At 34.3% G+C, this 72089-nt stretch overlaps 3 protein-coding genes and 1 pseudogene across 6 annotated transcripts; all 4 read right to left on the reverse strand.

Annotated features, from left to right (window-relative positions):
• Nucleotides 1–17053: 17053 nt before the first annotated feature.
• On the reverse strand, nucleotides 17054–22292 carry LOC107421688 (G-type lectin S-receptor-like serine/threonine-protein kinase At1g61500). 4 transcript variants are annotated; one of them, XM_025067246.3, is made up of 7 exons: nucleotides 20574–22283; nucleotides 20353–20463; nucleotides 19649–19845; nucleotides 19279–19489; nucleotides 18415–18652; nucleotides 17587–17737; nucleotides 17054–17504 (listed from the first exon to the last, which is right to left on the reverse strand). In XM_025067246.3, the coding sequence occupies exons 1-7, from the start codon at nucleotides 21892–21894 to the stop codon at nucleotides 17202–17204; spliced, it is 2532 nt and encodes an 843-aa protein (XP_024923014.1). In that variant the 5' UTR covers nucleotides 21895–22283; the 3' UTR covers nucleotides 17054–17201. The 4 variants fall into 4 exon arrangements, 3 of the variants coding, with proteins under 3 accessions (XP_024923014.1, XP_015886462.1, XP_015886467.1); XM_016030976.4 differs by having other exon boundaries at nucleotides 19649–19842; nucleotides 20574–22280; XR_003053434.3 differs by having other exon boundaries at nucleotides 17364–17504; nucleotides 17587–17720; nucleotides 20574–22292.
• Nucleotides 22293–30249: 7957 nt separating this feature from the next.
• On the reverse strand, nucleotides 30250–31119 carry LOC107421624 (G-type lectin S-receptor-like serine/threonine-protein kinase At1g61430). Its single transcript, XM_048462253.2, has 3 exons — nucleotides 31031–31119; nucleotides 30562–30712; nucleotides 30250–30492 (listed from the first exon to the last, which is right to left on the reverse strand). The coding sequence occupies exons 1-3, from the start codon at nucleotides 31117–31119 to the stop codon at nucleotides 30250–30252; spliced, it is 483 nt and encodes a 160-aa protein (XP_048318210.2).
• Nucleotides 31120–49612: 18493 nt separating this feature from the next.
• LOC107421643 (G-type lectin S-receptor-like serine/threonine-protein kinase At1g61370) lies at nucleotides 49613–57646 on the reverse strand (annotated as a pseudogene).
• Nucleotides 57647–60795: 3149 nt separating this feature from the next.
• On the reverse strand, nucleotides 60796–61743 carry LOC132799582 (G-type lectin S-receptor-like serine/threonine-protein kinase At1g61430). The gene is made up of 3 exons (XM_060811834.1): nucleotides 61655–61743; nucleotides 61189–61339; nucleotides 60796–61119 (listed from the first exon to the last, which is right to left on the reverse strand). The coding sequence occupies exons 1-3, from the start codon at nucleotides 61741–61743 to the stop codon at nucleotides 60796–60798; spliced, it is 564 nt and encodes a 187-aa protein (XP_060667817.1).
• Nucleotides 61744–72089: the final 10346 nt, after the last annotated feature.

Here is a 72089-nt window from a genome sequence, read left to right on the forward strand (position 1 = left end):
AAAAAAATTGAAATTTTTTTCTTCCGACATAAAGCACGAATATAGAAACACTAAAGGTGATTTCACCAAGTAAGTTTATTATTATTATTATTATTATTTTGTTAATATATCATTCATAAGCCTAAGCCGGATGTGTGTTTTGTTTTAGACTTCAAAATCTATAGAAAAGTAATGAATAAATCAATCTTGTTATTTTCACAATGACAGATATTAGAATAATTAATATTTTTAGATGTAGATATACTGTTAAAAAAAAATCAGATTTGATTCAATTATAGATTATTTTTTACATTTGAAAGAGCATGGAGTCTATTTTGATTTATGAATATATATATATATATATATTAATGATTTTGGTGAATGTAGATTTTTCAATGATTGATTTGGAATAATGTAGTTATTCATGCAGAAGTTTTTATAGATCCATATCCAGATATACACCATAATTGCCTCAGTGCTTTGTTATTTTAAAATTTTTCATTGTGCATACAATATAACCTCAACTCCCCTCTATACAAAGAAAAGAATTTTTAAAAAAAAATCTAGTGTTCAAGTCAGTTTAAAAGATTGAAAATATATAGAGACTTATAGAACATAGAACGAAACCAAAAGGTACAAGAAACAATCTGCATTCTAAAATAAATAAAGCACCGAAACATCCGGAAACATGAAGTTTTCCCCAGTCCAGTCTTCTCCTGTAAGCGTGTTTCACAGAGAAATGGACAACTAGCAGAGCAATCTGAAAGTCTTGCAACAGGCCCTAAGGACACTCACACTGAAACCCAACATAGATAATGAAGAGTCCTTTTCAGAAAGAACGTTAGTAGGAAGAATCCTCACTGTGAGAAGATTCAGAAGATTCAAACTTGCAGAAACCATTCCCAAAATCTGGAGAGTAAAAACCAAGGTTAAAGTCGCGAAGATTGACGAAAGCACCTTCACTTTCCTCTTCCGCTCCATGGAGGAAAAGGACCAAATCTTCAGGAACAGACCTTGGTCCATCGACGGAGCCCATCTCATTCTAAAAGAGTGGCCACCAAACAAATCCATCAAGGAAATCTCTTTTGACACAACAGCTTTCTCAATCCAGATACACGGGCTACCCCCCTTATACATGAATGAACACACAGCAGCACAAATCGGAAACCAATTGGGAGGTGTTCACAAGGAATCCTTGACAAAGAAATGTGTGGTGGGCCAACGATTCCTCAAAATCAGAGTTGATATTTCCACCCTCAACCCCCTTCCACCGGGCTTCTTTCAAGACAGAGAAGATGGAACCGAAAGATGGATCCAATTTAAGTTTGAGAAGTTGTCTGATTTCTGCTACAAATGCGGAAAACTGGACCATGTCACTGGAATCTGCAGATATGAAAACCCAGCAACCATTACCTCAGCAAACGGAATAACGGCCAAGCTGTATGGACCGTGGATCAGGGCGGAGCACGGAGGCAACCTTCTCTTCATTAACCTACCGGAGGAAGAAGCAATTCAAACCCATCATAGGAAGAAGCTACAGGAATTTGATAGACTGTTAGAAAAGCAACTCACCAAATGTCAGATTAGGGCCAGACAAAAGCAGGTGGTGCTGCTCGAGGAGGGCAACAAAAGCACGCCTATGGCAAACCTACAATCAGCCTTGGATACTTGTACTGAACTAGATTCTCTAAAAAAGACAATGGATTCAAATTGTGAAGGAAATTTGAAAGATTTTTACGCAGCCATGCTTCACCAAGCCAGAATTTCCAATTTTGATCCTCAAATTCTAGGTGAGTGGGCCTCTGTACTTTTAAATAATATAACTTTTTTTAATAACCAGGAAAGAAGCAAACCAATTGGGCCTATACCAGAACCGGGCCATATTTCTGGGCCAAGTGGTTCAAAAATTGCAAGAAAGGAAATCCCACCCACTCTCCTAAAAAGGGCAGCCCAAGCTCTCTCAGAACACCCTTTCAGAAAAAGCCCAAGAGTAATAGAGGAGTTGGAAGACCTTGAACCCATATCCTTCGAGAGCTTTCAAGGGAGTGCAGGAACACAAGAGGAAAGACCCCAGGAACCCAGAGAGGAATCCCCAAATACGCCAAGCACCCAGATCACAACCGCTATTTTTGAAGAAATTTCCTTCAGTCAAGGATCTTATGAAGCAAATTCAGGAAGGTCAAGAAAGTGGAAGAAGGATGCTAGAAGATCCAATATCCAGGCAAGAACACCATCTAGAAGGATCGAGAGAGGACAAACATCAACAAATCACCAGGATTTTCATTCGACCGAGGAGGCGGGCCGTTTCATGCCCCCCCCCCCCCCCCCTCGCCAATAAAGGTCATTTCTTGGAATTGTAGGGGCATAGGAGGAAAAGATACAGCCAGAGCCCTCCGTAGCCTGATCAAAAGACACGACCCTCATTGCCTTTATCTCATGGAGACTAAAGCAAACAAGGACAAAATGACAAAAGTTTGCAAAACTCTCAGCTTCAACAATTTCGAAATAGTTGAAGCGAAAGGGCGAGCTGGAGGATTAGCCTTTATGTGGAAGGATGAATGTAAGTTTGAGCTGAGTTGGAGTTCTGAACGAGTGATTTGTGGAACAGTCAAAGACCTAGAGGAAAAACAGAGATGGTGCTTTCTTGGAGTATACGGAACTCCCTATAGAAAAGAAAAAGCGGAATTTTGGGAACTTCTTGAAGAAACAATTCTCAACTGCAAGCTGCCTTGGCTCATCTTAGGAGACCTGAACGAAATCCTGGATGACACAGAAAAGGTTGGAGGCAAAGGTTTTCAAAGAAATCACTCCTATTTGAACACTTTTGTACAGAATGTGGGAGCAATCGATCTCGGATTTTCGGGGAAAAAATTCACGTGGGAAAACAAACAGGAAGGACGATCTTACATAAAAGAGAGACTTGACAGGGGCTTGGCCAATCAAGATTGGCTTTCCCTTTTTAGTGAAACCAAAATCATTCATTTGGCTTTAGAACAGTCGGATCACTCCCCTCTCCTTTTATATTCTCACGAGAATGAGAAGAGGAGAGACCGCCCCTTCAGATTTTTGAAAGCATGGACAGATGACATTTCTAATGGTGAGATAATTAAAAGGCTTGGAACGAAGAAACAAGAAATGGAATGGAGGCTCACAAGCTGCTCAGAAGGCTCCACAACGCAGAAATAGCTCTGAAACGATGGAATAAATCCCACTTTGGCTTTGTGCAAGAAAGTATAAAGAGGCTGGAAAAAGAACTGGAAAAGATTCAGTATGGAAGAGAGGAAGAAAGAGCAAAGCAAACTGTCGTGGAGAATGAATTAAGAATACAACGAACCAGGCTGGAAAGCATCTGGAAACAGAAATCTAGGGAAACATGGCTTTTTGAAGGAGATCGTAATATCAAATTTTTCCATACGTCCACCCTTGTTAAAAGAAGAAGGAACAAAATAGACTGCATAAGGAAAGGAGAGATATGGATCCATAACAGGGAACAAATCAGCAAATATTTCAAGGAAGGATATACTGAACTCTTCACTTCTTCAAACCCAGCCTTTGTGGCAGAGCTGGATGATATGGGAGTCAGCTATATCACGGAGGAGGAAAACAGTAGACTCATGGCAATCCCCTTGGAGGAAGAAATCAGGAAGACAGTTTGGGAGCTACACCTTCTAAAGACCCCCGGACCTGATGGCTTTTTGGGTATTTTTTACAAATCCTACTGGAGTATTGTAAAGACTCAACTCATAGATATGATGCAGGAAAGTTTTAGAACCAAGAATATCACAAGGGGAGTGAACAAGACAATGCTGGTCCTCATTCCCAAGACAAAGAATGCTTCTAATCTCAACCAGTTCCAGCCTATCAGCCTCTGCAACTTCTGCTACAAGATAGTAGCTAAAATCCTTACAGCTAGATTGAGACCCCTGATGTCCAAAATCATTTGCCCTCACCAAGGAGCTTTCCTTGAAGGTAGATGGATAGCGGAGAATACGGTAGTCGGTCAAGAGGTTGCCCAGAAAGTTCGGAAACACAAAGGGAAGAATGGATTGATGCTTGTTAAGATTGACATGAAGAAGGCCTATGATAGGCTGGAGTGGCAGTTCATCACCAAGGTTCTAAAGTTATGGGGTTTTTCTGAGGACTTCAGGAGAATGATTTTCAGCTGCATCAGCTCGGTGGAATTCGATCTCCTAATCAATGGAAGTAAAATGGATACGGTTAACCCGGAAAGAGGAATCCGCCAAGGAGACCCCCTATCCCCGTTTTTGTTCATCCTATGGTCAGAGATCTTCACGAGGTTAATGGAGAAAAATTCAAACATCTAAGGGATCAAGATTTGCAAGGAAGCACCTGCAATTTCTCACCTCCTCTATGCAGACGATATTCTGGTGGCTTGTCGAGCAAATGACCAAAATGTTAAGGGCGTCCAAGAAGTTTTAAGGCTTTACAGTAGGTGGTCAGGACAAGAGCCAAATTCAGAAAAATCTCAGATTCTCTTCTCAAGAAACATTCCAGCAAGAACCAAGGCTTTGATCAAAGAAAAACTAGGTTTCAAGGACCTAAAAGTTGGCTCTATGTACCTCGGAAACTCTCTCTTGCTAGGAAAAAATAGAAGTAAGGAATTTTCGAAGCTCAAGGAAAAACTGCAAAACACGTTGGAAGGATGGAAGAGTAAAGTTCTCTCAAAAGCTGGAAAGGCTACATTGATCAAGTCTGTGGCACAAGTAGGCCCTGTCTACACAATGTCAACTTTCAAAATCCCAAATTCTCTATGCAATGAGATGGACACATCTATCAGAAGATTCTGGTGAGGGGCAAAGGAGGGCAGCAAACACTACCTAGCTCTAAAAAGCTGGAACCTTCTATGCCAACCAAAAGCCCTTGGAGGCCTGGGGTTCAGGAAGTTCAAAGATTTCAACTTAGCTCTCTTGCCTAAACTTGGTTGGAAACTAGCCAAGGGTGAGGATAGCCTTTGGACACAAATCATCCGAGCTAAGTATCTAAGAAACAAACCTTTCTTCGGTTGCAAATTCAAAGCAGGAAATTCTTACGTTTGGAAGAGCCTTTTAAGTTCGAAAGAGATAGTTCGAAAGGGATCCTGTTTCAAAATAGGAAACGGATGGGGCACCAACCCTTGGAAGGACCCGTGGGTCCCAGATATCAGAGACAAAACTCCCAAGCTCATTCAGGGAGCGGATGAAAGTCAAGTGCAGAGAGTTGCGAAGTTGCTGAACCCACACACTCTCTCATGGGACGAAACGAAGCTACAAGCGATGTGTGACCAAGAATCCATTGAGGCCATCAAAAATGTAAAGTGCCATGGACCAAACGTTGAGGACAAACTGTTCTGGACTGGTACAAACAATGAAGTTTTTTCCGTGAAAAGCTGTTATCGAATTCTATCAAGCAACGGGGAAACTGGCGATAAACTTTGGAAGGAGATTTGGGCCTCCAAACTCCACGAGAGGCTCAAGATGTTTCTTTGGAGGATGGCAGCCGAGGTTCTGCCTTTCAAGGGCCTTTTATTTGAAAGAACAGGCAAAGGGGACCCGAGATGCTCCTTATGCGATTTCATTTTTGAATCCCCGACCCACCTATTTACCAAGTGTCCAGCGGCTAGAGCAGTAGCCTTCGGAAGCAAATGGGGCCTTAGGATAGACTCTGTAGCTGCCAATAGCGCTCAAGAAATAGTTTTGTGGTGTTTAAATCCATCCTCCCAATTACATTCAAAGTTTGGAGGTAAAGAGTTTACTACTCTGCTCTTGACCACCTTTCTGTATGTAGTCTGGGAGATGAGAAATGACAGAATTTTTGAAAACACTGGCACTTTGATCATGGTTACGAAAAGATGGGAATCTCTAGTTGAAGAATACAGTCAAGTGGTGCTAAATAGACACATCCCTACTCCTTCTCCCAAAGAGGTCAGCTGGATCCCCCCCCCCCCCCAAAAAAAAGGCAAAATCAGCATAAACACAGATGCCGCATGTAGTCCAGGTAAAACTGGTTTAGCTTTTATAGCAAGGGATGACAAAGGTAAAGTCCTTCTGCTAGCTGCTAAACCAGCTACACCAATGGAAAGTGAACTCGCCGAAATAAAGGCCATCGAGTGGGCAATGGCCACAGCTGAGGAATCCAACTGGAAAGACATAGAATGGCTGAGTGACGCCCGTTCAGTGGTCAACCAGCTGCTTGACAGGGATGAGCCGTGTGCGTGGAGCTCTTGGGAGATCATCACGTCCATTAAGAAGACAATGAAAAACCACAGATGGAGAATTTCTTGGACTCCAAGACAAGCAAACAAGTGTGCTGATCTAGCAGCTAAAGAAGCAATGAAAAATAAGTTAGCCATTTTTTGTTCGAGCTCTAATATGTTTAATTGTCCAGATACTATCCAAGAGCAAATCCTTTTGGAGGAGATCTCTTTTTGTACCTTGGGGTAACTAGGTTTCTTGTACCCGTGCCCCCCTCTTTTGTGCTTAATGTAATACTATTTACCAAAAAAAAAAAAAAAAACAAAAGGTACAAGAGGCATTGTACAAGACAAAAATTCCACCAACTTCCAAACCGTTCCTAAGACCCTAGAGAATAGAAGGAAGTCAGGTCGAAGCTGGGGCACCAATGTGGTGCTAGGCCAAGAATACTCTGATGTTCAAGTGAGTCCGTTAGTCTTTATCCAAAAGTCGATTTAGGGTTTCAAACAAGAGTTGTTCATGCCTTGTTTGGAGGCATTAGATTGATTAAAGATCTACTTGTCTTGCAACTTGGGACTAGAAATGTGTTAGGGTCAATATGGCAGCACTAACTCTCATGTTGCCCTAGCCACATATCGAACAAAACAAGCTGATGCCAGTTGGCCTTGTCTGGACAACACATTTAGGGGCTACGTTCTCTCTTTAGGCACGCATTTATTTTTGAGGACGTGCTTTATTCATGAGTGTACATTCTTGGCCCCTTGTTCGCCAATTCATATGGGCTTTTTTCATAAGTGAAGCCCATTAATGCCCTTTAGATTTGGGCTTCTACCATTAGGCTAGGTTCCATCAGTATCTTGGGCCTTCTGAGAATTCGGTTAAAGTCCTCTAAGGCATTGTTGCTCGTTGAAAGCTTTTGCTGAGCAAAAAAAGTCCAAGAAAATAAAGTAGCATAATGAGAAACATGTTAAAAATTTAGAAAGAGTTCTAAGATAACTTTCTGTGATCTATTTCTTCATTTGAGAAAGCTTACAATGCAAGCTGACAAATATCAGATAATTTATACATGAGCTAACATGCTTTATTTTTTTTTTTGGCTCAGAATTGTTTTATCGACCAAATACAAGGCTAACAGACAACAGCTAATCGAAAACTTAAGCTAATGTGGCATTTTTACCCAGCTGTCCATTGTCATTGCAATCTTTTATGAAACAAAACTAATTGATTTAACACATCTTATCTTCAACATTCCCTCAAACAAAAGGTCTTTCAATTTGTTTGAATCTTTTATTTGGATATAAAAAGATATGGCTTAAGTTTTTTTTTTAAAATAAATTAAAATTTGAACAACATTAAGTTTAGATCTCAACATTATCAACTGAGCAAAAAGGTTTTTAAAAAATATTAATAGTTTGTTCAAAAGTTGATATATATCTAATTTCCAAAAATTTCAAAAGAATTTTCTCTTCAACATAGTGGATGTCAATCTCAATATGTTTTGTCTGCATGAAAATTAGGATTGCAAGCTAAAGAAACTAACTTAAATTATCAGACCACATAATTGATCTGTAACCTTGATTCTTTGACAACTCTATTAACCAACTTAGTTGAATACTAATATTAGCTAATGCTTTATATTCTCCTTCAATGCTTGACACAGCCATAATTAGTTGCTTCTTTGAACTCCGTGAAACTAGATTTGGACCAAAAAAGACACAATTTCCATTAGATGATATTCAGTAATCTAAGGCAACTTTCCCAATCATTATTAGCAAATCCATGAATGACTAACTTCTTGCAATTAAGAATGTTTTAGTGCAAACCATAGAAGATTGTACCTTTTAAATATCTCAACAATTTCTTACAAGCCTCTCATTGAATAGTTTTTGTAGAATGCACAAATTGTAATTGTCAAGTATTGCAAAGCATGAGCAATACTTTGATATTCCTTAGGCTAACTCAATACATCACCATCGTGACAAGATAATATGTTTTCTAAATTCATAAGCATAGAGCAGCTCTATGCACTTTTCATCTTTATTATATGTAGCAAATCTTTTATGTATATAAATTGAGACAAGATAATTACATAGCAACTAAGGTTATTTGAACCTTTATTCTAAAGAAATATTGCAACTCATCAAGATATGTCAGAGAAAATTTTTTATTCAAATTATGAGTAAGATCTGAAAAATGCTTTGCACCTGAACCAATAATGATTATATCATCAACATAAACTAACAACATAATGTGCACTTCAAGAGTTCTCTAAGTAAACAAGGAAGAATTAGTAAGTAAATTTGTAAAACTTCATTGAAGCAAAGAATTTTTCCATTTATAAACCATGCTTAAGGGATTTGTTTCAATCTAGAAAGAGCTTTGTTTAACTTGCAAATGTGTTGTGGAAAGATTAGACGAATATAGCCTTTAGGTTGCACCATAAACACATCTTCTTGTGAACCTTCATTAAGAAATGCATTATTAAAGTTAATCTGCTTCATTAGCTAGTTATAAGCCAAGCCTAAAGCAAAAATTTCTCAAACAGTAGTAAGCTTTGCCACTAAACTAAAAGGATCAAGGAAGTCAAAACCAAGTTTTGAATGAAAGCTTTGTGGAACAAATCTAGCTTTGTATCTTTAAATTGATCCATTTGCATTATATTTAATTCTATAGACCCATTTATTACCTCCAACATTCATATTGGTTGAATAAGGCATAAGTGACCAAGTGTTGTTTTTCCTAACGCCTCACATTCAATGTACATTGTAGACTTCCATTGATAGATTTTGATTAGCACATTTTACTGCTTTAGGTTTAGTATCACTTGGTTGTGAATTTTTGTAGTGCTCAGTAAGTAAAGTTGTATACTTTGAAGGCTTAGCAACTGTATAACCTTTGTTCTTAGATGATTGCTATTGTGTAAACAATACTTTGGCTTTAGAAATGCCACTTTTATATCTTGTTTGCATAGAATTAGTTTTTGTAGAATAGAGCAAATTAATATGCAATTCAATCGCTAGTATTGAAACAATGGTAGAGTGGCTATTAGTTGTCGTTTTAACATTTGAATTATCAGTAATGTTAAACTCTTTAGCATTAACTGAAGGAAAAGTAAATATCTGAGAAAAATTCATTATGTCATTTTGATCATTAAATTGAGAAATTAAATGTGAATGTAAAACTGTTGGTATTTTGTAAATGAAAAGTTTTTAAAATAAGCTTTTAAATTTGGAGTTATAGATTTTTTAATGAATTGTCAGTTATGGGTTTTTAATTTATCAATTTTTGGTTTTTTTAATTTGGTTGTTTCAAGTTTTAAAGGCAATGATTAAATGTCTATTTTAATAAGTCTTTTGTAAACCCTATGCTTTGAGCCTATATATAGTTTTTATTGCTTTAGTGTTGGATACCTACGTAAAAAGACGATAAAACATTTTCAAGAATTCTCATTTAGTTTTATAGTCATCTATGTGATAGAGGAAAAATACATATCAAGTCCAAAGTAGGGAGTTTGAAGGTGCATAATTTCAAAAATTTAGATGATCTATTGTATCTTGGGAACCAAATGCTACAGTAATACTAGTATTGTATGGGATGAATTTATCTTAAGGACACTTTAGTACACAGGCCACAGATTCAAATGGTCATCTGTGTAGTATTTCTAATATTTACTATGTTCCTACATATATGATATTTGTACTTTTGTTTTATTAAATTTTATTATTGTGTTATGATTTTGATTTTTATTATAAATATTTGTAATAAAAATAATATTTTATGTGTTCATTCAATTTTTAACTTTACATATGTAATGTTATTTTTCTACAAACTTAAGGCAAAATTACCACAAAACAGATGAATAGATAAAAATATTTTATTTTAATTTTTTCCGTGTATGTATTTTTGCATTGTTCCAAATTTTTTTTTTATCATTATGGTTATGCTTTATTATTATTATTATTATTATTATTATTTTGTTCTTTTGCTTTTTTTTTTCTACTACATAAATTGGGTTTGTTTTAGATTTAGCATATTTATATGAAAACACATAAAAAATTATATTAATCTTGTAATTGATTAAATTTATCATTACATATATTTTTAATACTTTTATTGTTTTGAGTGAACGTGCTTCGCATGTTGCTTACGCATAGTCTATATACTTATATAAATAACATATGCTTCTACAATAATTTGTTAGTGGTAAGACAAATCAATTAATCATACAGATTAATAAATAACAAGTATAATAGCACCATTAAACTCATAATCTATACACAACCATGGAATTGTATCTTAGTATATAAGAAAACAGATCAATAACCTTCCAAATGCAATTATTGAGTCATCAAATTCTCAGAATCCTTTAACATGCAAAACAGAGAACATAAACAATGCCTAATGGGTATACTCATCTCTAACCTTTTCTCCTTCAGGTTTTCACTAAATATATACCATAGATGCCTTAAGCTCCAATATCTTTATTGGATGTATCATACTAATTAACCGATGACTTATTCCCTAATATATATATATACATATATATACATATATATATATAGAAGATAATTAAAAATAATAACAATAATAATACATAATATATATAATGAATATGGTAATATAACAATAAAAAAGGGGAATAAAGCAACTAGGCTTTAGAAAGAACAGGTCCTTCAGTCTAATTGTAACAGCCCAGACCACCCGCATGAGATATTGTCCGCTTTAGGCCAGCCCACACGGTTTTAAAAGGCCTCTCAAGGGAAAGGTATTCATACCCTCTTATAAGGCATGCTTCGTTCTCTTTTTCAACCAATGTGGGATCTCACAATCCACCCCCCTTGGGGCCCAGTGTCCTTGCTGGCACACCGATCCGGATACCGGCTTTGATATCAACTGTAACAGTTCAGACCACCCGCATGAGATATTTTTCGCTTTAGACCCAGCCCGCACGGTTTTAAAAGGCATCTCAAGGGAAAAGTATCCACACCCTCTTATAAGGCATGTTTCATTCCCCTTTCCAACTGATGTGGGATCTCACACCTATAAACCAACTCAAGTATTACAGATAATGTATGCCCAAGGACCTTATTGCAAAAGTTAGTAAACAAGTCAATTCCATTACTAGCATAAACAAGTATTGTAAGTGAGTTACATGATTATGGTTAGTCCATATAATATATCTAATAGGCTCCCACTTAGACTGCATAATCATTTCATACAATAATAGATTCACTTACTACAAAATCTCTCAAAATAACATACCATTTCATCTAAATATGTAGCATGCCAACAGGACACAACAATATATCATACTAGGTAGTGGAGGTTCTCCTAAAAAATCTTTCAAAACTAGATACTATTTCACTTGAACACTTTACATGCCATAAACTCAGTCTAAATAATAGAGATTTACCTTACCACATGCAATCCCCTAACACAGGATACAATTTCATTTAAGCGCATTGTGCATTGATAGGATACAACAAAATACTCATCAACATACACATACATAAATTAAATGTCTCAAAATAAGTGTGCTAGCACAAGAAGCAATAATATGTGTAATAAACATCTCAATATATATAATAGTGATCCACTCAAATATGTATTGCTCATAAGGTAATACTCAATCATATACAACATACAACATGGACATTATTGCAATTACAAAACTCCCACTGAATCATAGCAGTCTTAACTACTCCACAATTCCATATGGGATACATGCTCCTTAAACAAGTTATATGCTAGCCTTTATTAGTGCATTTACCACTGTGTTGTAACATGTATGCACAAAATAAAATGAAAGTTTCAACAAAATGATAGAACTATGAAATTATCACAAAATAACATTACAGTCCATATAACAAAAGTGCACCCAAAAACATATATCATTGTCTAAAAAAAAAATGCCACATGTTCTTCCTCCACAATCAATGAAGGTGTAATTGGTTGTCCAAGACTAATTCATAAAAACAGCTCCTATTGTCATGATAAATAACATTCCCAGTATTGAACTTTTAATCATCTATACAGCCATCATAATCAATTCACAAATTCCCATTACATCTAAGTGGTGCACTTATCTCAAAATATATAAGGTTATTCCATAATACACATAACCGGGTTTATTCGAACATTTAGTATAGCACACTCACAACATAAACAATTGCCCTAATGGTTCTAAAGGAATCTTTTCTGGAAATTGGAAAAAAAAGTTTATCTATAACCAATTCTCTCTTTCTAACTAAACTCTGGAAACTAATCTAGCCTTATGCATCTCCATTTGATCATTGGAGTGTCCCTTCATCTTATACATTTATTTGCATCAAAATATCATTGCTACCTTTATGTAGTTCATCCAAATCTTACATAGCATTTGATGCATGGATGTCATATCATTGTCTATTGCATCTAACCAAAAAGTTAGACACTGAATTGCTTATGGCTTCCTTGTAAGTGACTAGATTTAACTCATCACTTATATCAAAATTATGTTCCTGCAAATAAATCTTATATTCATAACATATAATAGATCTTCAAACCCTCTATGACTTTCTCAAAGAGCACAAATTAGCAATAGCTGCAACAAAAAATCTTATTATATCTCAATGGGTTAAATCTTGATTGACTACTAATTTCACAACTATCGGATCAATATTATCTCTGGCAGGAACAACAATAGTGGAAATGAATACGATTTACTCTTTGAATTCAAACACTTTTGGACCATTGCTTTCACAAAAGTTGAAAAATTCTCAGAATATACAACTTTATCTAACTTAACAAATTCTAGTGGTATGAGAGGGATAATAAAATGTGGAACCTCTGGATCCTTTACAATAACCAACAAAATAACTATTAGAGGTTTTAGGATCCAAAATCTTAACTTGAGAATTATAAATCACAATCTTAGCTTCACAATCTTATATAAGATAAAAATGATAAATTAAAATTTACCAATACACACCATACTATATGCACAATGTGCAGTTCCTCCTCTCAACTGTGTCATTTGCTGAGAAGAGTGCTAGACATTATACGCTACACATCAATGCCACATTCATACAAATAAATTATGAATGGCACTTGATTCTGTCCAATCTCGTCATATCAACCATAATATTCATCACCATTTTCAAACCCTATATTCTTCAACATCTTATTCATTTAAAGTTCAATGTTTACCTTGAACGCTTTAGATGCATCCAAAGCATCAAACTTCTGACTAATAATTTAATTTCAATATATCCATAACAAAACCATAACAAGAGAAGTCATCAATATATATAATAAAACACATATAGCCTCCCAAAACAGGTGATGAAATCAAAGCCATCATCATTATCATAACATAAAGAATTATTACTAATTCTGGAACATATAGGTGAAACTACAGGAGTAACAATAGTGAGACAAGAGAATTTAACACAAGCAATAGCTAATAAGACAAGTTACCAAAAAGCTATATAAAGTCTCATAATGGCCAATCTCAATTAGTTTAATATTTCAAGTCATCTCCTGTTAAACCATCAACTTTCAATAGTTGATCAAACTATGATAAAAGTTACATCATCCAATAAAGATTTTTTTCCTTTCACCTACTAATGACAATCCATATTTGTGCAAATGAGACTGGGCATAAAATTGTTGTTCTTATTTAGCTTCAGATCTTATCTTTTCTTTGTAGCAATCCTCTTAAATTTGTCCTTTTGACTGATCATATAGCAAAAGACTTAAATATGTTTAGTTTGATGTCATCCTTTTTCTTAAAGAAAATGGCAGTTAACTTATGCAAAACATGTCCAAACCTCGTAGTATGTTCATACTTGACACAATATTATCAAAAGAAGTGGAAGGCTCCTCATTATAGTGAAATGATACTCTTCACCAATGTCCTTATTAAGGTCCATGAGCTTGTTATAAAAAGGATGAAAGTTTCAAGATAAGCTTCTTCGCATCACTAACTCCATCATACACAATAAAGTTCAATAAATTGAAACAGTGTTGTTCTCATTTTATCAAACTTGATAAATTTCTTATTAAACTCATTCATGAGCTTGTTCACAGTATCCATTTTTAGAATATTTGAAAATTTTAGAATCATCCATTTGATTCTCCATGACCATCATATAGCACTTATACAGGTACTTCAAGTCCTTATACAACATTTAACCTCAACAATACTATTAATTATTTGGTATCTTCAGTGGATCAATTTCTAAAGCTAAATCTAGCTTTATGAGAGTCAAAATCATTATCAGAATCTTATGCATCTAATAATTAATTCAATCTAACTAAGTCATGCATTTATAGGAGAGAAATAGATGTACTCCTAGCTGTAGAAATAGCAAAAAAATTGGAATGCATTCCATCACAAGGACTATGCAAGTGTTATCTTTGCAGCCCCTTTAATCATATCAAATTACTTAATATCGCTAGGGTCCTTGTAGCACAAAGGATACCCATACATGGGCCAGGGATAGTCAACTAAGTCACTATAATCAAATGCATTGAATTAAGTCACCGGTAGTTTAACTCAAAACTGCAATTCATGGTATTCAATCAACTTCCACTGCTATTCTAAGCATCCTACCAAGTAATTAAACCATTGATAAAGTAGCTTAGTCACCAATATGAACCCTGGTTTGTAAGTGAATAGAATAATTACATTAGTAATTTCATGAAATAGGTAAGCTAAGTCTTGCAATGGACAAGCACTTGGACATCCTACCCATTATGTCAACTCTATGTTTACACCCATAAATTGGACAAATTAAGTTTCACAATAGGCAAGTGCTTAACATTGCATTTAATATATCAATTTTTATGTCGTTGGCAATTTCATGATATTGACAAAATAAGCTTCATTATAGGTGAGCACTCATAATTCCACAACATTATACCAACTAGGTACTAAGCCTCATGACAATTGATGATTTGGACAAACTAAATCTTGTGACAGGTAAGTACTTAATCTCTCTATACCACTATTTTAAGCATGGCACAAAGCCTTTCAATCGGCAATTTAACCCAAAAACATTTAATTTATGACCATGGGCATTTTTATTTAAATAAATTTGGAATATGATTTTGTGAATATTTTGCCGACGGAAACCATTATATTTTTACCATTTTAATGCTCCCAATGACAACCATCATTTTGCATCAATGTTCTATAGTATAAAACCACAATTACAATATCTTTATCTTCCATTTTACTACAAAATTAAATCAATAATATTAAACTAAATTAATAAATATATAAAAATACGAAATAATACTAAACAAACATATTAACTGTCTAAAAAAAACCGATTATTTATTTTTGGGCCAAATAACATTTTCCTACTGGCGGAAAACTGACAGATTGACGGAACATTGCGGAAGTTCATCTTTTTCGCCAATTTTTCTATGCTTTTACTGGTTTTTGTGATTTTTCAGTTCTATACAATTTTTTCCCTATTGTGACACCATATGTTACCTAACTTTAAACTCAAATACAATACAAGAATAACAAAGTAGTTGGACAATTTCATATCATTTCGCACCAATGTTTCATCTAATAAGAAAAAAGAAGAAATTTTTTATCTGAGTTTAGCTTTAAAAGTGAGAAAATACAAGAAAAAGAGAATGGGAGCAGATAAGATATCAAGGAGAACAAGCTCACTAGTGAGAATGATTTTTTTTTTTTTTTTTTTTTTTAAGGTGAACGGGTGTTTATCTAGCGAGTAGGAAAAAGGAAAGGGTAAGAGAAAAATATTTTGTAAGTTTCAATTTAGTTAAGAATATTTTTGTCCATAATTGGCTAGTTTTTTAAAAAAATAAAAATTTTTCTTTTTTCAAATTTTGATTTATAGGATGTCTATTTTTCAAAAAAACCCAAATTTATATCCACTGTTTTGCACTTTCTTAAACCCAAGCTAAATTAGATAAAATTTTTATTTTTTATTTTTGGTAAAATATGGACTAATTTTTTGAAACACGTACTAGATTTTTCTAAAAAAATAATCATTAAAATTTCAACTTGAAATGTAATAATAATAATAATACTGTCAAACACTTAAAAATAAAAGATAAAAAAATTCTTCCAAAAATAAATATTTTTAAAATATGTTAGAAAATTTAGATTTTTTTTTTTTTTTTTTTGGTTTGTGTTCTGAATGTGCTTGAAAGCTAAGTGAGAACTAATGCTATAGATAGATTAAAAAAAAAAAGTTAATATTTTTCTACATTAAAAATAAGATAAACTATTTAAAATGAAAATAAAATGGTTGTTTTGAGAAAATATAATAACAATGAAGCTTTTTTTTTTTTTTCTTTTTGTCAGATTTATCATTGCTGTTATACATATACTATTTTTTATTTTATTAAAGTTTATTTATTGAAAATGATAAATTACTAATAGATTTACAATTTCAAACGGTTACACTTAATTAATATTTTTTATTTTTTTTAAAGAAAAATATAAGTTTTTTTTTTTTTTTTTTTTTTTTTTTTTTTTTTTTTTTTTTTTTTTTTCGAAATTTCTATTGGTATCGACATATTATGCTTCTATAAAATTGGATCTTGATATTTTTGGTATACCGACATTCTAGAAAATTGGATCCTGATATTTTTTGTATAACGACATTCTTTTCCATGGGGCATGTGATTGGGACACCTAGGAGAGAGTTTTGCTATCACCATGGTCTCTAAAACAGTTCGTGTTGAAGGTGGTGAAGAACTTTATTTAACGAATACCTACTTGTGGCTTCAATGAAATCAAGAATTGTGACCTAATGAATAACTACAATTGTCCATGCCACTTTGACCGATCTACAAAGCGTACCTAAAAACCATCAGGAGAGGCACCAAATCTGCTGCTAAATGGCTAAAATTAATGGACTTATATATATATAATAATAACAAAAGCGATTAAAGAAAATATTACAAGTGGACATGATCAGAAATAATTGCATTCTGAACTCTGAAGTACAAAAACAAATTATCACCAAAAAGTAAAAAAGAACAAAAACAAATGAAGTATAATTAGCGGCCTTCAATCATCGACATTGTGGCTTCATTTATGGAGGATTTCACATCAGTTTGTGGTTTAAGGTTGTATTTCAATGCGCTTTGGAAATAAAACAAAGGTTCCTTGGGTTTGGGACGATCTGTTTCATTGCTTAGCATGAACACTACCTCTTGCATTGTTGGTCTATCCATAGGATGGTCCTGTGCACAAAGAAGGCCAACATCTATGCATCTCACTACTTCAGGTGACGAATATGAGTCGGCCAATATTTCATCCATTAAATCCAATGCCCTGCATTCACTCCATAGATGCCATGCCTAATATAGTCCTCATATATCAGAATGAAGTTCAAATAGATACAGGTAATATATTAAGATTGGTGAGTAAATGTGAACTCACATAAGCTATTAGGCTTAGCAGTTGATCATGATAGTGGAAGTTGTTATTCTTCTTGCCGCTAACTATCTCTAACAGCAACACTCCAAAGCTATACACGTCAGATTTCTCAGACAATATTCCACCCATTGCATACTCTGGAGACATATAGCCACTGCATTAGATTATTGGAACACGTTACTTAGTAGATATTGATTTCCATTAGTTTTCAGAATTCTCATTACAGTATCTACATGCTGTGGCTAACAACACATTGTAATAATGGCATTTATAAGTAATATTTCTTGGCAGCTTGACTATGCTAAAGTCATAAAACTGGAACTTTATCAAAATTTTTAGCCCCACAAGAAGCTTTCTAAAATCTATTACAATTGAACATATAGCAGAATAACTTAGGGGAGTATTTACAGAGTATTTTCATTCATAGGATATTCATATGGACAAAGAACCGGTGATTCATGAACAATATATCACTGGCCAGGCAAGAATATGTAAACTATATGCTGAAGTTGGACTTAAACCTGAAAATCATGTTGAGAATCATACTTTCTAATCATAGTTCTCCTGCAGAAGTGAAAATTCCATTGCACAGGCTAAAAGTAGAACAACTAGAATTTCCATTGCAGGAGAATTTGTAAGCATAATATATGATCATGAGGAAATTAATTGTAACTGCTAACATTGACGCACCTATTACAACAACATTATGTTTTATTTTATTTAATTATTTTTTTTGGTAATTTCAACAATATTATGCTTGATAATGCACAAATGATTTATATTTAGAAAACAGAAGCAGTTGGTATATGTTAGAGAAGGAAGGATGCTTACAGTGTTCCCACAACCCTATGAGTATTAGCTAAATCTAACGTCCCTTGAAAAATACGTGCCAGTCCAAAATCTGATATTTTAGGATTTAAGTTCTCATCCAAGAGAATATTGCTGGCCTTCAAATCTCTATGTATTACCCTTAGATATGAATCATGATGGAGATATAGAAGACCTTTAGCAACACCAAGAATAATGTTGAAGCGCTTAGACCAATTAAGCTCTGATCTTCTCCTGGAATCTGAAAAATAACATCAAATTTGAAAATAGTGTTCTTTTCTATTCTTATGCATTTAGGAGTAGAAGATAGACAATGAGCACAAATTTCCATTTGATATATTAGGCATATCGACAGAATTATTTGAGCAGCAGTATATGACAATGACCACCAAATGGGATATGAAATAGATGGATTAAGGAGGAACCAAAAGGACCTATCCATGTATGTAGGACACTTCATACGACAACTAACTGTAAATCAAGCTTCTTGCAATTGGACACTGTAAATGTATTCTGAGGTCTACTGCCTGATATGTTACTCCATGAAACTCAACACATATCTAGAGAGATTTATTCTTCTTTACTCTAATACTGGAATTTTGAATTGTTTTCCATAGTAGCTGGCTTGAGATTAGTGGCTAGCAAATGTAGCTAGGCATGGGAGTTTCTGTGTTGGTCAAGTACACATATAGTTGGCAGGATGTAATTTAAGAACCTTTGGACGGCAGTTCAAACCTTCATTTCTTCTAAAACTCTATCGTGGCCTAATTCATTTGATGAATCAAATAGACTATCAATCTAACATTGGCAGACAAGATAGATTAGAATGAAAGAGTAGTGTTACAGATTATGGTTCGTCAAACCAACCAAAGAGAAACATATCCAAGCTCTTATTTGGCATGAACTCGTAAATTAGTAACTTCTCTTCTTTGTATATGCAGCAACCAATGAGTCTAACAAGATTTCTGTGCTGGAGTTTTGAGATCAAAATCATCTCATTCTTGAACTCTTTTGCACCTTGTCCTGAGTTACTAGAGAGCCTTTTAACTGCTATCTCCTTCCCACCATGTAGTTTCCCCTGCAAATAAGTAGCCAAAACTTAAATTTGCCAAGATCGATGCATGCTATCACCCGTGCCCCCAAGACAGAGGATCTCCTATTCTAATAAATTGTAAAATGTGTGCTATTGTCATAGAAGTAAGCGCTGTTTCTATTGGACAAAATAAAATAAAATCACCTTATAAACAGGACCGAATCCTCCTTGCCCAAGTTTATTTGACATGCTGAAGTCATTTGTTGCCACTAATATGTCATCAAAGTCAAAAAAAGCATGTTCAGATGGATCATACGGTTCTGCACTTTCAAGTGTGTCCCTTGAAATGTCGCTCATATCTATTAAGTCAATGTGCTCTCTGGTATCCATAATATTTCCTGCTTTTTGAGTTTTAGAAATCAGATTTAAATGCAGTTTAGAAAATAAAATAAAAAGATTACCAGTAGGTATATAAAAAAATCAGGTAACTTGATGCATAAGTACTGCAGTAGAGATTAAAAATAAATATGTGCTAAGTGAGTCCACGTTTTCCATATCTGTTTAAGTTTATTTAGTATTACCCTGTTTGAATGCTCAAAGGATAAAAGAATTCAGTTCTCATCTCATCATAAAAAATCATAAATATAAATAACAGTAATCCGAAATATCAATAAGATTAATAGAGTTATGTCCATGGAAAGCCCAGATGCATATATACTTTTTCTTTTTCTATAATTCACAAACTAAGTGTTTTGAATTGTTTGGTCAACCAATGGGAAAGGCATTTGGCACTAAAATTGTTCCCTAGGAGAATATTATATTAAATCAACACGACAGACACCCTAACAGAGATAGTAAAAGCAGCACAACATTCTAGCAACGAAAGGAATGAGAGCTTATGTACTTACTCTTCTGGTCAGTTTTCCACCTGTACCAAAAGAAAAATATGGCTCCTAATATGAAACTTGAACCGATTACTGTAAGGCTAATGATAACCTTCTCCATTTGCTTTCTCCCAACTGAACCATTAAATGAGCATAACACAAAAATAGGTGGATCAAACAAAAACAAACAGTGCTGTGCAAACACAAAAGCCAAATAATATTCAGGGAAAAGGCTTCATTCTCACCTAGTTCTGAATATGCAAGACGAAGAAAAAGATCTTCCCCATCAAAGGAAAACTCCTGAATGTCAATAAGGTCTTTTGACCACACCAAACACCCTATGCTGTTAACAAATGCATAAGCTAGGCATGAACAATTACTCTGGCACCATGCATGGCATTCGTCAGCATAATCAACCTGCACATATTCATAAAAATCAGGAAGTTTCACCATACTCTTCTTCCAAAACCCATCTTCCTTTCCTCCAGAGGAAGCTGAGCTACTGATGTTTTTCTTACAAAGTAATTCAGTTTTCCTTAGACACCCTCCAGTCCAGTTTCCTTCACTCCACTCCTCACGTGATTTTGGTTTAAACCCTTTCAAACAATTACAAATAGGAGATTCAGATGTTTTGCACACTGCAAAATGTCCGCACACCCCATATGCATCACATGAACTGTTTGGTGCCTCCCACGAGTTCCACCTAGCATATGATTCATTGTATTTCATCAGGTTTACAATCTTTAGAACTCCTTCTGATGAAATGAACATATTTAAGTTTATAGAGCTGTTGAATGAATTAAAATAGTAACTAGTTGTTCCCTTCTCAATATCTTCTTCAAGTTTAAATGTACTTAGATATGATGAACCCATTTCGGGTATCCCAACAAACTTTGACTTATCCCATGGCCCACTTCTCCAGTGAGGAGTTGATCCATTAATCCAAATAAAGGCTTCTGGAGGTGTCTGTGGTGCAATTCCAACAATGAAGTTTCCAAGAGATGGATCAGTTTCACTTTTCCAAGATGTCAACACAGATGTCTCACCAGTTTTAGTATTAAAACCTAGTTTTACTTTGGGTAATAACGTATCACCAGGATGATCAAAGCTCTGCCACAAAATTTCCTCTGATATGTGGTCTTTCTTGAGAATGAAGTTTCCATTATCTAAAAGCATTGCAACTGAAGAATTTGATGGAACAAGAATATCAGTTGTCCAGAAAGACTTCTTCTTTCCATCCACAAGATTTAGATTTCCATTGCTGCCAATTGTCAGACTTGCAGAAGAGTCTGTGACTGCAAGGGGATTCTCTCTGTTGGCGACCCATACAACTATCCGTGGTGAGATTTGCTTGTACCAAATACCCACATATCGATTTCCAGAGTTATTAGGACTGAAGAATCCTAACTCGAAAGTTTGGTTTGGGGAGATCAAAGTTTGTTCTTCAGATAACACTTGGGATGAAGTTATATTATAAATTGCATAGCAACGATTCATTTGAAACAAGTAGAATAATAGACACACAGAAAACTGAAATACGATGCAAAATGTGTGTTTTGCCCCCATTGGCCAATAGTATTCAACCAAAAATAGGCGCCCTTTCGATTATATTTATACGATTCTTTTGATATTTGCAAGGAAATTTTCTAATTGTAGCACAAAGCTTTGAACTATATATAGAAGTCGAAGAGCATACCAGATGGAACTGAATGTGGAAGAAAAACCTTAAACGACTGCCAATTTACTGCGCTAAGGCACTTTGCATGAAGCTTGCAACTATGGAAGTCAAAGAGCATAACAGAGAACTGAATATGGAAGAACAGCCTAAACAGACTTCCATCCTAGTCTTAGGTGCTTTGCATCAAGTCCACTTGTCATGCTAGACCAAAATATAGTTGTTAATGGTTTCATTTTCCCGTACTGTTTACTCAATCCTATGGTTGGTGGTTTTGTGCCAGCTTCATCATGTTAGTCAAAGCGTAGAAAAGTATGAAAATGTAAACCCTTGGTAATATGTGAGGGTAGTTTCCGAGAAACTATGTGGACCACCATGCCATCTGTTTCAGTTGGACCCAGCCGCCAAACTTGTGCATCTACAACCAACAGAAAGAGAGAGATAAACAAAAAAAGGATGTATCTCACTCCTGTCCCTCTTAAGTTGTCATGCCTCGACCTCAATTTCTTATTTAATATTATTCGATTAACTAAAAAACAAAAAAAAAAAACATTAGAAAGGTTGAACAGGAACAATTGTCTTTTCAAGAACAGAGACAAAATTAATTTGACTAAGTATCCCATCACCATCACTATATATTATATAAACGTTTGAGTTTCTAAAGTAAACACCCATAACCAGATACAAAGAAATTTAAATAAATCCCACCATTGCCTCAGTTATTTGTAATTTTATAAATTTTCATTTAGATTACTCCATGAGTTTTGCATACAATATAACCTCAACTCCTCTCTCTACCAATTAAAAAAAAAAAAAAAAAAAGGGAAAAAAAAGAAGATAGAATTCTGGACCCATGCTTGCTCTAAATCAATTAGATATTGTTCAAGTATGCAAGAAGACGAAAATTGGATAGACTCATAGCACATGGAACGAAACCAATAGGTACCAATGTTAGAAATTTTATGGATCTAAATATACATAATAAATTCCATAAATCATAAATTACTAACCTCCAAACGCAGCCATTGATAAATTAGATCTTTAATCCTGCAAAATAGAAATAACGTAAAGTAGTGCTTATGGACACACTACTCTCAAACCACTCTCAGATTTCTGAAAACCCTAATATCAAAATACCGTATGGCATATGTTTGTTTGCTTGCCCTAGACCTTTAAATAGTCTCTGCAAGTCAGACTTATCCATTAATTTTGACACACATAAAAATAATAATAATTTGATAATATAATTATACTAGGAAAAATATGGATAAGTCAATAGGCTTATAAAGAGAGTTGGTCCTCCAGTCCAATGGGCCAACTGGAGTCTTATAGAGAGTGTGTGACCAAGGGCCCTACTACAAAATAATAAAATAAGCCAGTCCCATTAATGGCATAAATAGACCCTGTAAGTGAGTAATTGATTATGCCAAGTCCACAAATATTAATTTAATTCAACATTCTCCCACTTGGACTACATAATCATCATCATATAAAATCCAAACTCACTTACTATAGAATCTCCCGAACCATAATGCCATTTCATCCAAATATATAGTATACCGATAGGGCACAACAATATACTAGACTAGGCAGTAGAGATTCTCTCAGTAAATCTCCCAAAACATTATACCATTTCAACCGAGTACTTTGCATGCCATAAACTCAGTCTAGGTAATAGAGATTTACCTAACCATGTGCAATCCCCCAACACACAAAACCATTTCATTCAAGCACATTGCGTATCGACATGATACAACAATATACCCAAACTAGGTAGTAGGGATTCACTATGGCACCTGTGGATCAACATACACATATACATAGACTAATAGTCTCAACAGGCCTGTAAATATAAGGAGCAATAATATGTGTAATAAATCATCTCATAAATAAATAATGATCCACATACATCAATGTATTAAAATATTCAAAGAAATAAATAATACTCAACATGGATATTACTACAGAAAACATAACAAACTCCCACTGACCCACAGCAGTCTCAACTGCCTAACAATCCCATACGGGACACATGCTCCTCAAATATGCCTATCGGTAAAGCCTTGGTCAGTGGATCTGCTACCATGCTATAAGTCGGCGTGTGAACAACAGTAATGAGGCCCTCTTCAACTTTCTCCTTTACCACAAAATATTTCACATCAATGTACTTCGCACCAGGAGTACCTTTTAAATTATTGGAGAAAGACACCGCTGCAGTATTATCACAATACATCATAATAGGCCTCTCAATGGAGTCAACCACTCCTAAATCACGGATAAAATTCCGTAGCCAAACTGCATGATGGGTAGCCTCATAACACGCCACATATTCTACCTTCATAGTCAAGGATGCTGTTACTGACTGCTTGGCACTCCGCCAAGACATAGCACCTCCTGCCATGATAAATATATAACCAGTGGTAGATTTATTATCATCCACATAAGCTTTATAGTCTGCATCACTATAACCCACTACTTCAAGAGATTTGGTGCGACGATATGTCAACATATAATCTTTAGTACCCTGAAGATACCTAAAGACCTTCTTAACTGCTTGGTAATAAATAGGACCAGGATTGCTCATAAATCTACCAAGCACACCCACAGTAAAAGCTATATCAGGCCGTGTACATACTTGAGCATACATCAAACTACCTACTGCTGAAGAATAGCGAACATTCTTCATTGCCATCCTTTCTCTATCATTCTTGGGACACTGATCTTTAGAAAACTTTTCACCTTTCGTAACCGGTACACTTCCAGGAGAACAATTATGCATATCAAATCTCTTAAGAATTCTATTAATATAAGCTCTTTGAGACAATTGCACTACATAATTAGTCTTATCTCGAACAATCTTGATACCCAAAACAAAAGAAGCATCTCCAAGATCTTTCATATCAAAATGGTTGCACAACATCTGCTTTGTCTCAGCCAACAGGTCAGTGTCATTAGTAGCCAAAAGTATGTCATCAACATACAGACCAGAAATATAAAACTGCTCCCACTGACCTTCATATATATGCATCTATCAACAATATTCTCCTTAAAGCCATTTTGGGTGACAACCTCATCAAACTTAAGATACCATTGTCTTGAAGCTTGCTTAAGACCATAAATAGATTTCTTAAGCTTACAAACCAAATTACCATTCCCCGTTTGTTGAAAACCAACTGGTTGAACCATATATACATTCTCATATAAATCACCATTCAGAAAAGCAGTTCTGACATCCATCTGATGCAACTCCAGGTCATAATGCGCCACAATCGCCATAATGATTCTAAAAGAATCCTTTGTGGATACAGGAGAGAAAGTCTCTGTATAATCAATTCCTTCCTTCTGGCTAAACCCTTTAGCTACAAGTCTAGCCTTATACCTCTCCACTTGACCATTGGAGTCCTTTTTAGTCTTAAAAACCCATTTGCATCCTATAGACTTGCTACTCTCTGATAACTCAATCAAATCCCAAACACCATTTGATGCCATGGATTTCATTTCATCTTCCATTGCATCCAACAAAAATTTGAGTTTGAACTGCTTATGGCCTCCTCATAAGTTACTGGATCTGAATCACACTTATGTCAAACTCATGCTCCTGCAAGTAAACCTCATAGTCATCAGGAATAGCTGATCTCCTAGTCCTTTGTGAACTCCTCAAAAGCACATCAGCTTCTACAATAGCTGGAATATCCTGCTCCTCAACAATGAGTTCATTCTGATCAACTACTGGTTCATCAACTACTGGATCAACTATATCTCTATCAGGAACAACTATACTGGGAATGTATATATTTTCTTCTCTAAATAAAGACTCCATTGGACCATTACTATCATCAAATCCAAAATCATCTTCAAAATAAACACCTCTATCTGATTCCACAATTCTGGTGGTGTGAGGTGGACAAAAAAAATCTGGAACCCCTAGATCCTATACAATAGCCAACAAAATATCCACTAATGGTTTTAGGATCCAACTTCTTAACTTGGGGATTATAAATCCTTACTTCAGCTTTGCAATCCCATATTCGAAAATGGTGCAAATTAGGCTTTCTCCCTTACCACAACTCAAAAGGAGTCTTAGGAACAGATTTAGTTGGAACTTGATTCAAAATATAAGCAGCCGTCCCTAAAGCCTCTTCCCACAAATAATCTGGCAACCTAGAATTTGCCAACATAGACCGCACCATATCCAACAAAGTCCTATTCCTTCTCTCAGCTATGCGATTTTGCTGAGGTGTACCAGGCATCGTATATTGCGCATCAATGCCACACTCACGCAAATAAACAGTAAAAGGCCCTGGGTTCCTTCCAGTCTCATCATATCTACCATAAAACTCACCACCTCTATCAGACCTTACAACTTTTATCTTCTTATTCTTTTGAAGCTCCATCTTTACCTTAAACTCTTTAAAGGCAACTAAAGAATCTGACTTCTCACGAATAAGCTCAACATGTCCATAACGAGAGTAATCGTCAATGAAGGTAATAAAATATCTATAACCACCCAAAGCAGTTGGTGTAAAAGGTCCACATATGTCAGTGTGGATTAACTCCAAAACATCTCCACATCTAGCTATCTTATCTTTTCTAACCTTAGAAGTTAATTTTCCTTTCACACATTCAACACAAGTCGATAGATCGGAGAAATCAAGATTAGGAAGTATTCCATTCTTTACTAACCTTTCCATTTTGTGCCTAGAAATATGTCCCAAACGGTTATGCCACAACATTAAGGAATTATCATTAACTCTTGGACGTTTAGAAGCAACAATCATTAAAATATTATCTTTCTTCTCTTGCTTTCCCTTTAAATTTCAACACTCTATCTTCTTGTGTCCAACTTTATTGCACCTTCCATTGAAGTACTATTTTATTTCTCCTATCTGATAAGCATCATCATACTAAGTATTATTTAAAAGGTCCAAATAATAATACTTCTTATTCATATCAAACTTGATAAATTTCTTTTCTATCTTTTCAAGAAGTTCCTTTGCAGTCTCCACTTTTTTTTTTCTTTTTTTTTTGAAATACTTGCATAAATTGATTCATCCATATGATTCTCCATCATCATCATGTAGCACTTATTAAAATGCTTCCAATCCTCATAAAGTTTCCTAATTACTGCACTACTATCATTAGTTGGTATCTTGGGTGAATCTATCTCCAAAGGCAAATCTAACTTCATAAATGTCAAATTCATAACCAAGGCCTTTTTTTTTTTTTTTTTTTAACTTCTGATAATTTATCACATCCAATTTCATCATGACAGTTATAGGCAGAACATTCGGGGTGCTACTAACTTTGAAAATAGTAAACATAACAAAGCATTTAATATATATAAAACAACAACTATTTTCCAGCCCCTTAACATAAACCATAAAATATCAATATCGCTAGGGTCTTTGTAGCATTAAAGATACCCTTACGCGGGCCAGGGACAGTCAACCAAATAACCACAATCAAATGCATTGAACTGAATCACCGACAGGGCAACTCAGAACCTGCAATACATGGCATTTAATTAACTTCCACTGCCATTCCAGGCGTCATACTAAGCAACTAAAACTACCGACAGGGTAGCCTAGTTACCCGTATAGACCCTGGTTAATAAGTGGGAGAAAAATAACATATGGGCAATTTCATGAAATAGGCAAATATAAAACATCACATCTACTATGCCAACATACATTATATTGGTATACATAATGCAGACAAAATAAGTCTCACGACAGGTGAGTACTTAAAATTCCACACTACTATACCAACTAGGCACAAAGCCTCTGTAGGGAAAGCTAACACAATCCAATTTTCCAAATATAGATATTTAATTTGATTCAATAAATTTAGAATAAAATAATTAAACAAATAAACAAATGAACTAATTACCAATAAACAAATAAATAAATAAAGAAATAACATTTTTTTTAAAATAATAATAAAACAATAGATGAATAAATAATCAACAATAAATAAATGATAAAATGATATAAAGATATATCAAATAAAATAAAATAAAGGTTTTTTTTTAATTATTAACAATAAACAATAGATAAATAAATAAATCATCAACAAATAAAAAAAAAAACAAAACAAAACAAATAAATTTTTTTTTTTTTAAAATTTTGGGTTGCTGACGTCAGCATTCTTCTTCCTTCAGCCGGGCCAAGAACGACCCGGTTTCCTGGTTAACGGGTCACATGACCCGGTTGACAAACCCGCCTGTAAAATACCATTCCGGCCACCGTTTTATACAATACCGGCGCCATTCTTCTCCTTTCGGTATGGGCAACAATTTTAAAGTATCAATTTGACTAAAGGAGAGCTTAAAACAAACACCCAAACTTAAGATTATAATCGGCCAAAACTCAAAAATAAACAACCGTGTAATCACAAGAAATTCCAAAAAATTTTGAGCAAAATAGATGCCTTTTGATTCCTCTCCTCTTGAGAAAGTTTTGCCCCATATCAATTTGGCTCAAAACGCAGAAAAATAAACACCCAACACAAGAGTTGTTTCGGCCACGGTTTCTCCAATTTTTATTTATTTATTTTATTATTATTATTATTATTATTATTTTTTAAGGCTTTTCAGGTTCAATTCGAGTTTTTAAACAATACAAAACACATCAAAAAACAATTTTCTACCATGCCCAGGTCTTAATTCGAACTAAAACAAGGTTTATATACTTTGCACAAATTTGATTCAAAACCCGATTACCTCTAGTTTCGCATCACAATTTCTTCTTTTTTTTTTTTTTTTGTTGTTTTACAAATAACAATCAGGCATGTATTATGTTTCTTCACACATCAAGATCATAGCTTTACAGATCCATGCACGCAGAAAGAAAAATAAAACAAAATAAAATAAAGAATATATATTTGAATCCCACATATCATTCAATGGGCATATACAGTTCAATTCGATCATCATAGATACAACGAAGACTAATCTCAATGAAATTTATTATGCATATTAACCATGCTCTGATACCAATTGTTAGAAATTTTATGGATCTAAATATACATAATAAATTCCATAAATCATAAATTACTAACCTCCAAACGCAGCCATTGATAATTAGATCTTTAATCCTGCAAAATAGAAACAACGTAAAGTAGTGCTTATGGACACACTTCTCTCAAACCACTCTCAGATTTCTGAAAACCCTAATATCAAAATACCATATGACATATGTTTGTTTGCTTGCCCTAGACCTTTAAATAGTCTCTGCAAGTCAGACTTATCCATTAATTTTGACACACATAAAAATAATAATAATTTGATAATATAATTATACTAGGAAAAATATGGATAAGTCAATGGGCTTATAAAGAGAGTTGGTCCTCCAGTCCAATGGGCCAACTGGAGTCTTATAGAGAGTGTGTGACCAAGGGCCCTACTACAAAATAATAAAATAAGTCAGTCCCATTAATGGCATAAATAGGCCCTGTAAGTGAGTAATTGATTATGCCAAGTCCATAAATATTAATTTAATTCAACAACCAAGGCATCATTGCTGGTGAAGAAAGTATGATGGATGGGAGGACGATGGAGACAAGAAGTCACAGAGGAAGACTGGGATTGGATGGAGAGGTTCAGATAGTTGAATGTGGCGTGCAAGTTATAAGTGCACTATGGGATTGCTATTTATTTTTTCTTTTCTTTTTTTTTGTTACCACGTTAAAAATATCGATAGAATTTTTATTTTAAAAAAAAACTGTAATAGTTTTATTTAACTCTTCGAAATGATGTGCTAAAAAATAAAATGTATACGAACTAACCGATTTTTTTTTATTTTTTTTCGTTCCAAGAGAAGACTAATAGAATTTTTTTAATAAAAAAAATATAATTTTACTACTGATACATCCAAAATATAAAAATAAAAATCTTTTTATGGTATTACTAACAATTGAGAGTTAACCAGAAACTTCCTTCAGAAACAGTTTAATAGTTCATAGAAATGAGTTCGAATCGCTCATTGGATTTCCATTTTTTTTTTTTTGGGCATTACATTCCAAGAGAGTGAGAGTGTAGGTCAAAGCCTTGCACATAAGTCAGGCAGCACAATATTCTCAATATATCTATGCGGCCAACAATTCAAGTAGATTGGATCCTACAATGGATCATTCAATCAAACCTCTATATTCCCTCTACGTCATAACTTAACGAGTTTCAACAATCGATGTGGATGCTTCATTTGTTGAACAATTGTCCGTACCACTCGATGGATCAAAATCGAATTTCATCGAGTTTTGAAATAAAACAAAGGTCGCTTGGGCTTTGGACGATCTGTTTCATTGCTTAGCATGAAGACTACCTCCGCCATAGTTGGCCTGTCCATGGGGTTGTCCTGTGCACAAAGAAGACCAACATCTATGCATCTCACAACTTCTGATGATGAAAACGACTCGGCTAATGCTTCATCCATTAAATCCAATGCCCGGCTTTGACTCCAAAGCTGCCATGCCTGATATGTCTTCCACTTCTGTCAGAATCAAGTTTTGAGCAGATCAATATGACATACTAAGATAAGATGGGAGACTTGTGAACTCACATGAACTATTATGCTTAGCTGTTGTTCACCATGACGGAAGCTGTTATTCTTCATGCTGCTAACTATCTTTAGCAGCAACACTCCAAAGCTGTACACATCAGATTTCTCTGAAAATATTCCTCCCATTGCATACTCTGGAGCCATATAGCCACTGCAACAGATTATTGAAACTGTGTTAATGTTTAGTATGTGAACGTCATTTACCAGTGTTAATTACACCAACTCTAAATCTCATCCATCCGTATTTTATTATCGAAATGCAGAACTGTCAATGAAAGAGAGCAGATATTGCAGCAGAGTGTTTTTATTTATATGTTACGCATGCTATAAGATCATGTGGAAATAAAGGGTATCTGCAACACAACTGACCAACTTAGATTCAGTCTTTACGTTCACTTATTGATCATTACAGCAATAATTTGCTTGATAATACACAAATCACATTGTTCAGAACAGAAAAGATGCTTACATTGTTCCCACAATCCTATGAGTTGTAGCTAGATCTATTGTCTCATGAAAAATCCGTGCCAATCCAAAATCTGATATTTTTGGATTCATCTTCGCATCCAAGAGAATGTTGCTAGCATACTTTATTGACTCTTAACATACTTTATGACACATGAGAGCTCTCTCTTTCTAGGAGCCTACTCTACTCAATTGAGTAGCACTTTCACTCACACCAATCGAGAGCGTCCTTGGAGCTCACTTGTGTAGCTCCCATTGCATGGCAGCCCATATTCTCTCTGTATAGCTTGCCCATGTCAGCTTAACAACTTACTCAAAGCTTCTAGATTTCACCTCAAGGCTGGTGCTCCACATTGCAAGCTTGGATATTTTCATCACCAATTCCAAAGATGTACTTGCTGTCCAACCATAGATAATTCTAGAAACTCAAGTCAATGTTGATTATCCTTTATTCCCATGAGCAACTACAGGAGCTAAGCCTCCTTTGTTTGTATTTTTTTTTTTTGTTTTTTGTTTTTTGGGGTCTAATCATGAGCAATTTGTTTGGCACCATTCACTGTAGCTATCGAGGTCTATGATCTGCAAATACTCATGAAAGTCAGGAAGTTTCACCATACTGCTCTTCCAAAACCCGTCATTTTTGCATCCAAATGAAGCTGATTTACTAGTGTTTTTATCACAAAGTAATTCGGTTCGCCTAATGCACCCTCTCCAGTTTCCTTTGCTCCGTTCCTAATTTGATTTAAGCACAAAGCCTTTCAAACATTTACAAACAGGAGATTCAGATGCTTTGCATACCGCAAAAGGTCCACATGCTCTATATACGTCGCATGTACTGTTAGGTGCATTAAAAATTGAAAATCAATCTGCTTGTGTGGTCTTCTTTTTCATGAGCCCTTAAAACAACTTGTGATGAAAGGAAAAGATAATATCAGCTAATGGTGTTATATGGATCAAAAGTGAAATTAATTGTTCCCATGTCCAAATTTTCTTCGAGTTTAAATCCGCTAAGCTATGATGGATCTATTTGAGGGACACCATTGAACTAATCCATTCCAAATGAAAGCTTGTGGAGGCCTATCTCCTGAAAGTATAGCCATGAAGTCTCCAAGTGAAAGATCATTTTCGATTTTCCAGGAAGTCAACCCATTTCTCTCTTTAGTCTTAACATTAAGGAAAATATGCGCTTTGGTTAATAACGTATCACTAGGATGACCGAAGCTCTGCCACAAAAATTGTCCCGAAACATTGTCTATGAGAACGAAGCTTCCGTTGCCGAAAATCACTGTAACTGAACCATTTGATCCCGGAACAATGTCAATTGACCAGACAGACTTACCCTTTCTATCCACAAGATTCAGATTTGTGGTGGCAAGTAAAGCCACTTTCTTGAGACGGTGCAAAGTTGCTTCTTAATGAAGCACTTCACTTGGTCAAAGTAGGTGGGAGAATGTATAGATTTTTCTAGCTGTGGTTGACAAGTCAAAATTGCCAATGGAGCATTTATGACTTTCACACATAGATGGAAAATTTCCTCTTCTCTTCACTAAGACGGTAATAAGCCATTTTTATCCCTTAAGCTATTTTATTTGACCAAGGAAGTGAAATGACAGCTCGCATGAGAGTTCAATTCCAATTTAACTATTCCACCGCCTCTTTCTACCGCCCTACACACTTATATATATTTATATATGCAGCTCATTTTAGAGGATGATTGATTTCCATCTTTAGTGTGAGAAATACACATAGAAATAAAGAGAGAGAAGGAAAGTATTAGAGAGAAAATTAAGAAAGAATTTCTCCTAAATATTTGTGTCTTTCCTTTGTTAGAGAAAGTGTGTGTTTTTCTCCTATTATAAAAGAGAGGATATTGTCAATTGTGCTCTCCTTATTTTAAAGAGAAATTGTTATATTCTATTGCTATAATAAAATCCTTCTACAATTACCAATTATTTTGTGTATATTTTATTTGAATATTTTACGCACATACTTCTCATTTTCACATTTTCACTTCAGCTGCAATTATGAGTTTTATACCTCAATTTCCTAACAAGTGGTATCAGAGCCCGGTTCATAGGCATCTTCAACAATGGCAGCGAAGTACCAAATAGAAAAATTCAATGGGAATAATTTCTCATTGTGGAAAATGAGAATAAAAGGAGTTTTAAGAAAAGATAACTACTTGGCGGCAATTGGCGAAAGGCTCGTGGAGTTCCTTGATGATGACAAGTGGAACGAGATGGATGGCAATGCTATTGCTAATCTGCATCTAGCACTGGCCGATGAAGTATTGTCCAGCATGGTGGAGAAAAAAACGGCAAAAGAAATTTGGGACACTCTTACCAAATTGTACGAGTCCAAATCACTACACATTAAAATTTTTTTAAAGAAAAGGCTTTACACTCTTTGGATGATGGAGTCAACGACTGTGACATACTACATCAACACCCTCAATACTTTATTTTCATAGCTCACAGCAATGGGGCATAACATCGATATGGGTGAACGTGCTAAAATTCTACTTCAAAATCTACCTGATTCATATGATCAACTCATTGTCAACATAACCAACAACGTAGAAATTTTAGTCTTCGATTATATTACAGCTGCAGTTCTTGAAGAAGAAAGTCGGCGCAAAAGCAAAGAAGACAGATCGGGAAGCTCACAACAAGTTAAAGCTTTGACGATGACGAGAGGGAGATCAACGAAACATGGCCCCAGTGGGAGTCAAAATCAGAGTAGATTAAAATCCAGAAGTAAGAAAAATGTCAAGTGTCATTACTGTGGCAAGAAAGAACACTACAAAAGAAAGTGTTGGCATCTCAAGAAGAATGAAGAAGCCAAAAGAAAAGGTGCTAAGTCCTCAAAAGTTCAAGGTTGTGTGGCAAGTACCTCGGATGGTGTTAAAATTTTATACAGCCAAGTAACAATAGTTATTGAAGGCAGAAGAAAGTTTGCTGATGTTTGGCATATGGACTCCGGAGCAACATGGCATATGACCCCACGTAGAGAATGGTTCCACCAATATGAACCTATCTCAGGAAGATCTGTATTCATGGGAGATGATCATGCCTTGGAGATCACTGGTATTGGTACCGTTAAATTGAAGATGTATAATGGTACAGTTTGCACCATCCTAAAATTACGGCATGTGAAAGGCCTAAACAAAAGTCTATTGTCTTTAGGACAATTAGATAATAGTGGGTGCAAAATCCATATTCAAGATGGGATCATGAAAATAGTTAAAGGCGCACTTATGGTGATGAAAACGAAAAAGATAGCTGCAAACCTGTACATGGTTAAAAGAGAAACACAATAAGAAGGATAAGCATCTATAGCATTGGCAAGCTCTCCAAAAGAATCAACGATGATGTGGCACCGTAAGCTTAACCACATGTCGGAATGAGGTTTGAAGATTCTTACTGAACAAAAGCTTCTTCCAGGGCTCAAAAATGTTTCATTACCATTTTGTGAGCATTGTGTTATTAATAAGCAGCATAGATTAAAGTTTAGCAGTTCTAATGCTAGAAGCAAAGCTATCTTAGAGTTGATCCACTCCTATCTTTAGCAAGCACCAGTTATATCACTAGGAGGTGCAAGGTACTTTGTATCTTTTATTGATGATTACTCCAGGAGATGTTGGGTGTATCCAATCAAAAGGAAAGCGGATGTATTTTCAGTTTTCAAAATGTTCAAAGTGTGGATGGAACTTGAATCTGAGAAGAAGATCAAGTGTTTAAGGACAGATAATGGAGGAGAATATACTAGTGCAGAATTTGACAGCTTATTTCATCAAGAAGGTATCAAGAGGCAGTTCACGGTAATGTACACTCTATAAAAAAATAGAGTAGTAGAGCGGATGAACAGAACCTTGTTGGAACGAACAATAGCAATGTTGAGAACTACAGGAATGGCTAAGTCATTTTGGCCAGAAGCAGTTAAGACCACCTGTTATGCGATCAATCGGTCACCATCAATCGCAATCGATCTAAAAATGCCAATGGAGATGTGGACTCATAAGCCAGCTAATTATTCTCGCTTACATATATTTGGAAGTCCTATTTATGTTATGTACAATACCCAAGAAACATCAAAGCTCGATCCAAAATCTAGAAAATGTATTTTCTTAGGATATGCTGATGGAATTAAGGGGTACCGCCTATAGGATCCCACTGCCCATAAGGTGATAATCAACAGAAATGTGATATTTATTGAAGATAAAATACAAGAAAATGAAAATGATAGCACTTCGAAAGAGAAACCAGAGACTACTATAGTCCAAGTCAAAGAAAGGCAAGAACAAAACATTCTGGATTTTTCTGAAGCAGCATCGGAGCACGAAGAACAAGAGCAAGCTGAGTTTGCAACTCCACAAGTTCGAAGGTTAACTAGGGAGAAAAGAGAACCAGCTTGGCACTCAGAATACATTATGGAGGGAAATATTGCATACTGTTTTCTAACGAAAGATGGAGAACCATCAACTTTTTAGGAGGCTATAAAAGGCCCAGAAGTTTCTCTGTAGATGACAGCAATGCAAGGGGAAATTGAAGCTCTCCATAAAAACAAAACATGAGATCTTGTTCCACTACCACAAGAAAGAAAAGCTATCGGCAAAAAATGGGTCTACAAGATCAAACGAGATAGCAATAACCAAGTGGAAAAGTATCGTGCTAGATTGGTGGTGAAAGGATTTACTCAGAAAGAAGGTATTGATTTCAATGAGATATTTTCTCCTGTTGTTCGACTTACAACAGTTCGTATGGTCCTGGCAATGTGTGCCACATTTAACTTGTATTTAGAGTAGTTGGATGTGAAACTGCATTTCTTCATGGAAAACTTGAAGAAGAGATTTATATGCTCCAACCAGAAGGTTTTACAGAAAAAGGAAAGGAGAACTTGGTTTGCAGGTTGAGCAAATCTCTATACGATCTCAAACAGGTGCCGAGATGTTGATATAAGAGATTTGATTCCTTCACCATGAGCCTTGGATACAACAGACTTAGTTCAGATCCTTGTGCTTATCATAAGAGATTTGGTGATGGTGATTTTATTATTTTGCTATTGTATGTTGACAACATGTTGGTAGCAGGCCCCAACAAAGATCATATTAAAAATTTGAAGGCAGGGTTGGCTAGGGAGTTTGAAATGAAAGACTTGAGACCAGCAAACAAAATTCTAGGGATGTAAATCTACCGAGATAGAAATAATAGGAAGATATGGCTTTCTCTGAAGAATTACTTAAAGAAAATTTTGTAGCGTTTCAACATGCAAAATTGTAAGCCAATTCTTACTTCTCTTCCTATTAATTTCAGGTTATCCTCAAGTATGAGTCCTAGCACTGAGAAAGAGAGGACGAAAATATCTCGAGTACCATATGCATCAACAGTGGGTAACTTAATGTTTGCTATGGTATACATAAGACCAAATATTGCATAAGCAGTGGGAGCGGTTAGTCGGTACATGGCGAATCTTGGAAGAAAGCATTGGAATGCTGTGAAGAGGATTCTAAGTTATGTGAAGGATACCTCAAATGCTACATTATGTTATGGAGGATCAGAGTCTATTGTTGAGGCTATGTTGATTCAGATTATGCAGGTGATCTTGATAAAAGTAAGTCCACCACGGGGTATGTGTTTACTCTTGCTGGAGGAGCTATAAGCTAGGTTTCAAAACTACAGTCTATAGTGGCTACCTCTACAACGGATGTAGAATATATTACGGCTTCGCAAGCTAGTAAAGAGGTAATTTGGTTGCAGATGATACTGAAGGAGTTTGGACACAAACAAGAGAAGATAACTCTGTTTTATGATAGTCAAAGCGCTTTGCATTTAGCTAAGAATCCAGCATATCACTCGAAGACCAAACACATACGAGTTCTATTTCATTTTGTTCGTGGGAAGGTGGAAGAAGGTGGAAGAGGGAAGTGTGGATTTTTAGAAAATCCATACTAGAGATAACCTGGTAGATGTTCTGACAAAGCCAATCAGTATTGACAAGTTTGTGTGGTGCAAATCTTCCATTGGCCTAGCAGAAACATAAACAAGCATGAGAATGAAATGGATAGTAAAAAGGATAGAAAGTTATAGCGAAAGTGACTTTAAGTGGGAGATACGTGGTGGCAAGTAAACCCACTTTCTTGAGGTGGTGCAAAGATTGCTTCTTAATGAAGCACTTGACTTGGTCAAGTGAGGTGGAAGAATGTAGAGATTTTTCTAGCTATGGTTAACAAGTCAAAATTGCCAATTTCTACTATTATAAGAGAGAAGGTATTGTCAATTGTGTCCTCCTTATTTTATCGAAAAATTGTTATATTCTTTTACTATAATAAAATCATTCTACAATTCCCAATTATTTTTTGTGTATTTTATTTGAATATTTTACCCACATACTTCTCATTTTCTCATTTTCTCATTTCCACTTCAGCTGCAATTGCGAGTTTTATACATCAATTTCCTAACAAGATTTCCATTGCTTGAAATTGTTAGATTTGTGGAATAGTCTATGACTGCTAGAGGATTCTCTCTGTTTGCGACCCATACGATAGTTTTGTATGGAGAATTTTCATTGTACCAAATACCAATATATTCATTTGTTGAATTATTAAGAGTGAAGAATCCTAATTTGAAATTTTGGCTAGGTGAGACCAGAGTTTGTCCTTGAGATAATGGCTGAGAAAAAATTATGTTACAAATTGCATAGCAACGATATGATGGAAACAAGTGGAACAATAGAAATATGGATAAACGCAACAGACTGCTCTTTCTCTCTTTGGCACCCATTTTCCAAGGCCAGGAAGCCTTTTGCGCAAACTTCAATTTTGGTAAATGCTTTGAGCTTGTACCTATGATTCGAAGTCCACAAGCCATGGTCTGATTAATTTTAACATAGAAGTTTGAAATTTTGTGTACAATATTGTTTATCATTATCGTTTACTTATTATATATACCTTCAAGTCATTGATTCCGTCTGTATTTTATTGCCTGGCCTATACAAGTAGGCATATAGAAAGATACAAATTAAAAAATAAAAATAAAAAAATGTAAGATTTGACATCCTGGTATTTCATATCCGATTTTCTCTTTTTAATTTAATTTTAATTTAATTTTATTTTTTTCTAACTGACTTTTTTCTTTTGTAGATTTTTCTAATTGACTTCGGTAATTATTATTATTATTAGTTTTGATTTTTTTGAAAACAAAGATGATGGACTTGGGTATTAAGATTTGTCATCTTATGATTTAAAATTTGTGGCCTACCAGACATATATGTATCAAGTTGTACTTTGTTGTCATTGGTTAATTCTCTCACAAGGCGTTCAAAAGTGTAAAATTTGTAAGGGCCACATTTTGATAGCCCAAAAACCATTGGAAACTGTCTGACCCTTTAGGCTGGGTTATCTCCTTTAAATCTGAGCTTTGTATCATACTTTCATGGGATTTCTATGGTTTTATTTCATATATCAATCACGCTATTAGTACAGGTTGTTTATCAAGGCTTATTTATTAAATATTTTTTCAGAACAAGCTAGATGATATTGAAAATTGGTAGCAATTTCCACATTCTATGTCGCATCAGGTATGATGCTAAAATTCTCCTTCCAAATTTATAGATATATATATATATATATATAAAATAAGCAATGACTTGCCAATATCTTATTCATTTTTATTTTTATTTCATTTCTCCCTTTTAATTGACCAATTATTCATATGGAAAGATTACAAATGGAAAGACAAATTGAATTACATTTTTCTTAATATATATTGTTAAATATGAAAAAAATGATAAAAAAAAGGTTTTAATATATATATTTTGGCATAGAAAATTAAAATTGACTTTTTATAAATTAATTTAGTAAAAAACCAACTAAAAGTACGGTAAATGATAATTATCTAAACTTTAGAGGGTAAGTGAGAAATTTTCACATTTTAGATGTCTATATGAGTTTTCACTAAATGTAGAAAAGGTAGATGAAATTTTATTAGTTTATGTTAAATAATTTTTCATCTAATAAAATAATGACAAATCATCATAACATATCATACAATAAAAAAAAAAAAAAGATGTCGTCAACATTAATGTTTACATATTATCTTCTAAGGTTTTGAGGTTGCTATAGATTATGAAATAATTAACAAAAGTTCTATTGAAACAAAAATAAGCTTTTTTTTTTTTTTTAATGATCTTATTAGTGTTTGGTAAACTGTTATTCCAACACAGATAAATATTATAAAATTAAAATTTGAGCATTTGGTAAAAAGCTTACTTAACTGTTATAATTATATACTAGTATCATATAGCCATAATAGATAATTTTGATATTTAATTATATTCAAATCAAAATAAATAATTAATTATATTATTTTTTATGAGTAAATACTAAATATTATTGATAGTTTGTTATCAACTTTACAAATTTAATTGATATTGTTTGGTAGTTTTGCAAAAATCAAACAATTTGAATGTTTCTTTTAATGGGTGCGGGAGTGCCACTCTAAATTCAAATAGAAAAATAAAGAAAATATGATAATAAAATAATAAAAATTACACAAAATAAATCTGATAGAAATCAAGCTATTATACTAATTTGCAGAGAACAAATAAGTTAAAGATTCTTAAATGCCTTGTAATAAACAGAATTTTAAATATAAATTTAGTCAACTAAATGAGACAATAAAAAATCGTAATAACTTTTTTAGAAAATCAAAAGATATTATAATAAAAATTGAAATTAAGGAGGAAACTTTATTAAATAGTTATATATCTGATTGATTGGAATCGAAAAATCACTTGTTTTCTTACCAATTTATTTGTGAAGACTTTCAAAACTTGACAATGACACTTATATTGTTTTAAATGATGAATATAAATTTTTTTCAATTCTTAAAACTAAGTCATTGTTCTAAATTAAACATTTTTCATTAATTATTTGAATTAATTTGAAAATTAACCATGTATGGTCATCACCCTTCTCAATCTGAATATTATAAACCTAACCTTATTTTTACCTTCATTCATTCAAGGAAAAAAATTATTTGTTTTCAAAATAAATAATTAGCCATATTCTAGTTTCATCTGCTCTAAAAAAATTATTATTATTTCATAAAAGTATCATTTACCTCATTCAAATTAATTTATTACCTCCTAGAAAATAAAAGTAGCTTTATTTAGACTTTTTTAATTCCACAACCAATTTTCAAATTTATTATTATTGTTTAAAAATAATAATGTGAGTGTTTAGGAGGAAAACAAATGTAATTTGGGTGTTTTAGACCAACACGTCTTAAATAATTGGCTCTTTTTTTTTTCACATTTGAAAATGCAAATAAAATTAAATATAGTCCAATTACCCATTGTAATATTAACTGCACACAGATGACATTTAATTAATATTTATGAAGTAATTGGAAATTTTTTAAAATTTGTTAATTGGAAAATGTTTGCCCATAATTTATTATCTTAACTTTTACTTAGTTAAGAAGATTGTTTTTCAAACTCTTAAATTAATAATATTCATGATGTCAAAAGTGTTGATATTATTAATATAGTGTTTCCATCAAAGTTTTTTGCTGGGAGACGTGCTAAAAAGGTAGCAGTTGCTAGACACTGGAGACATGATAGGAAGTTCGCAGTTGCTATTAGCATTCCATATGATATTGGATGTATACGTCAAAAACTACAGCTCACCTTACCTCAACCATCATCTATTTTGAACTTTGACCCATACAGATCAGTATCTACTAAATTTGTAAAAAAGTTTGACCAATACATGAAAATGGTTGATCGTGCAGCAAAGGTGGGAATAAACCTTTTTTTGTGTGGGTAAAGATTTTTTTGAAAGACTTTTAACCATTGAATGTTGGCTACTTCACGATACAAGTATGTTTTAGATCCAGTTTTTTATTTATCAATTTTGCTAAACTTTCAAGGTTGTTAAACTTGCATGGTTATAATTTGAAATTAATTTGTATTTCACTACAACATATGGAAATAATACTTTACTTATTTTGAGTATGTGCTAATCGATACCCTGATATCTTTTATCCTAGTTTTAAGATGATTAATGGTAGATTTTGGCTAAGAAATTAATTTTCATGGTTGTCATATATTTAGTTATTTATTAATGGATTTTTCCCTTTTGGGAGGGAAATAACAGAGTGCATACTTTCTTGTATTATGTATATTTTATTGTAAGATGAATAATTGATAATTTATTTTGTTATGGGGATACATTGGGATGTCTTACAAAAAATTTAATGCCAATCCATTTAGATATATGTTCCCATATGAAATGCAATCATATGTTTTGGGGCTTCCAATAAAGGAATTGAAGCCTTGAAAAAGTGTAAATCATGTACAAATAAAATTTTCTAATTGTTTAATGTTCACTATTTCTTTCTTTGTTTTCTTAATTATTTCATGTACTGACTTGACAATTATTGATACACTTGAATAAGTGAAATACACATTAGCTTGTAAGACACATGGATATGAAGGAGTGACATATGACCGTATATGATTCCGATAAGGCTGGAAATCGAAACAAAAAGGTGGTCTATTTCAACCAATTGTGTTGGTTGTTGCCTTACTTATTGCATTCTGCCTGCTTCTATAGGGAATGGTTGGATCATGTAGATTCTGTTGGTGAGTTCATCTGTGCTAATGGATAATTAATCCAACACTTACATGTTTGCTAATTAAATTTTAGCTATTGAATATGGTTGTAATTATGTTTTTGTTTTGTTCTAATAATAAATTTTTTTAACGGTGACTGTGAGATTTTTATGCTCAAATGCATGGAGTTTTTGCATGCCAAATTACCCTTGAACTTCACACAAGAGGACATGTTATTCTTCAGAAAGAAATATGCTCAAGAGGCTTATAATGAAGAACTTATTATATGAGCTAGGTAGTAACATAGCCTAAAAATAATGTAGTGGATTTGCTAAACCTTTTTGTTATTGGTAAGAGGTAAATTTTAGCAATTTAGGTATATAACAATCCTAATTTAGTGGATATAGTTGGTTTTTACTATTCTTGGTCTTATAGGCACTATGAGGCAATTGTTTTCTAGAGGATGTAGCAAGGATGTGCTTATAAAACATTGAAATATCATTTTTGACTAACATTGTAATTCCCCTAATGAAGTTACACAACACTTTCATTGTCCACAATATTTGTGAAATTTTAACATTCCATTATCATTACATAATTTTATTACTATGGAGGAGAATATATATCCATCATACAAAATAATTTTGAAAATACATAAATTTAAAATGCATAACTATAACATACTAAAATAAAAATTTCTAATGCGAAGCATCTCCATTGGGTCAACTATTCTCATGTATATCATAAAACAATAGATCCATACATCTCTGCCTATTATATCTAACACCACCATATCAGTTATATGTATGTCTAATAATATCTTCACCTTGAGATTGTAACACCCCGTCCTAAAGTACAACGGAAACTTTCCAACTTTAACCGAGGTTGACCTTGACCGTTGACTTTGACCATTGGCTGTGGACCGAAGGGGTCAAAAGTTGACTTTTTGACTCGGATGGAATTCTAGGTTGACTGAGGTACCGTTATAAAGTACACGTTGGTACGAGTTCGTAGACTAGTAGCATGTTGAAAACAGAGCTACGGTTTGAAAGTTATGAGCAAAACAAGTTGAGGTCCAAACTGTCCAAGGGATGCCCGAGTTGACTTTTTATTCATGCAAATTTGAGCTTTGACTCATGCATGGTTGTGAAGTACTCGTCGATATGAGTCCGTAGACTAGCGGCACGTCCGATTTGGACATGTGGTTTGAAAGTTATGGACTTGTAGAGTTTTTCAAATACTATATTATTTTAATATTATTTTTTAAACGTGTAACAATGTGCCACGTATGACTTAATAAATGTGACCATGTGTCACCATGTTGAGATGCCACATGTCAACCATGCTTAATACCATATTATTTTATTATTGTTATTTTATATAATAATATTATTTTGTTATTATTTAATTATTTCTTTTATTTTCTTTTTATTTTCTTTTTCTTTCTTTTTCTTTTCTTTTTTTTCTTTTTCTTTTCCCCCACGTGGGAAAAAAGGGCCACGAGCCCCTTTCCCTTCTTTTTCTTCTTCTTCTTCTTCTTCTTCTTTCTTTCCTTCTTTCTTCCTTCCCATTGGCCATCTCTCTCTCTCTCTCTCTCTCTCTCTCCCGTGTTCATCTTTCTCCCGCCACCACAAGCCACACGCACCGGCCACCGTCTAAGACCACACGCCGGCGAGCTCACCAGCCAAATTTGGAGGCCGACCGGCCGGCGACGGGCCCAGATCGGGCCGCTAAAGTCGGCGGCGGCGGGTTGAATTTTTCCGATGATTCTACCCGTTTCCGGCCAGCCCAGTCGAAATTGCCACCCCTTTCCCCCTATTTTGGGTTCTCTGAGTTCAATTATGGTCTCCAATCGTTTAAATTCGAAGTGGTTCATGAGATACGAGGAGATCAAAACTGGCCGAAGCTTTCCGGCCACTGCCGGTCGAATTGAGCTCAATGGAGGTTTGTAATGTGATCCTCATCTCACAAGCTTTCCTTAGACATATAAGTTGTCAATTTTCGTTAGCGTTTGTGTTAGACCCCCCCGGGTACCAGGTATTATTTACCCGAATAAAATATTAATTTATTTGACTGTGTGTGAATTGTGTTCTAGGAGCACGGGTGAGTCATGGAATTGATCCCATAGAGGATCTTAGGTTAATTGCGTGCTCCAGGTGAGTGACCCACCTTTAAAAATATTTTTTAGGTAATTAATTATATTTAATTGGTGCTTAATTGATATTTGGATTTATGCTCATGTGGTGCAATTTAATTATAATAGTGAAAAATTATTATTTTATAAGTACGTATATGTTTGTTGGTGCTAAACGGAAATTTTGGGTTATCCAAAAATCCCGATTTTTATTATGGTGATTTAATTTTATTTGTTACGCATGAGCAATGTATTTTTAGTAATAAATCGTATGTGGTTTTAATATTATTTTTGGGCATATTTGGTGTAAATATTTTAAGGAAATTATTTGTTTAATTGGTGGTTTAAATTTTATAATTATGCCCATGGAATATTATTTGTTAGACCTTGTGTTACGAGAAAAATTATTTTTATATTGTTATCGATGGTTTCATACCGGGTATGTTAAAGGAAAATATGTGGGATGGTGAAATTAAAAACTGGTATATTTTCCACGGTAATTTTTGAAAAATCGGTACGATTATAATTAATTTAATAATTATTTTAGACGCACTCATACAGTATTGGTGTTCCGATGTATATGTGGTTAGCGCGCAAGTATTATGTCTCCCGTGAGTTGCCATTGGACCGAGGGTAGGCAAGTCTCATATATTGTGCATCAGCAGCCCCCCTCCTTGGCCAGGATGACGGTTTCAGCAGTGGTACTGTCGGGATGCCGAAGTGCCGTATGCAAGTTTCTCTCTTTAATCTCCCGCCAGTCGGTGCTCGGGACGCTGGCTATCGGAGGGTATCATTGGTATATGGTGTGGTGCGTCAAGTATAAATTTTCGGATAGAAATTTCAAACCCCAAAGTGTTCAAAAATTATTTATTATATTTTATTTATATTTGGGGTATTTATCTATTGTTTATTAAATTAGTTGATCCCTTGGTTTTCGGGAAGTACGAATATCGGGTTTTGTGAAAATGTTTTAAAAGGGGAACATTTCCAACGGAGGGAATGGTGAGAGTTTTGAGAGAAATATTATCTCTAATTAATTATTATTTACTTATTTATTTATTCTTAATTAATCAAGTGTACTATAACTATTATTACTGTTATAATTGTACAGTAGTTAGGGTCATTCACTGAGATGATTAGCATCTCACGTTTTTAAATTCCTTTCCCCTAGGTCCAGGTTTGGAGACGTTGATTGTCCGGGGCGAGCCCGATGTCTCAGTTCATTGTCGAAAGTCCAAGGAGCATTTCTTCCCTTTTTTCTCTCCATCCTGTATTATTTCTTTATCTGTCATCGTATTAATTTCATATTTAATTGTATAATGCTCTGTATACTGTACTGGACATATTATTTATGCACTGATTTACTGTTATTCATTGGAAGTGCTGTAAATTTGTGGAATCAATTTGTAGTATTGTGGGAGGAATAAGGGGATGAATATAGAAGTGTGTTTTTAGTGCAGGAAGTTTGTGGTAAGTCCAACCCTTAGGGGAGGTTCTGCAGGATTTTCCATTGGAGGGTCGGGTAGGGTTTCCCTGGGATCAGGGCTTGTCTAGGGTTCCGGGGAGAAATCTTGGACGGGTCCTGACAGGATAGTATGGATTATATCATCGGCCTACCAAGTCCATCTTAATAGAAGAATAATACAACTTGACACATCATCCGGAGCATACCACTGTTTTTCATGTAAAAAATTGGTGGACTCAGCATAAGCTGCACGATATGCATCCACAGTGTAATAATGAAAACACATGCCATAAGGAGTAATTTTGCCTTCTCTGCAAGCAGCAATATAATGATCACAAGGATATTGATTAAGATTGAAGACTTTGCATGCGTATATTTTTTATTGGAGGTTAATTGTGCCCTCCAAAATCTCATATTTCATAATAAACTCATACATATTAATAGCCTTCACATGCAACCCGAAAGACTCTAAAATTTGATATTTGAGATCCTCTTCCATAAAACTAGTTATAGACTTTGTCACTTTTGCACCTATATTTTGTCGTTCAGAAAACCACCTTTAGCAAAATACGATTCATGCTTTTTACGATATTGATGGTCAGGAAAGTGTACTTTTACATGGAGAATGTAAGCACACCCACCTAGTAGGGTCATAGGCTTGGATGTACTGTGCAAACCTACTATTTTTTTGCCTTAATTTGCCCTATATAAAACTCAAAATTCTTAACCAAGTATGCCTTAGGTGCGAGAAAGAAACATTGTATTATTGTATCATCATCTTTCGCATGTCCAATAGTTTTCATATTTTTGCTTGTGTGGTACGTGCATCGGTTATGGTATGGATTAGGAAAGACTTTGCATATTGACTTTTCAATAGCTGGGTGTTTATCACTCAGAAACACCAAATTTAGGAAATCTCCAATAGCATCCTTAAAGTTTTGGAAAAAACACATATATGCTTGCTCGTATTCACCATCTCCAATGCCAAAAGCCAAAGGATATATTTACTCATCGCTATCCGTAACCACTGCAATATGCATGTATCTTTTGTATTTCCCTTTCAAATTAATCACATCAATAGCCAACACAAGTTTTATGTGGAATACAAATACCTAATGCTTGCTCCAATCGCCATTAAAAAAATATATAAAATGGTTATTGTTGTCTATTTTGATATGTGTCAGAGTCGAAGATTCTTTGACTTTAACTCATAAAAGTAAATAAGAAACTTAGCAAAATTCTTCTCTAGAGTTCCTCTGAAACTGTTAAGTGCATATTCTCTACCTTTTAATATTTTATTATAGCTTATATTCACCCCATATTTTTGCAGAATTTCATGTTGAATTTTTTTGGATTTGTAAACATGAGCATTCCCTTCATATTTAGATTTAATACATTGTGCGATAATAAGGCTACTTGCCTACTTGCTTATATTCCCGATGCATGATATCTAACGAGCAATTGTGTACATTATCAAAAAAATTTACAATGAAAATTTCCCCATTTCTTAATTTGGTTGAACACAGTCACCATTTACAAGTATTTTCCAAACGCACAAATTCATATCTTTGTGTTGTTGATCTTGTCACATTAAACTCTTTGTTTGCACTCATGCAATGAATACTCAATTTATTTTGTAACTCACGTACTCAATTTATTTTATAACTCACGTTTGTTACAAAATATCTATCTAATTACAATACTCTTGCAACCTGTAAACTTTGATGAAACTACGGCCATAGAATCAATTCTGTTGCTCAATGAGAAGTGGTCACTTTTAGCATGATAAACCCTAACGTCATAAACTCCTTCATTGTTCATTTTTTGATGCATATGAAATTCGACATCATTATGATAGAATCATCCATCTACTAACATCATCTCCTTTTACATTGTAGTTCTCATAATTATTAATATTATGGAACTGCTCATATTCCTCTTAGTTAGGAAATCATTCACCAAAGTCACCTCTAACATCAACTCCTTCATGGATGTTAAATGATGTCCAAGACCTACGGATATCAACTTGATATCTAAACTAAGTTTCAGTAACTAGAATATTATGAAATGTAGCCTCAATAGGTTCAAATTCAGGAACTTGTGTCAGATAAACACCAATTGGAGGATGAGCAAAAAATAAATGATTACTTCTACTATCCAAAACAAAGGTTGTTTCTTGAACTCGTCTACTTTTCCATACACTTGTTCAACTTTGGAAATTACCTAAACATACAATGGAGGTTGAATCATCATCATCCCTCAATTTCTCATTTGTTGATAAAGTATTTCACATTCCTATCAATACGTAATTCTATAGGGTTTAGCAAATATTTATCTTGGTCTATCTCAATAAAATTAAAAATCCCATTCTCTATGTGAAGTCCCACATCGGTTGGAAAGGGGAACAAAGCAAGGCTTATAAGCGTGTGGATACCTTTACCTTGTAGATGCGCTTTAAACTCGTGAGGGCTGGGTTGTAAGAGGATTCCTCAGTGCCAAAGCAAACAATATCTACATGCGGATGAATTGGGCTGTTATAGTTGGTATTAGAGCTAGACCCGGATCGGTGTGCCAATGAGGATGTTGGACCCCAAGGGGGGTGTATTGTGAAGTCCTACATCGGTTGGAAAGGGCAACGAAGCATGGCTTATAAGCGTATAGATACCGTTCCCTTGTAAACGCATTTTAAACCCATGAGGACTGGGTTATAAAAGGATTACTCAATACCAAAGCGAACAATATCTACATGCGGGTGGACTAGGCTGTTATACTCTAACTCTGATTTTGTGCATTTTTGCCTACAAAAACAATTCTATTTTTACCATTTTGATACTCCCAAAGACCACCATCATTTCTCACAATGTTCTATCATTTAAAATCCCAATTACAATATTCTCATATTCCATTTCACTACAAATTTAAATGAATAATGTTAAACTAAATTAACAAATTTATAAAAATATGAATAATATTAATCAAACATATTAACAGCCTGAAAAAAACTGATTTTGTTTTGTTTTTTTACCCCATCAAATTCAATATTTTCCTACAATAAATTGGTGAAAAATAGTGGAAAACTAATGAAAATAGGCAAACTAGCAAAAAAAAGCGGAAAATGGATTAAAAAAAAAAGAAAAAGAGGAAAATTGGTGGAAAAAGAGGAAAACTAGCAAAAATGGCAAACCAATGGAAAAAAGAGGAACTTCATCTTTTTTAACCATTTTCTTGTGGTTTTACTAGTTTGCTGAATTTGTAGATCTACAAAATTTTTCTCCATTTTTCACATCATATGTAACCTAAGTATTTTTAAATTTAAACATAAGTGCTCATAAACTAATTTAATATATACCTATAAAAAAAATCGTTAAAAAAATAAAAATTCATTTAACATAATTTTGAGCTTTAAGAGAAAGAAAAAGATAGAAAAAAAACTTTACCTGAGTTTAGCTCTGAAAGCAAAAAAAAAAAAAATACAAGAAAAGAGAGTAAGAGAGTAGAATAGAAAGAGAAGAAAATTTGTGGGAAAGAGGAAAATAAGAACCCAGAACATGTGGAAAAGGGGGAAAAAGTATATATATATATATATATATATAAATATATATTTGTTTTGAATTTTAGCCAAGGATAGTTTTGTCCAATGGTGGCTATTTATCAATAACATATAAAATTTTGTTATTTTTCAACTTGTGATTTACTGCATGGTCATTTTTCCAAAAAACCTAAATATTATGCACTTTCATAAAACCCAAGCTAAATTAGATAGAATTTTTATTTTTTATTTTTACTAAAGTATGGACTAATTTTTTGAAGCATGTTCAAGATTTTTTAAAAAATTAATCATAAAAATTTCAACTAGAAACCAAATAATAATAATAATAATAATATAAAACCCCTAAAAAAAAAAGATAAGTAAATTATTTCCAAAAAAAAATATATATATTTTTGAAATATGTTAGAAAATTTATTTTACTTTAGTTTATTTTATTGCATTTTTTGTCTTCTAAATGTAAATAAAAATATTGGAACTAATGCTATAAAAAGTTTAAAAAGTTTTTATAAATTAAAAGTAAGATAAACTATTTAAAATGAAAATAAAATGGTTGTTTTGAGAAAATATAATAATAATGAAGTTTTCTTTTTGGTCAGATTTATCATTGGTATTTTTTGTATACTGACATTCTTTTCCCTGGGGAATGTGATTGGACAACAAGGAGAGAGTTCTGCAAACATTTCGTGTTGAAGGTGGTTAAGAGATTTATTTAATGAAATCAAGAATTATGACCTAATGAATAACTACTAGTGTCCATGCCACTTTGACCGATCTGCAAAGGTACCTAAAAAACCATCAGAAGATGCACCAAATATGCTGCTAAATGGCTAAAATTAATGAACTTATACAATAATAACAATAGTGATTAAAGAAAATACTACTGCTAAGTACAAGTGGACATGATCAGAAACAATTGCATTCTGAACTCTGTAGTACAAACAAAAATTATCACCAAAAATTAAAAAAAAGGGACAAAAACAAATGAAGTATAATTAGCGGCCCTCAATCGTCGACATTGTGGCTTCATTTGTGGAGGATTGCACATCAGTTTGTGGTTTAAGGTCGTATTTCAATGCGCTTTGGAAATAAAACAAAGGTTCCTTGGGTTTGGGACGATCTGTTTCATTGCTTAGCATGAATACTACCTCTTGCATGGTTGGTCTAACCATAGGATGGTCCTGTGCACAAAGAAGGCCAACATCTATGCATCTCATTACTTCAGGTGATGAATATGAGTCGCCCAATATTTCATCCATTAAATCCAATGCCCTGAATTCACTCCGTAGATGCCATGCCTGATATAGTCCTCACATATCAAAATGAACTTCAAATAGATCCAATTAATATATTATGATTGGTGAGTAAATGTGAACTCACATAAGCTATGAGGCTTAGCTGTTGATCATGATAGTGGAAGTTGTTATTCTTCTTGCCGCTAACTATCTCTAACAGCAACACTCCAAAGCTATACACGTCAGATTTCTCAGAAAATATTCCACCCATTGCATACTCTGGAGACGTATAGCCACTGCATTAGATTATTGGAACACGTTAATTAGTAGATATTGATTTCCATTAGTTTTCAGAGTTCTCATTACAGTATCTACATGCTGTGGCTAACACCACATTGTAATAATGGCATTTATAAGTAATATTTCTTGGCAGCTTAACTATGCTAAAGTCATAAAACTTGAACTTTATCAAAAGTTTTAGCCCCACAACAAGCTTTCTAAAATCTATTAGAATTGAACATATAGCAGAATAACATAGTGGAGTATTTACAGAGTATTTTCATTCATAGGGTAATCATATGGACAAAGAACTGGTGATTCATGAACAATATATCATTGACAAGGCTAGAATATGTTAACTATATGCTGAACTTGGACTCAAGCCTGAAACTCATGTTGAGAATCGTACTTTCTAATCATAAGTCTCTTGTAGAAGTGAAAATTCCATTACACAGTCTAAAAGTAGAACAACTAGAATTTCCATTGCTGGAAAATTTTTAAGCATAATATATGATCATGAGGAAATTAATTGTAACTGCTAACATTGGCGCACCTATTACAACAACATTACGTTTTATTTTATTTTATTATTTATTTTGTAATTACAACAATAGTATGCTTGATAATGCACAAATGATTTATATTTAGAAAACAGAACCAGTTGGTATATGTTAGAAAAGGAAGGATGCTTACGGTGTTCCCACAACCCATATGAGTATTAGCTAAATCTAACGTCCCTTGGAAAATACGTGCTAGTCCGAAATCTGATATTTTAGGGTTCATGTTCTCATCCAAGAGAATATTGGTGGCCTTCAAATCTCTATGTATTACCCTTAGATATGAATCATGATGGAGATACAGAAGACCTTTAGCAACACCAAGAATAATGTTGAAGTGCTTAGACTAAGAAAGCTCTAATCTTTTCCTGGAATCTGAAAAATACACATAAATTTGAAAGTAGTGTTCTTTTCTATTCTTATGCATTTAGGAGCAGAAAATAGACAATTAGCACAAATTTCCATTTGATATGTTTGGCATATAGACAGAGTTATTTGAGCAGCAGTGTATGGAATCGAAGGATTAAGAAAGAGCCAAAAAGGACCTATCCATGTATACAGGACACTTCATAAGATAACTAACTGTAAATGAAGATAACTAACTGTAAATCAATCTTCTTGCAATTGGACACTGTACATGTATGCTGAGATCTACTGCCTGATACGTTACTCCATGAAACTCAACATATATCAAGAGAGATTTATCTTCTTTTGCTCTAGTACTGGAAATTTGAATTGTTTTCTATAGTAGATATATTGAGATTAATGGCTAGCAAATGTAGCTAGGCATGGGATTTTCTATGCTGGTCAAGTACACATATTGTTCATAGGATTCAATTTAAGAACCTTTCGAAGGCAGCTTAAACCTTCATTTCTTCTAAAACCCTATCATAGCCCTAATTCATTGGATGAATCAAACAGACTATCAATCTGACATTGGTAGACAAGATAGATTAGAATGAAAGAGTAGTGTTACAGATTATGGTTCATGAAACCAACCAAAGAGAATCATATCCAAGCTCTTATTTGGCATGAATCATAAATTAGTAACTTCTCTTCTTTGTATACGCGACAACCAATAAGTCTAACAAGATTTCTGTGCTGGAGTTTTGAGATCAAAATCATCTCATTCTTAAACTCTTCTGCACCTTGTCCTGAGTTACTATAGAGCCTTTTAACTGCTATATCCTTCCCATTATGTAGTTGCCCCTACAAATAAGTAGCCAAAACTTAAATTTGCCAATCCATTAGAAATTTTCTATTGGAAAAGATAAAATCAAATCACCTTATAAACAGGACCGAACCCTCCTTCCCCAAGTTTATTTGACATGCTGAAGTTATTTGTTGCAATTAATATGTAATCAAAGTCAAAAATAGCATGTTCAGATGGATCATAAGGTTTTGCACTTTCAAGAGCATCCCTTGAAATGTCGTTCGTCTTTATCAAGTCAATGTGCTATGTGGTATCCATAATATTTCCTGCTTTTTGAGTTTTAGAAATCAGATTTAAATGCAGTTTAGAAAATAAAATGAAAAGATTACCAATAGCTATATCAAAAAATCAAGTAATTTGATGCATAAGTACAACAGTAGAGATGAAAAATCAATATGTTCTTAGTGAGTCCATGTTTTTCATATCTGTTTAAGTTTATTTACTATTACCCAGTTTGAATGCACAAAGGATAAAAAAATTTAGTTCTCTTCTCATTGTAAAAAAGCATAAAAATAAATAACAGTTATCCAAAATATCAATAAGATTAATAGAGTTTTATTTATGGTAAGCACAGATGCATATATCTTTTTTCCTTCTTCAATTCACAAAGTTTTTTACTTATCAACCATAAATTGTTTAAATTGTTGGGTCAACCAATGGTAAAGACATTTGGCACTCAAATTGTTCCCTAGGAGAATATTATATTAAATTATATTAAATCAACGCAATAGACACCCTAACAGAGATAGTAAAAGCAATGCAACATATATGCCACACTCTAGCAAGGAAAGGAATGAGTGCTTATTGTCACAGCCCTAACTTTTCCAACACTCCCGTGTAGCACTTAGCACCTTTCTTGCTAAGTAAGCCTTGCTCACAAGCAATCACAATGCGGAAGCTAAGAGTAAGAGAGTAGGAAGTAGGAGAGTTTGAGAGAACGTGGAGAATACTTGTATTGCTAGAATTCTTGGATGTGTTACAAATGAAAGTCCAACCCTTTATATAGAGGGCTTGGCATGTATCACAAAAATACAAGGTTCTAGATATGTACACATATCACCTATCTAGTTAGGGTTCTAGATTATTCTAGGGTTATGTACAAGATATTTACATGGAGTATTCTAGAGAGGTTCCAATCTACATTAGTCTAGGTTTCTCTTGAATCTTCTAGAATCTTTTTGACTTCTCTTGAATCTACATGGAGAGTGTAGAGTCTTTTGGTTAAACCTTAAGGGTTTTACTCCTTTTGCACGGGACGTGACACTCTCCCCCACCTAAACTCGCGATGCCCTCGTCAAGCCTTCTTCCTTGCCCGCCGAATGTGATCCTTGAGTTGTTGTTGTGTATCTTCGTGCTCCCCACTTACTTCACCATCCGGCAGGTCCTTCTCCTTCATCAAGTATTTGGTGTAGTTAGGCACGCCTCTATGTTGAACGACTCGATCTGCAGGTGTGGCTTCCACATTCTTGTCGGGTGAAGTCGCTATCTTCATAGGTGCCCTTCTTGACTTACCTTTCTTTGGGGCTTCCTTACCCCCTTTCCTTACAATGGGAAGTGGCCTCCTATAAGGTCCTATCACCCCCTCATGCAACTCGTGTGGTTGAGGTAGTGGTTTGACTAAGTTCCCTTCCTTAGTCTCCACATGCTTTCTCTTGTTGTCTCCACAACTTGAGACCAATGCACACAAGCTACCTTGCTTTAACTGCTTTGGTACATTTTGCACTTTAGGAGATGTCTTAGCATGGCTTGGAGCATCCTTGCTAGGCTCTTGGGTAGCAACTAGGTTGATTTGCTCCTCCTTCTCAACCTGCAGTACTGACAAATCTTTAGTCTCCCGCTTGCTAGCTTGTTTCGTAGGCACCATGCACGCCACTCCCCCATCCATGATGCATAACATGTTTACAAATGGGAGTGGGAAAGCCTTTACTTGGTTAAAGAATTCCATGCCAAGGATAATCTTGTAGTCATCCATGGATACAACTGTTAGGTTCAATTGGCCATCCCAGTCTCCGATGGTGGTTTTCACACCTCTAGCAACTCCTTGGAGCGGCTTCGCATCCGAATTTACCGCCTTTACGGAGCCCCTTTCTTATGTTGCCTTAATCCCAAGCCTTTATGCCTCCTCCACCGATAGGAAATTATGTGAGGCACCCGTGTCCACCAACGCCTTGGTGGGCACTCCATTGAGTTTTGTCTCTATGAACATTAGGCCACATTTCTTTGCCTCTTTAGGAGCAGTCTTGATAGCATTTAACAATTGTAAGGAACGTATACTAGTTCCTTCCTCTTTCTTCTCCTCGTATTGGGTAGTCATGGCATTCAAAGCCTTTCTCTTCGAACAATCCCTAACCCAATGCGGTCCATCACATAAGAAACAAAAGTTTTTAGGTTTGGAAGCGTCCTTACCTTCTCTAGGTGGCTTCCATTTTGAGCTTTTTGGCTTATGTGCACTTTCTTCCCCTTCATCCTCTTTAGATCTACTAGGTTCTCCCCCACCTTTTCCATGGTTGTCTTTCCATTCCTTTGGCTTTGGAGAGTCTGTTTGGTTGGAGTAGTCAATGAAGCCTTCAGCATACCTAATGGCACTAGCCAAATCTTGTACTCCATGCCTCTTCAACTCTGTCCTTGCCCAAGGTTATAGACTATCCATGAAATAGAAAAGGGAGTCTTTATCTGATAGGTCTGGAATCTCCAACACCAAGTTAATGAACTCCTTGATGTATTCCTGAATATGACCTACTTGCTTAAGTCATCGAAGGCGACTCTTTGCCCATCTTTGGCATTCTCTGGATAAAATTGCCTTTTTAGATCCTTTTTAAAGTCATCAAAGGTATGAAAAGTGCACGTACCTTACTCTATGTCACTATGCCTCCTCCTTCACCATAACATTGCCGTGTTGCTAAGGTAAAGAGTGGCAGTCCTAATCTTTGAAGCATCATCCACAATGCCCATTGCTTCAAAGTATTGCTCCAAGCCCCAAAGGAAATTCTCGAGCTCCCTCGCATTCCTTGCCCCGGAGTAGGACATAGGCTTTGGCACATCGATTCGTGGCCCCTCGCGTATGGTGGTTGTCCCTGATGCCACCGCCCTCTTGCAAAGAGCCCAATCACCCCTCATATCCTCCATTTGGGTGCGGATAGCATCCAATTCTCTCTCCAACATGGCACGAAGGTCTGCTACCTCCCCCATGCATTGGTCGTGTGTCGAGCGGAGCTCCTCCTTAAGGCATCGTCTAGCCCATTGAGTAACCCTCTCATGGCTTGATTGATGGCAATGTCCTCCGACTCTAGCCCATCTAGGCGATTCTCCAGCACCTCAAACCGTTCATGTACTCGAGCAGCATGCTCCTCCAAGCGTAACTCCACGCCAGTCATCACATCCTTGGACTTGGACTTATGCCTCTGCTTCCCCGCATTGAGGTTGCGTTGCTTTTCACGACCTCACACATCGGTAGCTCCCTTCACATTGATGGTAACCTCCGAGCTAGTCATCTTGCCTACTTCCACGTTACACCAATGGTATACTTGAATAGCAATAGGCTCTGATACCAACTGTCATGGGCTTAACTTTTCCAACACTCCCATGTGGTACTTAGCACCTCCCTTGTTAAGTAAGCCTTGCTCACAAGCTATCACAATGCGAAAGCTAAGAGTAAGAGAGTAGGAAGTAGGAGAGTTTGAGAGAATGTGGAGAATACTTGGATGTGTTAGAAATGAAAGTCCAACCCTTTATATAGAGAGCTTGGCACGTATCACAAAAATGCAATGTTCTAGATATGTACACATGTCACCTATCTAATTAGGGTTAGATTATTCTAGAGTTATGTACAAGATATTTACATGGAGTATTCTAAAGAGATTCCAATCTACATTAGTCTAGGTTTCTCTTGAATCTTCTAGAATCTTCCGGGCTTCTCTTGAATCTTCATCGAGAGTGTAGAGTCTTTCGGTTAAACCTCAAGGGTTTTACTCCTTTTGCACGGGACGTGACATTATGTACTTACCCTTTTGGTTAGTTTTCCACCTGTACCAAAAGAAAAATATGGCTCCTAATATGAAACTTGTACCGATTACTATGAGGCTGATGATAACCTTCCTGATTTGCTGTCTCCCAGCTGAACCATTAAATGAACATAACATACAAAATAGGTATCAAACAAAAACAAACAATGCAGTGCAAACACAAAAGCCAAACAATATTTAGGGAAAAGGCTTCATCCTCACCTAGTTCTGAATATGCAAGATGAAGAAAAAGATCTTCCCCACCAGAGGAAAACTCCTGAATATCAATAAGGTTTTTTGACCACACCAAACACCATATGCTGTTAACAAATGCATAAGCTAAGCATGAACAATTACTATGGCACCATGCATAGCATTTTTCAGCATTACCAATCTGCACATATTCATAAAAAGCAGGAAGTTTCACCATACTCTTCTTCCAAAACCCATCTTCTTTTCCTCCAGAGGAAGCTGAGCTACTGGTGTTTTTCTTACAAAGTAATTTGGTTTTCCTTATACACCCTCCAGTCCAGTTTCTTTTACTCCACTCCTCACGTGATTTTGGTTTAAAACCTTTCAAACAATTATAAATCGGAGATTCAGATGTTTTGCACACTGCAAAATGTCCACACACCCCATACGCATCACATGAACTGTTTGGTGCCACCCACGCATCCCACGTAGCGTTTGGTTCACTGTATTTGGCCAGGTTTATAATCTTTAGAACTCCTTCTGATGAAATGAACATATTTGAGTTTATAGAGTTGTTGTTGGATTAAAATAGAAAGTAGTTGTTCCCTTTTCAATATATTCTTCGATATTAAACATATTTAGATATGATGAAACCATTTCAGGTATCCCAACAAATTTCGACTTATCCCATGGCCCACTTCTCCAGTGATGAGTTGATCCATTATTCCAAATAAAGGCTTCTAGCGGTGTCTGTGGTGCAATTCCAACGATGAAGTTTCTAGGTGATGGATCAGTTTCACTTTTCCAAGATGTCAACACATATCTATCACCAGTTTTAATATTAAAACCTGGTCCTACTTTGGGTAATAACGTATCACCAGGATGAGCAAAGCTCTGCCACAAAATTTCCTCTGATATATGGTCTTTCTTGAGAATGAGGTTTCCATTATCTAAAAGCATTGCAACTAAAGAATTTGATGGAACAGGAATATCAGTTGTCCAGAAAGACGTCTCATTTCCATCCACAAGATTTAGATTTCCATTGCCGCCAATTGTCAGACTTGCAGAAGAGTCTGTGACTGAAAGGGGATTCTCTCTATTGGCGACCCATACAACTATCCGTGGTGAAATTTCCTTGTACCAAATACCCACATATTGATTTCCAGATTTATTAGGACTGAAAAATCCTAACTCGAAAGATTGGTTTGGGGAGACCAAAGTTTGTCCTTTAGATAACACTTGGGATGAAGTTATGTTATAAATTGCATAGCAATGATGTATTTGAAATAAGTAGAACAATAGACACACAGAAAACATGAATACAGTGCAATATGTGTGTTTTGCCCCCATTGGCCAAGGTATTCAAACAAAAACAAGCACCCTTTTGATTATATTTTATACAATTCTTTTGATATTTGCAAAGAAATTTTCTAATTGTAGCATAAAGCACAGAACTATATATAGAAGTCGAAGAGCATACCAGATAGAACTGAATGTGGAAGAAAAACCTCAAACGACTGCTAAGTTACTGCTTTAAGGCGCTTTGCATGAAGATTGCAACTATGGAAGTCAAAAAGCATAACAGAGAACTGAATATGGAAGAGAAAAGCAACCTAAACAGACTGCCATCCTAGTCTTAGGTGCTTTGTATCAAGTCTCTATGTCATGCTAGACCAAAATATAGTTGTTGGTTTCATTTTCCCTTTACTGCTTATTCTATCCTATGGTTGGTGGTTTCGTGCTCGCTTCATCACTTTAGTCAAAGCGTAGAAATGTATGAAAATGCAAACCCCTTGTAATATATGAGAGTAGTTTCTGAGAAACTATGTTAACTAACGTGTCAACTGTTTCAGTTGGACCCAGTCGCCAAACTCGTGCATCTACAAAGAGAAAGTGAGAGATAAACAAAACAAGGATGTTCTCCATCTTACCCCAGTCCCTTTAAGTTGTCATGCCATGACCTCAATTTCTTATTTAATATTATTTGGTTAACTATATATTTTAAATAAAATAAAATAAAATAAAATAAAACGTTAGAAAGGTTGAACAGGAACAATTGTCTTGGTATCCCGTCGCTATGGTTGGGAGGACGGGAGAGACAAGGAGTCATGGAGGAAGACTGGGATTGGGTGGAGAGGTTCAGAGAGTTGAATGTGGCGTGCAAGTTATAAGTGCACCATGGGATTGTTATTTTTTTGTTTACCACGTTACAAATAGCAATAGAATTTTTATTTAAGGAAAAAAAAAATCAGATATTTTAAATCTTGATTGTGAGTATATCAAATAAATGAGATTAAAAGAGAAGCAAAGTTATTCGATTAATTGGCTTATTGTTCTATTCAAAATTAATGACATGGACATAATCTTTATCTAAAGAAATGCTTTGAGAAAAGTCATATAGAACGTTTTAACGAGATAGTACTTATCAACATTCTAAGAATGAAATCTATTTTAAATATATATATCTATATGTATCATGATTCTTTGATTCGATAGGATGCAAATATCTAAATTTAATGTTTTTAAATATTTTTTTCAGACAGACTAGGCATCTAAATCAGATACTAAATGCATCTCCAAGAAATGTTAATTTTGAACTTTTTTTTACTAAATAATATGTCAATTTTAAATTAAGCGAGTTGACGTGGTATTGATTTGAGCTTCATTAAAAAGAAAAATGTTAATCATTGCATAAAATCTGTCGGTCCAGTAGCATTTTGAGTGACTCATATAATATACTTTAACTAAAAGCAAAAATATTATATATATATATATATATATATATGAGTTTTGATCCAAGATATGTTAATTTGGAGTTTTTTTTTTTTTTGTTTTGGATAAAACAAATATGTTAATTTTGAGTTAAGCGAGTTCACTTGGTATTAATTCATTTGAGCTTCATTAAAAATAAATAAAAATGTGTTAATTATTGCATTAAATGTGTCGTTTCAGTAGCATTTTTAGTGACTCATATAATATTTCCTTTAATTAAAAGCAAAATATATAAACATATGCGTGTGTGTGTGTGTATATATATATATATATATATATGAGTTTTCATGTAACATGATATTGATGTAATACAATATTAAACGAGAGTATGAATAAAAATACAAAAAAATTTAATTTCTTTTAAAAATATTCAATATTATTTTTATACGATATAACAATTTAATAAATTCACATTAAAAGGTTTGTTTTTTTGACAAAATATTTATATTAAAATATAAAAATAAAAATAAATATTAAAAATTAATATTATAATATATTATTTTTCTAACCTTACGTTTAAAATAGCCAACAATAAAATAAATTATATACACAATTAGATCATTATTGATATATATATATATATATAAGGGTAGTGTATGGTGCAGATCCACATGCGTATGAAATGAACCATAATATTATCGTGTACATATATATATATATAAAATTTTCTTTTAATTTGCCGAACAAATTTATAACCTCAACAGGGTTGACCACCATTTTTCCCCGTAGGAACTGTTTAATAGAATTTTTTTTTTTTATTTTGCCAAACAAATTTATAACCTCAATAGGGTTGCCCACCATTTTCCCCTATAGTAACTGTTTAATAGAATTTTTTTTTTGTTAAAAAAAAAAAAAAAAAGAAAAGAAGACAAGTGTATGTTTGGTTTATGGAATAAACGTAACAATAAAATACCTATTTTATAGATTTTTTTTTTATACTTATTAAATTTTTGAATTTAGCAATAGCTATTCCATAAGATTAGATATTCTTCAATTTGAAGGAATAACAATTCCTTTTCAAAATTTCAAAATTTCTATTTTTATATTTTAATTTGGATAAACTTTGAAATATTTTTATCACATTTAAATTTAAATTGATTATTACATATTAAAAATATATAAATAAATATAAAATTTAATTTTTCATCAATTTTTACCAAATTTGAATATTTTTGAAAAAAACATTTATAAAAATATATAAATAGGAATTATCAAGTTATAAGTGCACTAGGGGATTGGTATTTTTTTCTTTTTTTTTTTTGGTTACCAAATTAAAAATATCGATAGAATTTTTATTTAAAAAAAAACACTTTAATAGTTTTATTTAACTCTTCGAGATGATGTACTAAAAAGTAATAACTGAATTTTTTTTTTTTTTTTGGGTTAAAAGAAAAGACTAATAGAATTTTTTTAATAAAAAAATATAATCTTACTACTGATACATCCAAAATATAAAAATAAAAATATCTTTAAGGTATTACTACCAATTGAGAGTTAACTAGAACCTTCCTTTGGAAACAGTTTAATAGTTCATAGAAATGAGTTCGAATCGCTCATTGGATTTCCATTTTTTCTTTTTTTTTCTTGTTTTTTTTTTGGGGGATTACATTCCAAGAGAGTGAGAATGTGTACGTCAAAGCCTTGCACATAAGTCAGGCAGCACAATATTCTACATATAGCTCTGCGGCCAACAATTCAAGTAGATTGGATCCTAAAATGGATCATTTAATCAAACTTCTATATTCCCTCTACGTCATAACTTAACGAGCTTCAACAATCGATTTGGATGCTTCATTTGTTGAACAATTTTCTGTACCACTTGGTGGATCAAAATCGAATTTCATCGAGTTTTGAAAATAAAACAAAGGTCTCTTGGGCTTTGGACGATCTGTTTCATTGCTTAGCATGAAGACTACCTCCGCCATAGTTGGCCTGTCCATGGGGTTGTCCTGTGCACAAAGAAGACCAACATCTATGCATCTCACAACTTCTGATGATGAAAACGAATCGGCTAATGCTTCATCCATTAAATCCAATGCCCGGCTTTGACTCCAAAGTTGCCATGCCTGATATGTCTTCCACTTCTGTCAGAATCAAATTTTGAGCAGATCAATATGACATACTAAGATAAGATGGGAGACTTGTGAACTCACATGAACTATTATGCTTAGCTGTTGTTCACCATGATGGAAACAGTTATTCTTCATGCCGCTAACTATCTCTAGCAGCAACACTCCAAAGCTGTACACATCAGATTTCTCTGAAAATATTCCTCCCATTGCATACTCTGGAGCCATATAGCCACTGCCACAGATTATTGAAACTGTGTTAATGTTCAGTATGTGAACGTCATTTACCAGTGTTAATTACACCAGCTCTAAATCGCATCCATCCGTATTTTATTATCAAAATGCAGAACTGTCAATGAAGAGAGCAGATATTGCAGCAGAGTGTTTTTTTATATGTTGCGCATGCTATAAGATCATGTGGAAATAAAGGGTATCTGCCACACAACTGACCAACTTAGATTCAGTCTTTACGTTCACTTATTGATCATTACAGCAATAATTTGCTTGATAATACACAAATCACATTGTTTAGAACAGAAAAGATGCTTACATTGTTCCCACAATCCTATGAGTTGTAGCTAGATCTATTGTCTCATGAAAAATCCGTGCCAATCCAAAATCTGATATTTTTGGATTCATCTTCGCATCCAAGAGAATGTTGCTAGCATACTTTATTGACTCTTAACATACTTTATGACACATGAGAGCTCTCTCTTTCTAGGAGCCTACTCTACTCAATTGAGTAGCACTTTCACTCACACCAACCGAGAGCGTCCTTGGAGCTCACTTGTGTAGCTCCCATTCCATGGCAGCCCATCTTCTCTCTGTATAGCTTGCCCATGTCAGCTTAACAACTTACTCAAAGCTTCTAGATTTCACCTCAAGGCCTGTGCTCCACATTGCAAGCTTGGATATTTTCATCACCAATTCCAAAGCTGTACTTGCTGTCCAACCATAGATAATTCTAGAAACTCAAGTCAATGTTGAATATCCTTTATTCCCATGAGCAACTACAGGAGCTAAGCCTCCTTTGTTTGTTTTTTTTTTTTTTTTTTTTTTGGGTCTAAGCATGAGCAATTTGTTTGGCACCATTCACTGTAGCTATCGGGGTCTATGATCTGCAAATACTCATGAAAGTCAGGAAGTTTCACCATACTGCTCTTCCGAAACCCGTCATTTTTGCATCCAAATGAAGCTGATTTACTAGTGTTTTTATCACAAAGTAATTCGGTTCGCCTGATGCACCCTCTCCAGTTTCCTCTGCTCCGTTCCTGATTTTATTTCAGCACAAAGCCTTTCAAACATTTACAGACAGGAGATTCAGATGCTTTGCATACCGCAAAAGGTCCACATGCTCTATATACGCCGCATGTACTGTTAGGTGCATCAAAAATTGAAAATCAACCTGCTTGTGTGGTCTTCTTTTTCATGAGCCTTAAAACAACTTGTGATGAAAGGAAAAGATAATATCAGCTAATGGTGTATATGGATTAAAAGTGAAATTAATTGTTCCCATGTCCAAATTTTCTTCGAGTTTAAATCCACTAAGCTATGATGGATCTATTTGAGGGACACCATTGAATTAATCCATTCCAAATGAAAGCTTGTGGAGGTCTATCTCCTGAAAGTATAGCCATGAAGTCTCCAAGTGAAAGATCATTTTCGGTTTTCCAGGAAGTCAATCCATTTCTCTCTTTAGTCTTAACATTGAGGAAAATATGCGCTTTGGTTAATAACGTATCACTAGGATGACCGAAGCTCTGCCACAAAAATTGTCCAGAAACATTGTCTATGAGAACGAAGCTTCCGTTGCCGAAAAGCACTGTAGCTGAACCATTTGATCCCGGAACAATGTCAATTGACCAGACAGACTTACCCTTTCTATCCACAAGATTCAGATTTGTGGTGGCAAGTAAAGCCACTTTCTTGAGACGGTGCAAAATTGCTTCTTAATGAAGCACTTCACTTGGTCAAAGTAGGTGGGAGAATGTATAGATTTTTCTAGCTGTGGTTGACAAGTCAAAATTGCCAATGGAGCATTTATGACTTTCACACATAGATGGAAAATTTCATCTTCTCTTCACTAAGACGGTAATAAGCCATTTTTATCCCTTAAGCTATTTTATTTGACCAAGGAAGTGAAATGACAGCTCGCATGAGAGTTCAATTCCAATTTAACTATTCCACCGCCTCTTTCTACCGCCCTACACACTTATATATATTTATATATGCAGCTCATTTTAGAGGATGATTGATTTCCATCTTTAGTGTGAGAAATACACATAGAAATAAAGAGAGAGAAGGAAAGTATTAGAGAGAAAATTAAGAAAGAATTTCTTCTAAATATTTGTGTCTTTCCTTTGTTAGAGAGAGTGTGTGTTTTTCTCCTATTATAAAAGAAAGGATATTGTCAATTGTGCTCTCCTTATTTTAAAGAGAAATTGTTATATTCTTTTGCTATAATAAAATCCTTCTACAATTACCAATTATTTTGTGTATATTTTATTTGAATATTTTACGCACATACTTCTCATTTTCTCATTTTCACTTCAGCTGCAATTATGAGTTTTATACCTCAATTTCCTAACAAGTGGTATCGGAGCCCGGTTCATAGGCATCTTCAACAATGGCGGCGAAGTACCAAATAGAAAAATTCAATGGGAATAATTTCTCATTGTGGAAAATGAGAATAAAAGGAGTTTTAAGAAAAGATAACTACTCGGCGGCAATTGGCGAAAGGCTCGTGGAGTTCCTTGATGATGACAAGTGGAACGAGATGGATGGCAATGCTATTGATAATCTGCATCTAGCACTGGCCGATGAAGTATTGTCCAGCATGGTGGAGAAAAAGATGGCAAAAGAAATTTGGGACACTCTCACCAAATTGTACGAGTCCAAATCACTACACAATAAATTTTTTTTAAAGAAAAGGCTTTACACTCTTTGGATGATGGAGTCAACGACTGTGACGTACTACATCAACACCGTCAATACTTTATTTTGATAGCTCACAGCAATGGGGCATAACATCGATATGGGTGAACATGCTAAAATTCTACTTCAAAATCTACCTGATTCATATGATCACCTTATTGTCAACATAACCAACAACGTAGAAATTTTAGTCTTCGATGGTATTACAGCTGCAATTCTTGAAGAAGAAAGTCGACGCAAAAGCAAAGAAGACAGATCGGGAAGCTCACAACAAGTTAAAGCTTTGACGATGACGAGAGGGAGATCAACGGAACATGGCCCCAGTGGGAGTCAAAATCAGAGTAGATCAAAATCCAGAAGTAAGAAAAATGTCAAGTGTCATTACTGTGGCAAGAAAGAACACTACAAAAGAAAGTGTTGGCATCTCAAGAAGAATGAAGAAGCCAAAAGAAAAGGTGCTAAGTCCTCAAAAGTTCAAGGTTGTGTGGCAAGTACCTCGGATGATGGTAAAATTTTATACAGCGAAGTAACAATAGTTATTGAAGGCAGAAGAAAGTTTGCTGATGTTTGGCATATGGACTCCGAAGCAACATGGCATATGACCCCACGTAGAGAATGGTTCCACCAATATGAACCTATCTTAGGAAGATCTGTATTCATGGGAGATGATCATGCCTTGGAGATCACTGGTATTGGTACCGTTAAATTAAAGATGTATAATGGTACAGTTTGCACCATCCTGAAATTACGGCATGTGAAAGGCCTAAACAAAAGTCTATTGTCTTTAGGACAGTTAGATAATAGTGGGTACAAAATCCATATTCAAGATGGGATCATGAAAATAGTTAAAGGCGCACTTATGGTGATGAAAACGAAAAAGATAGCTGCAAACCTGTACATGGTTAAAAGAGAAACACAATAAGAAGGAGAAGCATCTATAGCATCGGCAAGCTCTCCAAAAGAATCAATGATGATGTGGCACCGTAAGCTTAACCACATGTCGGAATGAGGTTTGAAGATTCTTACTGAACAAAAGCTTCTTCCAGGGCTCAAAAAGGTTTTATTACCATTTTGTGAGCATTGTGTTATTAATAAGCAGCATAGATTAAAGTTTAGCAGTTCTAATGCTAGAAGCAAAGCTATCTTAGAGTTGATCCACTCCTATTTTTAGCAAGCACCAGTTATATAACTAAGAGGTGCAAGATACTTTGTATCTTTTATTGATGATTACTCCAGGAGATGTTGGGTGTATCCAATCAAAAGGAAAGCGGATGTATTTCCAGTTTTCAAAATGTTCAAAGTGTGGATGGAACTTGAATCTGAGAAGAAGATCAAGTGTTTAAGGACAGATAATGGAGGAGAATATACTAGTGCAGAATTTGACAGCTTCTTTCATCAAGAAGGTATCAAGAGGCAGTTCACGGTAATGTACACTCCATAACAAAATAGAGTAGCAGAGCGGATGAACAGAACCTTGTTGGAACGAACAAGAGCAATGTTGAGAACTACAGGAATGGCTAAGTCATTTGGCCAGAAGCAGTTAAGACCACCTGTTATGCGATCAATCGGTCACCATCAATCGCAATCGATCTAAAAATGCCAATGGAGATGTGGACTCATAAGCCAGCTAATTATTCTCACTTACATATATTTGGAAGTCCTATTTATGTTATGTACAATACCCAAGAAACATCAAAGCTCGATCCAAAATCTAGAAAATGTATTTTCTTAGGATATGCTGATGGAATTAAGGGGTACCGCCTATAGGATCCCACTGCCCACAAGGTGATAATCAACAGAAATGTGATATTTATTGAAGATAAAATACAAGAAAATGAAAATGATAGCACTTCGAAAGAGAAACCAGAGACTACTATAGTCCAAGTCAAAGAAAGGCAAGAACAAAACATTCTGGATTTTTCTGAAGCAGCATCGGAGCACGAAGAACAAGAGCAAGCTGAGTTTGCAACTCCACAAGTTCGAAGGTTAACTAGGGAGAAAAGAGAACCAGCTTGGCACTCAGAATACATTATGGAGGGAAATATTGCATACTGTCTTCTAACGAAAGATGGAGAACCATCAACCTTTTAGGAGGCTATAAAAGGCCCAGAAGTTTCTCTGTAGATGACAGCAATGCAAGGGGAAATTGAAGCTCTCCATAAAAACAAAACATGAGATCTTGTTCCACTACCACAAGAAAGAAAAGCTATCGGTAAAAAATGGGTCTACAAGATCAAACGAGATAGCAATAACCAAGTGCAAAAGTATCGTGCTAAATTGGTGGTGAAAGGATTTACTCAGAAAGAAGGTATTGATTTCAATGAGATATTTTCTCCTGTTGTTCGACTTACAACAGTTCGTATGGTCCTGGCAATGTGTGCTACATTTAACTTGTATTTAGAGCAGTTGGATGTGAAAACTGCATTTCTTCATGAAAAACTTGAAGAAGAGATTTATATGCTCCAACCAGAAGATTTTACAGAAAAAGGAAACGAGAACTTGGTTTGCAAGTTGAACAAATCTCTATACGGTCTCAAACAGGTGCCGAGATGTTGATATAAGAGATTTGATTCCTTCACCATGAGCCTTGGATACAACAAACTTAGATCAGATCCTTGTGCTTACCACAAGAGATTTGGTGATGGTGATTTTATTATTTTGCTATTGTATGTTGACAACATGTTGGTAGCAGGCCCCAACAAATATCGCATTAAAAATTTGAAGGCAGAGTTGGCTAGGGAGTTTGAAATGAAGGGCTTAAGACCAGCAAACAAGATTCTAGGGATGTAAATCTGCCGAGGTAGAAATAATAGGAAGATATGGCTTTCTCTGAAGAATTACTTAAAGAAAATTTTGTAGCGTTTCAACATGCAAAATTGTAAGCCAATTCTTATTTCCCTTCCTATTAATTTCAGGTTATCCTCAAGTATGAGTCCTGGCACCGAGAAAGAGAGGACGGAAATGTCTCGAGTACCATATGCATCAGCAGTGGTTAACTTAATGTTTGCTATGGTACACATAAGACCAAATATTGCACAAGTAGTGGGAGCGGTTAGTCGGTACATGGCGAATCTTTGTAGAAAGCATTGGAATGCTGTGAAGAGGATCCTAAGTTATGTGAAGGGTACCTCAAATGCTACATTATGTTATGGAGGATCAGAGCCTATTGTCGAGGCTATGTTGATTCAGATTATGCAGGTGATCTTGATAAAAGTAAGTCCACCACGGGGTATGTGTTTGCTCTTGCTGGAGGAGCTATAAGCTAGGTTTCAAAACTACAGTCTGTCGTGGCTACCTCTACAACGGATGCAGAATATATTGTGGTTTCGCAAGCTAGTACAGAGGTAATTTGGTTGCAAATGATACTGAAGGAGTTTGGACACAAACAAGAGAAGATAACTCTGTTTTATGATAGTCAAAGCGCTTTGCATTTAGCAAAGAATCCAACATATCACTCGAAGACAAAACACATACGAGTTCTATTTCATTTTGTTCGTGAGAAGGTGGAAGAAGGAAGTATGGATTTTCAGAAAATCCATACTAGAGACAACCTGATAGATGTTCTGACAAAGCCAATCAGTATTGACAAGTTTGTGTGGTGCAAATCTTCCATTGGCCTAGCAGAAACATAAACAAGCATGGGAGTGAAATGGAAAGTAAAAAGGATAGAAAGTTATAGCGAAAGTGACTTTAAGTGGGAGATACGTGGTGGCAAGTAAACCCACTTTCTTGAGGTGGTGCAAAGATTGCTTTTTAATGAAGCACTTGACTTGGTCAAGTGAGGTGGAAGAATGTAGAGCTTTTTCTAGTTGTGGTTAACAAGTCAAAATTGCCAATGGAGCACTTATGGCTTTCACACATAGGTGGTAAATTTCCACTTCTCTTCACTAAGACAGTAATAAGCCATTTTTATCCCTTAAGCTATTTTATTTGACCAAGGAAGTGAAATGACAGCTTGCATGAGAGTTCAATTCCGATTTGAACTATTCCACTGCCTCTTTCTACAACCCTACACACTTATATATATATATATATATATATGTGCAGCTCATTTTAGAAGATGACTGATTTCCATCTTTAGTGTGAGAAATACACATAGAAACAAAGAGAGAGAAGGAGAGTATTCGAGAGAAAATTAAGAAAGATTTTCTCCTAAATATTTGTGTATTTCCTTTGTTAGAGAGAGTGTATGTTTTTCTCCTATTATAAGAGAGAGGGTATTGTCAATTGTGTACTCCTTATTTTAAAGAGAAATTGTTATATTCTTTTGCTATAATAAAATCATTCTACAATTCTCAATTATTTTTTGTGTATTTTATTTGTATATTTTACCCACATACTTCTCATTTTCTCATTTCCATCAGTTGTAACTACGAGTTTTATACCTCAATTTCCTAACAAGATTTCCATTGCTTGAAATTGTTAGATTTGTGGAATAGTCTATGACTGCTAGAGAATTCTCTCTGTTTGCGACCCATACGACAGTTTTGCATGGAGAATTTTCATTGTACCAAATATCAATATATTCATTTGTTGAATTATTAAGAGTGAAGAATCCTAATTTGAAATTTTAGCTAGGTGAGACCAGAGTTTGTCCTTGAGATAATGGCTGAGAAAAAATTATGTTATAAATTGCATAGCAACGATATGATGGAAACAAGTGGAACAATAGAAATATGGATAAACGCAATAGACTGCTCTCTCTCTTTGGCGCCCATTTTCCAAGGCCAGGAATCCTTTTGAGTAAACTTCAATTTTGGTAAATGCTTTGAGCTTGTACCTATGATTCAAAGTCCACAAGCCATGGTTTGACTAATTTTAACATAGAAGTTTGAAATTTTGTGTACAATATTGTTTATCATTATCTTTTACTTATTATATATACCTTCAAGTCATTGATTCTGTCTGTATTTTATTGCCTGGCCTATACAAGTAGGCATATAGAAAGATACAAATTAAAAAATAAAAATAAAGAAATGTAAGATTTGACATCCTGGTATTTCATATCCGATTTTCTCTTTTTAATTTAATTTTAATTTAATTTTATTTTTTTCTAACTGACTTCTTTCTTTTGTATGATTTTTCTAATTGACTTCGGTAATTATTATTATTATTAGTTTTTGATTTTTTTGAAAACAAAGATGATGGACTTGGGTATTAAGATTTGTCATCTTATGATTTAAAATTTGTGGCCTACCAGACATATATGTATCAAGTTGTACTTTGTTGTCATTGGTTAATTCTCTCACAAGGCGTGCAAAAGTGTAAAATATGTAAGGGCCACATTTCGATAGCCCAAAAACCATTGGAAACTGTCTGACCCTTTGGGCTGGGTTATCTCCTTTAAATCTGAGCTTTGTATCATACTTTCACGGGATTTCTATGGTTTTATTTCATATATCAATCATGCTATTACTACAGGTTGTTTATCAAGGCTTATTTATTAAATATTTTTTCAGAACAAGCTAGATGATATTGAAAATTGGTAGCAATTTCCAAATTCTGTCGCATCAGGTATGATGCTAAAATTCTCCTTCCAAATTTATACATATATATATATATATAAAATAAGCAATGACTTGCCAATATCTTATTCGTTTTTATTTTTATTTCATTTCTCCCTTTTAATTGACCAATTATTCATATCTATCAATATCTCCTAGATTGAAAAATCGTCACTTACCAATTTAGATTTTGATAATTATTATTTAGCATCTTGGAAGTAGATTTATAGTTTTTTTAACTAGACTGACTTATGCCGTGTTTATTTCACCCTTCTGTATGCCAAAATAAATGTTAAGGTGATTTACAGATATGGCTCCTTAACTTTGTACTGATTTACAATTTGCCTCATAAATTTTGCATTTGTCAGTATCCATAATCCCTAAACTTTACAAAGATATGAAATTATACCTCTAAACTTTGCAAAAATTTGGCACCTATGCCCCTAAACATAGGACTATAGTTGCAGGGGAGGGGGAAAGAGTGGTGGGGGTGGTATTCAAAGGGTAAAAGTGTAACAAAATCCTAAATATTAAATTATTATCCAATCATTTACTTTAAAATAAAGTACGTAAGAAAATATTATTTACTTGGTGATATACTTATTGAGAGTAACTATGAAGGATAATCATTTACACTTGTTAGTTCACGATAATTACGTAGATTTGACGGCAATGGATATTATTCCCCATAGTCCCTTACAATATTATTTATGTAATATATGTAGATAGATATATATAGTGATTGTCAAATAAGATCCACTTTACTATATTAAACTAACGTTCACTATTGATGATCATTGGATCATATTAAAGATTAAGATTTAAAATTCAAAAAATGGTCAAATATAAGTTTAGTAACATACTAAAATTCAATTTAGGAAAAGTCAATTTTGTCGGAACCAGATGATTAATAAATATAATTAGAAATCTCAATACTTAATGTGATCTAATAACTAAAAAATGAATATCTCATATTAGTTCTCATATTAAAGATCTTATTTAAGTCCAACTATATATATATATATATATATGATAAATTAGAGAATAGAGATTTTAGCACCAGATCTTAAATCCAAGATTTGTGATTCTCATCAAGTGACTTTGCCACCTGGGTGTCCTAATAGGACACCAATGTATATTGTTAAGCAAAAAATTGAAAAAAATAAAGTTTTGATGTTTACTTTGATAAAGAAGGATAAATTTCAATAATTCAATTTAATAATATTGCATTTCATTAAAAAGAAAAAAAAAAGAGAATACTAATAGAAACCATTTAAAAAGAAAAAAAAAAAGATTACAAATGGAAAGACAAATTGGATTACATTTTTCTTAATATATATTGTTAAATATGAAAAAAATGATAAAAAAAAAAAGGTTTTAATATATATATTTTGGCATAGAAAATTAAAATTGACTTTTTATAAATTAATTTAGTAAAAAACCAACTAAAAGTACGGTAAATGATAATTATCTAAACTTTAGAGGGTAAGTGAGAAATTTTCACATTTTAGATGTCTATATGAGTTTTCACTAAATGTAGAAAAGGTAGATGAAATTTTATTAGTTTATGTTAAATAATTTTTCATCTAATAAATTAATGAGAAATCATCATAACATATCATACAATCAAAAAAAAAAAAAAAAAAAAAAGGTGTCGTCAACATTAATGTTTACATATTATCTTCTAAGGTTTTGAGGTTGCTATAGATTATGAAATAATTAACAAAAGTTCTATTGAAACAAAAATAAGCTTTTTTTTTTTTTTTAATGATCTTATTAGTGTTTGGCAAACTATTATTTCAACACAGATAAATATTATAAAATTAAAATTTGAGCATTTGGTAAAAAGGTGGGAATAAACCTTTTTTTGTGTGGGTAAAGATTTTTTTGAAAGGCTTTTAACCATTGAATGTTGGCTAATTCACGATACAAGTATGTTTTAGATCCAATTTTTTATTTATCAATTTTGCTAAACTTTCAAGGTTGTTAAACTTGCATGGTTATAATTTGAAATTAATTTGTATTTCACTACAACATATGGAAATTATACTTTACTTATTTTGAGTATGTGCTAATCGATACCCTGATATCTTTTACCTTAGTTTTGAGATGATTAATGGTAGATTTTGGCTAAGAAATTAATTTTCATGGTTGTCATATATTTAGTTATTTATTAATGGATTTTTCCCTTTTGGGAGGGAAATAATAGCGTGCATACTTTCTTGTATTGTGTATATTTTATTGTAAGATGAATAATTGATAATTTATTTTGTTATGGGGATACATTGGGATATCTTATAAAAGATTTAATGCCAATCCATTTAGATATGTGTTCCCATATGAAATGCAATCATATGTTTTGGGGCTTCCAATAAAGGAATTTAAGCCTTAAAAAAGTGTAAATCATGTACAAATAAAATTTTCTAATTGTTTAATGTTCACTATTTCTTTCTTTGTTTTCTTAATTATTTCATGTACTGACTTGACAATTATTGATACACTTGAATAAGTGAAATACACATTAGCTTGTAAGACACATGGATATGA

The sequence above is a fragment of the Ziziphus jujuba genome, chromosome 1 (assembly GCF_031755915.1).
Source record: "Ziziphus jujuba cultivar Dongzao chromosome 1, ASM3175591v1".
Classification (NCBI taxonomy): Eukaryota; Viridiplantae; Streptophyta; class Magnoliopsida; order Rosales; family Rhamnaceae; genus Ziziphus; species Ziziphus jujuba.

What these genes read in the sequence shown, in the direction of transcription:
- LOC107421688 (XM_025067246.3), bottom strand. Translation starts at nt 21,894, where the DNA reads ATGGGGGCAAAACACACATTTTGCATCGTATTTCAGTTTTCTGTGTGT. An exon ending in TCTTGCATATTCAGAACTAG is followed by an intron (nt 20,464 to 20,573) that starts GTGAGAATGAAG and finishes TTAATGGTTCAG; the next exon opens with TTGGGAGAAAGCAAATGGAG. An exon ending in GATTCGGTCCTGTTTATAAG is followed by an intron (nt 19,490 to 19,648) that starts GTGATTTTATTT and finishes ACTTATTTGCAG; the next exon opens with GGGAAACTACATGGTGGGAA.
- LOC107421624 (XM_048462253.2), bottom strand. Translation starts at nt 31,119, where the DNA reads ATGAATCCAAAAATATCAGATTTTGGATTGGCACGGATTTTTCATGAG. An exon ending in CATAGGATTGTGGGAACAAT is followed by an intron (nt 30,713 to 31,030) that starts GTAAGCATCTTT and finishes AATCTGTTGCAG; the next exon opens with TGGCTATATGGCTCCAGAGT. An exon ending in AGCTAAGCATAATAGTTCAT is followed by an intron (nt 30,493 to 30,561) that starts GTGAGTTCACAA and finishes TGATTCTGACAG; the next exon opens with AAGTGGAAGACATATCAGGC.
- LOC132799582 (XM_060811834.1), bottom strand. Translation starts at nt 61,743, where the DNA reads ATGAATCCAAAAATATCAGATTTTGGATTGGCACGGATTTTTCATGAG. An exon ending in CATAGGATTGTGGGAACAAT is followed by an intron (nt 61,340 to 61,654) that starts GTAAGCATCTTT and finishes AATCTGTGGCAG; the next exon opens with TGGCTATATGGCTCCAGAGT. An exon ending in AGCTAAGCATAATAGTTCAT is followed by an intron (nt 61,120 to 61,188) that starts GTGAGTTCACAA and finishes TGATTCTGACAG; the next exon opens with AAGTGGAAGACATATCAGGC.